The sequence below is a fragment of the Macaca thibetana genome, chromosome 15 (assembly GCF_024542745.1).
Source record: "Macaca thibetana thibetana isolate TM-01 chromosome 15, ASM2454274v1, whole genome shotgun sequence".
NCBI lineage: Eukaryota > Metazoa > Chordata > Mammalia > Primates > Cercopithecidae > Macaca > Macaca thibetana.
The window spans coordinates 99,155,151-99,220,000 of NC_065592.1; the positions used below are offsets into that span (position 1 = coordinate 99,155,151).

The 64,850-nt window shown below is 40.6% G+C and overlaps 1 long non-coding RNA gene and 1 pseudogene across 1 annotated transcript; one reads left to right on the top strand and one right to left on the bottom strand.

Moving 5' to 3' along the window:
- Positions 1-40,373: 40,373 nt before the first annotated feature.
- Positions 40,374-41,780, bottom strand: LOC126937496 (nuclear transcription factor Y subunit gamma-like; annotated as a pseudogene).
- Positions 41,781-41,936: 156 nt separating this feature from the next.
- Positions 41,937-57,601, top strand: LOC126937503 (uncharacterized). Its single transcript, XR_007719754.1, has 3 exons — positions 41,937-42,029; positions 42,421-42,535; positions 57,199-57,601. It is a non-coding gene; the product is annotated as an uncharacterized LOC126937503 (long non-coding RNA).
- The last annotated feature ends 7,249 nt before the right edge of the window (positions 57,602-64,850 follow it).

Sequence of the window (64,850 nt, forward strand, 5' to 3'; positions counted from 1 at the left end):
TCTATATCTCTGTTTTGGTACCAGTACCATGCTGTTTTGGTTACTGTAGCCTTGTAGTATAGTTTGAAGTCAGGTAGCGTGATGCCTCCAGCTTTGTTCTTTTGACTTTTTTTTTTTTTTAAACTAAATCTTACCTAAAACTCCTTTATGCAGAAGGCATGAAAGCTAAATGTCAGCATAAATAAGGACAATAAAGATGTTTGACAGAGAAAAGAATGTTTCATCTGTGATTGTGGATGATGACTGGTGTCTTTAAATACCCATATCATTTATTTATGGATCGTCTTACCTAATGATACATCAGAAATACCCTGCAAGGATAGGCCACCATGTTTTCAGTCTTTATCCTATTACTAGCTATTTAGATTGTTTCCAGCTCCTTAATAAAGTAAACAATGTTCTAATAATCCTATGTGTGTGCAGATAGATGGACAGATAGATGAATGGATAAGAAGATGGATGATAGATATAGATAGATGAGACATAGAGAGAGATAGATGATAGATAGATAGATAGATAGATAGATAGATAGATAGATAGATAGATCCATTCTAATGTACTGAGGCATTTTATTTCTAATGGAAGGATTCCCCCAAAGTGTAGGTGCTAGGTCAAATACAGTATGTATTTTTAATTTTAATAGAGATTGTCAGAGTTTTCCATAAGGCATTAATTTGAAATTGAAGTTTTCTACACTTGAAGCACAGTTATGGAATGTTTGAGTTTCTTGAAACATTTTGAAAACCATTGGACCTAGGATTTTCAGCTATTTTGTTTACCATGGCTGCCTATGTGGCCTTTGAGAAATGTGAAACTGTAAAATATCTTTATTGTCCTATGATACAAAACAGAGAAAGAAAAATACCTAGCTGGATGCTAGAAAATGGAGCTAAGGCCTGACTTCTTGACTTCCTAGACAGTTTCTGGTTAGAAAAATGGAAATAGGTCCCAATCAGGGAGGAAATAGAGCATTTATTTGATGCTGCATTTCAGTACAAGCATTACAATATGCCAAGTAATGGATGAAAGCCCTTTGTGATTATTTAATGAAGACACGGAATTCTGTGGAGTTCTGCTTCTTATGTGAATAAGAGACCCTCCAGCAACACAATATTTCAGCTTCCATTTGTGCAAAATTAGATGAAACAAGTTACTTTAAAAATAAACAACAACAAAAAATCACAACTCAGAATCATGCATTATTCGCAAAAGTAACTTCCTAAAGTCAATGTGAGCAAGACTAGATGAAATGAAATCACTGTGAAATAAAGTCTAGAATGTATTCTTTGCAGAAAATTAATTCTAGGTCATAGGAAAGACTCAGTCTTAATTAATAAAACAAATTTGAACAAAATCAGAATGTGCAGCAATTTGTATCTGCTGCTCTGGACTTTTGGGTCTCCTTTGAACTCTGGCCTTACATATTCTGACGGATTTTCTTCATAAGCCCTTATATTCTCACGGAGTAGGCTAACGGCCTTTTCAACAAGCACAAGAATTTCCCCCTTTGCAGTCACCACATATGTAGGCAGTACATCTCTAGCAAATCTCCAAACCATCCCAAAGTAAATCCTAGAAAAGAAGAAAGGAAGAAGGGGTGGGGAGGGCAAGAATCTTCCCCTGAGCAAACCTTCAATGCTCAATAGTTAGACTTAATGTTGCGGTGGCATTGGAGGCAAAAAAAAAAAAAAAACAAAAACACTCCTAACTTGAACTGCTAAGAGTTTTTTAAAAGAAAGAAAAGAAAGAAGGAAAGAAAGAAGAGGCAGAAAGAAAGAAAGAGACAGAAAGAAAGAAAGAAGCAGAAAGAAAAAGAGAAAGAGAAAGAAAGAAAGAAAGAAAGAAAGAAAGAAAGAAAGAAAGAAAGAAAGAAAGAAAGAAAGAAAGAAAGAAAGAAGTTAAAAAAAACAACTAAGCCATGTAAGCAAGCAAACAAACAAAAAAGGATAAAGGGAAATGTTGGGATGCTTTCAATCAAGCCCTTTTAGATCAATTAACACTGTTGTTTATTTAATCTCCAAATTCCATCACATGTGGCAGGCAGGAGTGCTGTTCTTCTTTTCAACTGAAACAGTGCAAAACATAGTCTGAATTCAAGGAAATCCTGCCAAAATCCCTGGCAATGTATCACTTTTTTAAACCCTGTTTTGCTTTTGTGCTCATGGTAACGTTTGCAGCTGTCGAGCGTGGCTTCGGGCTGTCTGACTCCCTTGAGAGAATTTATGTGTTTTTCTACTTCCTTTCCTTATTAGGAGGCAGGAATCTGCGACACCTATTAGAACAAGTATGCATAAAGGGTAATGACCATGCGATTTATTAGTGGTCTGTTCTTCCTCAAATGAGCTCTCAGCCCCTGTTCGGCAAGGGCCATGCCCAGGTTTGAACTGGCCTCCGCTTTCTCGACAGCAGGTGGGCAGAGTGGCTTTAGTCAAGGGGACAAGGAAAGATGCTGGCCTCTGGGAAAAGCCGGTTCTTTCTTCCACACCAAGGCATGGAAAACAAACTGGAGTGTCAAGGTTTGGATTTAACGAATATGAAGTATTAGCTGACAAAGGTGAATGAGATCGAAATAGAAACATGAGCTAGATTTTCATAATAGCTCTGTGGCAGGAAAAAGGCTCCCAGAACCCTTTTTTGTTCTTTTTAAAATGGTAGAATGTAGGGATGATTTTGTTCCTAGAGGTCTGGGATAGGGGAATGAGCCTTTCCTAGGAAAGCATGGGAATTCCTCTTTCCTCTGTTTCCAAGGAGTAAAAAAGTTGCCATTTGGGGAAAGGGGTGACTTCAAGAAGCTAAAAGTGGGCTCGTCTGCAGCGGCCCTCTCACAAAAACGTTCAAACAAGGAGTCAGGAAAGAAGCTGCAGGTTTTAATAAAATCCACACATCAGCCTGAAAACAGTGGGCCAACTACACCTCTGTCCAGCCTCCTGCTAAGGTTTGGAGTCCAGACGGAAAGTTCAGGAGAACAAAATGCTTGGGGCCAAATTCATTTTCTGCGAAAATCACCAGTATGTTCAAGAAAACGTAATCCATATGTTTTTGATTCATTCATCAAAACGTTTCAGTGAGCCACTGGTGTCCACAAAGTTTGTCGGGCCATTCTTCTTCAAGGCAGAAAATCATGTTTGGCCACAGAAGGTGGATTCTAACCACAGAAAGGGCAGGTTCAACTTGAAACTCACTCTCAAGGTGTGAGTGGGCTCTACCTTGAAAACGTCTAGTTAGCTCTACTGAGAAATACCAGGAAGAAAAATGAATACATTTTCCTCATGCAGTTTTTAGGGTGGGGATAGTAACTGGGGGAAGACAAGGGATCAATGTTCTTCTGAGCTTTTAAGTATGACCAATATTGTGAGATGAAGAAAATTCTCTCAATTACCCTTAGTCTGTTGAGAAAGTTAAAACTTCTCCATAATCAGTTTTTGCTTTTTTTTCCTCATGAACTCTCAAAGACTCTTCTCCTCTCACATCATCTATGATCTCCTACTGGATAGATTTATTTTTACATTCCCCTAGTACAGTATCTGAAACATTCTAGTAGGCACCCAATGAATGTTGACCAGAACTGAAACAACAAATATATTTTTTTCCTATACTGATCAATACATAACATTTTGCTTCCAGCTTGGGTGCAGTTATATCCAATAGCTTGTAGTGTTAAAGTCAGAGAATAGGCATTCTGTGTTGAGAAAATAAAAATGATACATAGACCTAATGGTGCAGATAAGTTGACAGGAAGATAAGGCTGGAAAGCACACTAATTAGTTCCCCTCTTCTACTGGGGTCCTCTGGCATTTTTCATTTGGAGCATGCACTGGAATAAAGAAGGAAGGGACCTACTTCAGGCTTTGTCCAGAGTCATAGCAGAAGGAGAACATTTCATTACGGTGCTTCATGCAGCTCACCCGGGTCCCCCGACACATTCACTCGGAACTGCATAAATCTCTCAGTAAGCAGCAAATGAGACCCACGCTTGGGTTTCTGACTAAACTTCTGGCTTCTTTTCACATTTTGCGCAGTCATTTCAAGTGAGCTAGCCAAAGCTGCTAATTAAACAGAGAATGATTTATTTCATAAGTTTTCTTTTCCCTCAGGAAACATAACTCAACTCCAGGCACAGCTAGTTTACCTCGCCCTAGTCAATAAATTACACCCACCTCATTAATAGTTAATTAGGAAAACTGGAAACCCCTTGACAAAACCTCAAGAAGGAAAGGGTCAGCCAGCTCCAAGCCAGAAATGTACAATAAGCCTGATCTGATGCTCCTCTGGTGCTCCCAGGCCCAGGTGCCCAGCCCTGAGTGGGAGCCTTGGCTTCTCCCTGTGTGCTTAGGAAGCTCATTCTGCCCCGCACTGCCCTCCTGAAGTGAATCTTACATGCGTGTCGTCTTTGTGAGGCAGGGGATGAAAACCCTGTCTTTAACCTTCTTTTAAAACTGTTAAGAATTTTTTTTTAATTATGGCAACAAAAATCTAGAGATCAATCTTCCTTCAATGTAGTGTATGTTTCTCCAACAATGAACACATCGCTAAGGTTTCACTCTCAGGAACAAGATACTTTTTTTTTCTTCTCATAAAAAAGAGAGATCGCAAAGCTTATATACTGCTGACTCAGTCTTTCCATATATAAATATTAACTGGAGGAGAGCCAGACCACGCCAGCTCCCCTAGTTCTCTATATATGGCCAATCAGTGCATTGGTGCAATGCAAGAGGCAGATTTATGTACAATGAGAAATAGAAAACTAAGGTCCACTTATAGTGCCTTGGCATTTCGAAGTATTTCACCAACATGTCACCTAACAGTTACATAAATTTGACTGATATTTTTCAAACTTTAACGTTCACACATATCTCTTGAAGGTCTTGTTCAAAGGCAGATTCCGATAGGTCTGAGATGAGACCAAAGAGTCTGTATTTCAAACAGGCTTCCAGATGACACCAGTGCTGCCAGTCCTTGAACCACACTCTGAGTAGCAAGGACCTGGGAAGCATCTTCCACCTTCCTGGGTGGGTCTGAGTACTCGCGTGAACAGGTATTAAAAACCAGGTCTCGGTATGCATTTTATTTCTCCTCCTATACAAATCCTTTTCTAGAACAGGGTTTAGCAAACATTTTCTCTAAAGTGTCAGTTAGTAATTCTCCTAGGCTGTGCAGGTCATCCAGTCACTGTTGCAACTCTTCAACTCTGCCATTGTAGTGCAAAAGTGACCTTTGAAAATATGTAAATAAATGGGTATGGCTGTGGTTCCAATAAAACTTTATTTATTTATAAAAGTAAGCCATGGACCAGATTTGACCCATGGACCTTAGTTTGCCAGCTCCTGAACAATGGTTTCCAAAGGGTTGTGTACTCAGCAGTATCTCCCATACATGCGTATTTATTTATAAATTCTATATACATCCGACTGCACTAACACAGACGTGAAACACAAAAGAGGGAAAGTTGACATAGAAAAATCGTATTTCTCTCTTCATCCAGTTGGAGCATCTTGCTATCCCTTGGGTATGCACACTCACCTTAGTGATAGAATTAGAAACTAATGATGAGGAGAATTTTAAAATACGTTTTTCTTGACAAAAGTGATCACATTTCTGAGAGTAGACCTTGGTGTTTTGATTATTTTTTTGTATTCCAAGACATAGAACAGCTATAATATGTTAAGATCTGACAGCAAAGACAAGAAAAACAAGCCTTGAATATAATTATTTTATGCAATCAATATGGTGACACAGTCGCTCTGCACCCGTTGGGGCTTATTTGGGCAGCCGTACGTGCCGGGTTCTAAGCTGGCACTCACAGTGTCTTATCTCATTTAATACTCACACAGTCCTCCAAGGCAAGTGATTATTGTTGCTGTTTTATAGCAGAGGGAGCAGAGACTCAGTACGTTCCTTATTTAGTTCATTGGTTAGATGGGGTGTAAACATCATATCGGCCTACTTAAAAAGCCTGTGTCCTTAATGGCTGCTATTTATTGCCTCATCAAATCATAATCATTTTCAAAATTGTACTATTTACTTATTCTATAATGACATCATACTGATGGAAAAATCCCCCTGGTTATTATGAATGGGTTTGACATACTCCACCCAAACTCCTTCATCCCACCAAGTTGCCAATGAAGGTAACTAGGCCTCTGTGCTGAGAGAGACTGTCATCTAATTTCAACAATATTGTTGGTTTCTAAGAGATGCTTGCTAGCCATAATGTACTGAGAATTCTTGCTCATCTGAATAGTTATGTACTCAAAACCTTCTTATTACTAAAAATCAATCAGAGATGACCAGGTGAGCCAAATGCCTATGACTATTTCTATGTAAGAAGGACCTGATTTGTAAGGCAAATAGCTTTACTTGCTTTGCAAGGTTTTCTACAGATCCAAATCAGCCATAGAGTGCCTATCCATATATCTCATTCAGAAGTGAAAGGTTCCAGTACAAACACTGACATTTATGTGACAAGGAAGGCCTTAGAATTATAAACCATGGTTCTGCAGTTTAGGAGAGAAGACTATTAGCATATTTTAAAAACTTTTATTTCAAAATAAATGATGCATCAGTGTAAGTGTGTGGCAATTATAACCAGTGCATTGATACTCAGACTGAGGATTCTCTCAATAAAACTTGGCCAGTTAATCATGAACTATAAATCAAGAGTAAGAGAATATGTTCAATGAAGAATATTGGGAATAGGAATGCAGATAAATCTAAAACCAATGAGAACAGAAACTAGGGTGACGAGATCCATATTTTGAAAAAAGAATCAGACATAGTGTGACAGATATTTCTGTTCTCAAACTTTCTCTTTGTCAGGTTGTCCTGGAACACTTAGGGCAATGATTTCTGTCACTTCAAACATTAGTCCTACTTAAACTGTTGTACATTTCACCATTATTGTTTTTTTTTCTCTCCTGTGCTGTTTTACTTACCCACCATTTTACCAGTGTCTTTTGGAGTCATTTTCAAAGTAAATAATCAACTTGCCATCCTTCTTATTTAATATGACTTTTAAATATAAAATTCATACTGTGTATGGCCTTCCTTATTTATATAATTATCTACCTCAATTATACAATTCACAAAATTTCTTTTTCAAAATATTTTAGTATAGTTTATGACCTCAAAAATGCTGTCAAAGATATAAAAGCAGGTTATAAGAGCAGAAAATATTCTTACAGAAAACTGTTATATTAAGAACAAGATGCTTTTAATTAGTAAACACATAATAGTAGATGTTTTTGTATTTTTTGTATAAATTAAACATTTAACTATACAACCTTCATAAAATACTTGAGGGTTAAAAAGTAGCCAATTTTCTGATAAGTTGCATGAAAATAATTACTTAACAGCAATACAAAAACAGTCACCAGCCTTGATTAAATGCTATGCCTTGCTTAATAAATGAAAACATAAATACATATATAGAGACAAAACTTCTACCCTTAAGATCGTTATCCTACATGGTCAATTTTGGTACAAAATTCAGGCTTTTTTTGTATTATACTTTTGTTTTCAATGAAATTGTCAGTATTCTTTTGGCCACTTATAAATTCTTTTAATAAGTGAGTGTCTCTAATGTTTATTATTATGATTAAGAAGACAATTACTTCTCTAACTTTAAAAATAGTTTTTATTAACGATCTAACAAAAAGATGGATTCAGAAAGAAAACTTCAGTAGAGATCAATGTCTAAATGTCATCAGTGCTACAAGTGGAAAAATACTTTTTGATTGTCTAGCATCCCAAATGTCCTTTTTTTTTTTTTTTAGGAACAATCCCTTATTGTATGTGCCACTGTGGTTATTCTATGCTCTGTATCTCAGTTTGAATTATCTCAGAAGCAAACTGGGAGACAATAAGTTATTTGCAAGGAGTTTACTTTGAAAATTACTCCAAAAGACACTGGTAAAATGGCAGGAAAGTAAAACAGCAAAGGAGAAAAAAAGCAATAAATGCTGCATTATCAAGAGAGTCATCACTGTAGGCAATAGGAGCTTAATCCTTATGAGAAACTCTGGGAAACAGCATATAACACAACTCTCAGGGTTTTCACACCAGAGGGTGAGGGAGCTGGGGAACTTAAACATTAACACTGTGATGGTTAATATTACATGTCAACTTGACTAGGCTACGGTGCCCAGATGTTTGGTTAAATACCAGTCTAGATATTGCTGTGCAGGTATATTTTTAGATATGACTAATGTTTAAATCACTAGATTTTGAATACAGCAGATTACCCTCCACAATGTCACTGGACCTTATCCAATCAGTTGAAGGACTTAAGAGAAAATGACTGCCTGCAGACTGCTTCCAGGCTCAAACTGAAAGGTCAGCTCTATCCTGGATCTCCAACCTGCCCCACAGATTTCAGATTTGTGAAATCCTGTGAGCAAATGTACTAAAATATCTCTTCTCTCTGTCTGTCTCTGTCTTCACATACACACACACACACACTCTCTCTCTCTCTCTCTCTCTCTCTCTCTCTCTCTCTCTCTTTTGGTTTGGCTTCTCTGGATAGCCCTGACTAATACAAACAAATGCCCTTGATTGAGGGCTCCCTCAGGCTAAGGGGTGCAAGTACTGACAATAGAAAGTTGTGGAGGCTTGCAGTGAAATGAGAGGAGGGAATAATGGCAGGCCACCAATAGTGGCTGTTATACTTTGCCTACCACTGCTGAAGACCAAAAGGGATGAGCCAAAACAATCAGCAGCTAGGGACAGTGGCTTCCAGCAAGTCAGTGGTGGAGTCTATTTATGCAGGAGTCTTATGTCAATAGCAACGTCTTGGTCTGACTAGGCCTCTTACAAAGTGATTGGGTCTTTGGACCCCCAGAGCAGCCTCATTCTCACACATCCTTTAATTTCTATTTGCTAGTTTCCTATCAGTCCCATGAGCTATCAGTTGCTTTCCAATGAATGCCAGTCTTTAAAACTAATGACCAGAAACTATGGTTGTTCATTGCAGTAGGGAACTTTGACTGGTATTTATGCTTTTCTGAAACATTTTGATCATTCATTACTGCTCCTAGCTCATATTTAATGCATTCGTTTTTTATTTTTATTTTAGAGTCTGGATTTTTCAGCCTAGATTATCTTATTTAGGCATACATCATTATGTTTAGTAATTTTTTTGAGATATAGAACAGAAACAGATACTAATGCACATTTTATCAGGAAGTAGCAACACTTTAAACCATGGCAGTAGTAGCCATTAATATAGAAGTGTGTTCCTTTGTTCATTCAATTACAATTTGTTAAAACATTACTATAGTAATGAGTATTCAGAATATGACAGTGAATTACACCAAGTCCTTGTCCTTACAAAGGTTAGTTTATAGTGGAGAAAGATTAAAACAATGATGAAAACAATAACAACAACAACAAAAAATACCCACAGCATTCTACCATCAGGGAAGAGAGAACCATTTTAAAGAGTGGAATGAAACATTCATTAAACAAATGAGGTATTTCAGCAGAGATGAATAGCATCGTTTTAAAGTTTCAATTGAGATACTAGAAATTTTTTTAAAAATCAGAGTTTTTTTGTAAAATTTTTTTTTCTGGGGCCCATGCACAGACTGGACATTGCCAAGAGGGCAAAACTCAGTGAATCTGAAAACAGATTGAGAGAAATTACTCAAACTGAAACAAAACCAGGAAAAAAGAACTTTACAAAAATGAAAGACAAAGAAACAAGGAAGAAAGGAAGAGGAAAATGAAAAAGGATACAAGTGCAAGTATACTTCAAGATCAAACCACCAAAAATCAAAGATAAAAAGGAAATATTAAAGGTAGCCAGAGAAGAAGAAAGGAAATTATTCAAAAGGAAGAAAGAAAAGAATTACCATAGGCTTCATATTGTAAATTATGCAAGCTGAAAGACAATGGGTAGATGTCTAAAATAAAGAAACAAAAACTTTCAACCCAGAATGCTATGCCCAGCAATAATATCTTTCAAATATGAAGGTGAAATAAAGACTTTTTCAGCAAACAAAAGCTAAGATAAATCAGTTCTGGCAACCTGAATTATAATAAATGTTAAGCAATGTTTTTCAGGCAGAAGGAATATGATACCTCATAGAAATATGAATCTAAACAAAGAAAGGAAGAGTGCTGAAAATGATTGAAAATGAGGGCAAATAATAAAGAAATATCTTATTACTTTTAATCCCTTTATACAATAATTTATTGTCTAAGGCAAAAATAATAACAATGTATTATAATATTTAGAACATACATAGAAATTAAGAATAAAATGTGTGGTAAAAAACTGAACAGAGGCTAGGAGGTTAGACCTGGAAGTACACAAATAGGAGGTTCTCAGACTATACTTGAGATGCTATACTTTTGAAGGTAAGAGGTAATACATTAAAGATATAAATTGTAAAACTTAGAGCAACCACTGAAAAGATAAATATTCCATTAATCCAAAAGAAGACAAAAAAGACTTTGAGGGGAAAAAAAGAATATATAGGACATAAAAACAAATATAATGGTAAATCTAAATCTAATCCTATCATTGATGACACTAAATGAAAATGATCTAAAACCACTTAAAAGGCAGAAAATAGCAGAGTTGACAAAAGAAAAATAGCTAAATTGGAATTTATCAAAATCAAAAACTCCTGTGCTTCAACTAACACCATCAAGAATGTGAAAAAACAGCACACAGAATGGGAGAAAATATTTGCAAATTATATTTTTGATAAAGATCCTGTATCCAGAATATATAAAGAGCTTTTAGAACTTAACCATTTAAAAAGACAGATAACTCCATTTCTAAAAGGGAGAAAGGGCTTGAACAGAAATTTTTCCAAAGATAATATAGAAATGACCAAGAAGCACATGAAAATGTGTTCAATATCAGTCACTGGGGAAATGAAATAAAAACCATGAGACACTACTTCACACCCACTAGGATGGCTATAATAAAAAAAGATAGTGCTGACAAGCATATGGAGAAATTGGAACCTTCATATACTGCTGGCGAGAATGGAAAATGACACAGCCACTCTGAAAAACAGTTTGGAAATTTCCAAAAATATTAAACATAGAGTTATCATATAACCCACCAGTTCTGCTCTTAAGTATATACCCAAGAAACTGAAAATATGTGTCCACACAAAAGCTTACACACAAATGTTCTTGGTAGGATTATTCATGATATCCCAAATTGGGGACAAGCCAAATATCCATCAACTGATGAATGGATAAATAATGTATAATATATTCTTACAATGGAATACTATTAAGCGATGAAAAGGAACGAGGTACCAATACATATAACAACACAGGTGAATCTTGAAAACATTACCCTAAGTGAAAGAAGCCAGTCACAAAAGGCTACATATTGCATGATGCCATTTATACAAAACCTCCAGAATGAACAAGTATACAAAATTGATTTTGACTGCATAGAGCTGGTGTGGGAGGGAGAATGGAGAGTGACTGCTAATGGGGACAGTTCTGGGGGGAAATGATAAGAATGTTCTAAAATTGGACCATGGTGTTGGTTGCACAACTCTGAGCTACAATAAAAATCATTGCCTTGTAAACTTTAAATGGGTCAATTTTATGGTCTGTGAATTATAGCTTTATAAAGGTGTATTGTTTTGTGATATGTTTTTATTTTTTATTTTTAAAAACTTCATCTTTTATTTTAGATTCGAGGGTATGTGTGTAGGTTTGTTGCAGAGATATATTGCGTGATGCTGAGGTTTGGGGTATAGTTGATCCTATCACCCAGGTGGTGAGCATAGAACCCAATAGGTAGTTTTTCAACCCTTGCCCCCTCCCTCCCTCTGCTTTCTGGTAGTCCCCAGGGTCTATTGTTCCCATCTATATGACCATATATACCTAATATTTAGCTCCCATTTATAAGTGAGTACATGCTGGTTTTCTGTTTCTGCATTAATTTGCTTAGGACAATGACTTCCAGATGATCCACGTTGCTGCAAAGGACATGATTTTGTTCTTTTTTATGTCTGCATAGTATTCCCTGGTGTATACGTACCACAGTTTCTTTATCCAATCCACTATTGATAGGCACCTGAGTTGACTCCACATCTTTGCCATTGTGAATAGTGCTGCAACAAACATACACATGTATGTGTCTTTTTGGTAGAGCAATTTATTTTCTTTTGGATATATACCTGGTAATGGGATTGCTGGGTCAAATGATAGTTCTATTTTTGGTTCTTTGAGAAATCTCCAAACTGCTTTCCACAGTGGCTAAATTAATTTACATTCCCACCAACAGTGTATATGTATTTCTTCTTCTCTGCAGCCTCACCAACATCTGTTATTATTTAACTTTTTTATAAAAGTCATTTTGACTGGTCTGAGTTGGTATCTCATTGTGGTTTTGATTCACGTTTCTCTGATGATCAGTGATGTTGAGCATTTTTTCATATGTTTGTTGGCCGCTTTTTTGTCTTCTTTTAAGAAGTGTCTGATCATGTCCTTTGCCCACTTTTTAATGAATATATTTGTCTTCTCTTGTTGAATTGTTTAAGTTTCTTATAGATTCTGGATATTAGACCTATGCTGGGTGCATAAATTGTGAATATTTTCTCCTATTCTGTAATTCTGTAGGTTTTCTGCTTGCTCTGTTGACAGTTTCTTTTACTGTGCAGAAGTTCTTTGTTTTAATTAGGTTCTATTTGTCAATGTTTCTGTCGCAATTGCTTTGGAGGACTTAGTCATGAAGTCTTTCCCAAAGCTGATATCCAGAAGGGTATTTTTTAGGTTTTCTTCTAGGACTTTTACAGTTTAGGTCTTACATTTAAGTCTTTTTTAAAAACTTCTGTTTTAGGTTCAGGGGTACAGGTGAAGGCTTGATACATAGGTAAATTCAAGTCACAGGGATTTGTTGTATAAATTATTTTATCAAACAGGTATTAAGCCCAGTACCCAATAGTTATCTTTTCTGCTTCTCTCTCTCCTCCCACCTTCCATCCTCAAGTAGACCCCAGTGTCTGTTGTTTTGTCCTTTGTGTTCATGAGACTCAGCAATCCCATTACGTGATATATACCAAAAGAAATATAAAGCATTCTACCATAAAGATACATACACATGAATGTTCATTGCAGCACTATTCACAATAGCAAAGACAAGGAATCGACCTAAGTGCCAATCAATGGCAGATTGGATAAAGAAAATGTGGTGCATATACTTAATGGGATACCATGCAGCCACAGAAATTAGCAAGATCATGTCTTTTGCAGCAGCATGGACGGAAATAGAGGCCATTATCCTTAGCAAACCATGGCAGGAACCGAAAACCAAATGCTGCATTTAAGTCTTTAATCCATCTTGAATAAATTTTTGTGTATGGTGATAGGTAGAGGTACAATTTCATTCTTCTACATATGGATAGTCAGTTCTTCCAGCACCATTTGTTAACTAGGGAGTTCTTTCCCCATTGCATAAAGTTGTATTTTTAAAAAGGCAGACTGTCAGATTGGTTGTAAAAGCAAGACGCAACCACATGCTGTCTATAGGAAAGCACTCTAAGTCTAAATAAGTCAAGTGGTGGGTGATGAGGCTGCAGAGGTGAACAAGATTATGTACAACCTTGTATGCTCCACTGAAGAGTTTGCATTTTATATCCAAGGAAATAGGGATTTCACAGAAATATTTTAAATAAAATAGTAAGGTATAAGCCAGGTCAGTACTAGGGTAGGACAAGCCAGGAGCCTAGCAAAATGTAAGGCACCATTCACTCTCAGGCCATGTATATGCAGGGGCAGCCCCCAATTATGAGCACCCCCTTCAATGTTGTCTCCCACCTCCTCACTTGCCTCACCCTGGCCTGACCCTGGCAACAAGCTCTCAACTTTAGAAAGGGAGCTCTCCACACTCCACCATGTGAAGGTAGATTCAAGGCGTGAAAATCAGAGGTAGGAAGATCGCCAGAAGATTTATTCATTTATTGTACATATTTAAGTACTGGTTATGTGATAAAAATAAAGCCACACTGCCATGGAGCCTACATTCTGACAAGGGCAGGGAAAGACAGATAACAAACACCAATACATAAATTAGATAATTTCAAGTGTGTGGTAAGTGCTAAAAACCCAGCAAACTAATATATTCTGAGAAATATATTTATTACTTTAATCTTAGACTAACGTATCTCTATTTCTGTGTGACTAATATTTTTCTAAAGATTTTTTTAATAAACATTTTTATTCATACAAATGCCTACAATCTTAAACTTTGCCTTTTAAGGTGGATACATTTGAAATTCAAATAACTCATCTGTTGATAAGAGATAAGAATAACTCTTACCTTGAAATGAAGGATATTTTCAGTTCTACTTCACATCTGGTCTTTCTTGTTATGGAAATGGGTAAATGTTTTAACCTGACTTCCTAGGCGGCTCCACCAACAGAACTGAGCAAACAGTTAAATGATATCATCAGATACTTTGGATAGAAAGTCAACCAAGTCATTTCCAATGATTGTTTTTTTTTTCATTCAGCTCATGAAAACAAAGTAAAGCTTTTAAAAAATTCATCCTAAGATAAACCATATGTTATTATCGTGAATACTATTGAAAGTTACTTAAAACGCTCCACACTGAAGATATAAATATTGTTTTTGTGATGATACCATGAATATAGATTTTGGTTGCAGTGCAAATTCATATCCCATTGCTGTTGTAACAAATCACCACAAACTGGCTGGGTGTGGTGGTGCACGCCTGTAATCCCAGCACTTTGGGAGGTCAAGGCTGGCAGATCACTTGAGGCCAGGAGTACAAGACCAGCCTGGGCAACATGGAGAAACCCATCTCTACAAAAAACAAAAAAATAGCCAGGCATGGTGCTGTGCTCATGTAGTCATAGCTACTCAGGAGGTTGAGGTGGGAGGACTGCTTGAACCCTGGAGGTGGAGAGTACAATGAGCCGAGATCATGCCACTGCACTCCAGCCTGGGCGACAGAGGAAGACCCTGTCTCTAAAAAATAAGAAGAAAAGGGAAACATTTTTAAAAATAAAGAAAAAAAAACAAAAACCAAATTACCACAAACATAGTGGGCTTAAACTAACACACTTTTTAAAAATCTTACAGTTCTATAGGCCAGAAGTCTCACTGGCCTAACCTTGAGGTGACATCATTGCTATATTTCTTCTGGACACACTAGGGGAGAATCTGTTTCTTTGCCTTTTCCAGGGATGCAACATTGTGGGGAAAGGAGGATTCCCGACGGAGCCTGAGCACCCAAGCCCTTGTGAAGTGATATAAGACCACTTCCAGCCTTGGAAAGGGGGTGATATGGTTTGGCTGTGTCCCCTCCCAAAATCTCATCTTGAATTGTAGCTCCCATAATCTCCACGTGTCATGGGAGGGACCCAGTGGGAGGTAATTGAATCATGGGGATGAGTTTTTCCCATGCTGTTCTTGTGGTCGTGAATAAGTCTCAAGAGATCACATGTTTTATAAAAGCCAGTTCCCCTGTACATGCTGCCTTGCCTGCTGCCGTGGAAGACATGCTCTTCCTTTGCCTTCCACCATGATTGTGAGGCCTTCCTAGCCATGTGGAACTGGGATTCCATTAAGCCTCTTTTCTTTATAAATTACCCAGTCTCAGGTATTTCTTCATAGCCATATGAAACTGGACCTAATACAGGGGAGAGAGAAGAAGAGGTGGGGAAGAAGAGAAAGATGAGGTTGGGAAAATTGTGTTACTTCACCAATTTGTGAAGGGCTAGCTTTTAAGCAGAGATGACGGATGACATTAATTTATGAGTGCTTCTTAAACTGTTCTTTGCGGTCCCCTTGGGCCTACTGATTTGGAATCTTCTGGAGCAGGGCAGGGAATTGGCAGTTGATTTCTCTGATGGACACTAAAGCTTGTGAATGATGATGCAGAGGTTTCAGATGCCCATGAAGGTCTCAGGTCCTCACGTGAATGGCTTGTGCTGTGCATACTTACACACAGTGGAGCTCTGTGCTGTTGGTTCATGCTTCTAGGTCATGCCACAAAATCCTGTCTTAGTCCAGTGAGTCCTGAACCCATTTGATCATGAGGCTCATCTGGAACTCTTGTTAAAACACAGATTTCCAAGCCAAGTTCCTAGAAATTCTGATTCAGTGATGCCAAGGTCTGTGTATTTAACAAGTTGTCCCCAGGTGATTCTCATGATCCGGCAAGGTTGGGAAACATTGCTTTAGTCAAAGTTTTTTTTTGTCTCATATGTGAAAATCTAGGAGCAGATCAGAAGCAAAGGGCAAACAAAACCCCAGCTGAAGAAGCAAAGTAATTCTCAAAGTCTTCCAGATGTTTCCCTGTTTGTGAAGCAAAATCTGGTTTCATTAGCGGCCTCACTTTCATTTATGCTTCTGGTTGAGTTAACCATTCAGATAATAGAGTTCTATGCAGAGACAATGTGGAGAATTATCACTTAGATTATCAAGCAAGAAACAAACAAGCAGGAGGCAAGAGAGGTAGGGGAAGGAAGGAAAGTAGGGAATTCTAAAATCATTTCATTAAAGAGTAACTAGAATAGATTTTGTTTTGTTTGGAGACAGGGTCTCACTCTGTCGCCCAGGCTGGAGTGCAGTGGTGTGATCATGCCTCAGTGTAGCTCTACCTCCCAGGCTCAAGAGATCCTCTCACCTCAGAATTCTAAGTAACTGGGATCACAAGCACATGCCACCATGCCTGGCTAATTTTTCTTTATTTTTTTTGTAGAGACAGGGTTTTGCCATGTTGCCCAGGCTGGACTCGAACTTCTGGCCTCAAGTGATCCCCCTGCCTTGGCCTCAAAAAGTGTTGGGATTACAGGCGTGAGCCCTCACACTCAGCCTAGAAGAGATTTTGACGTGATATAATATTATAGTATCTCTATAGAGTTCCTTCCTCCTGTCAATTTCCCAAATAATTTATCAGCTTTCTTATAGAATTATGGATCTAGTTTATAACTCATTAATTAATTTACAATTCATTGCCTAACACAATTAAACAAAGGGATCTACTAAGCCTTCTCAAATCTATACTGTTTTGCTCCAACATTCCTCCTTCCCCATGAAATATGTATTTAGGAGTTGATTAAAACACTCTTCTCCCACCAGTCTACTCAATTCCTGCTTCAGATATCAAATGTTCAACTACTGAGATTGAATAGCAAAGGAGGCAAAATTGACTTAGTTCTGAATCCATTTGGCTCTTAAGTTTCACAGAGCAGGCAGCAAGTCTTTGACTGCAAGGAATTTATTCTTCTCATTTTTACTGCAGAATTAGAAAGCTCAGCTACTGAGTTCAAATGGTGAAAATCTGGAGAGCAAGAGTTGAGAGAGCAAGAGATTACTACAGTTTTACCGTTAGTGCAGAACACAGCAACATATCAGCAAGCATTCTGCATACAGTAATGTTTGAGACCTGTGTCAGATTTGTCAGTTATTAAATATTTGAGAAAACAACAAAAGACTGTCATCTCTAAAACATTCTTTTTTTTCTAGCTGCAGCTTAAAAATCAGGCAGTGGATTGTTTTAAACATGAATGAACATGTAAAGAAAACATAGATATTTCGCATATTATGGCTCCTGACACCGTCCCCAGGGCACTTGCAGTAACCACAACACAGGGACCCTGTAACCTTGAGCTTTGACCATGTTTGAAGACTGCATAAAGCATCTTCTACTCAATCTAATCTCAGACTCGGGATTTTCATGATGCTTCCCTTTCACCTTCTCCTTTAAAATCTTTTTATCAATACCTTATCTCATTTTCACGTACAATATTCTTTACACAAGCTCAGTTCTTTCTTTATTTTCTTTTTAAAAAAGAGTAAATGCAAATAATAATTTTCTGTTTTAAAACCTTTTCTGTTTTTGACCATATCTATCCGGAATCATAGAAATACCCGGTCAGTTTGGTCTCCAAGCCTCCTAGAGAGTGAGACAGGGTCTCACCCTGTCACCCAGGCTGGAGTGTAGTGGTGTGATCACGCTTCCCTGCAGCCTCTACCTCCCAGGCTCAAGTGATCCTCCCACCCCAGAATCCTAAGTAGCTGCTACTGTAGGTGCATGCCAGCACACCTGGCTAGTTTTTCCTTATTTTTTGTAGAGACAGGGTTTTTTGTGGACCCCTCTGGGCATTCTGCTTGCAGTACATTTAGTAAAATGCAGCACAGAACGATGTGTGAAATGCACCTGCTGATGTTGGATGCTACACATGCACTGCTAAGAGTATATAGCTGTTCCTTTGGAGTGCAGAGATTGGGAACCTGAGGCACACAGAACACAGGAATCATAAATGTTGCTCAGAGAATTCTGTGGCATGGGCACTTCAGGAGGAGCTAGTTTAGGGGTGGATGGGAGGGCAGAGAATCCACGTAACCAGGATGTGAAGAGGAATTGGTCAGAAACAACATATATTTGAGAACAGATGTGGATAATGGCAGTGGGGGGCAATAGCAGTGACAAATGGCCATGGAAGGGCCACTGGGAACAAAACTTGCCTACTTCATAATTTTCTCTTGGTCTCAAATCAAAGTTATAATTAATAAGAATTTCAAGACTCAGCTCAAAGTTTAGAGACTCAAGAGAGAGATGGCTTGGAGGCAAGCATGAGTTTTGGAAATGAATTTTGAGTTCTGCATTGCTGGCTATGTGACATGGGTCCAGTTATCCAGCTTTCTTCAGCTCCCCTTCCACCATGCAGAAAATAGAGATAGAAATTCCTTAGACATGGGATCACTGCAACAATTAAATATGGTGATATCTGTAAAACTTTTAGCAAAGTGCCCGGCCCATGGAAAGCTCTAAATAATTAACCAACCCTATTATTGTTACCCTTGTTATTATATCTAGGCAATGAGTGAAGTTGTGACTTTAAGAGAATCCCATTTCTAACTGGTCAAGAACAGTCTGTTCTCCTGCAATGTGTTGTTTGTGTAATGTGAAGAAGCTCACAAACAAACGGTAAATAGGAAAATGTCATCAGTGTCACAGGAAAATCACGTTAGCTCATGCACAAATTTTCCTGGAAAAGGGGAGACAGAAAAGCAGGAAAGGAAAAAAATCTCAACTTGGCTGCTGCTATAGAAGGAGCTCTTTAAGCTATGTTTTTTAAAAATGAGAAACAAGGTTTACAGTAAGGCTTTCCTCCTCCCACCCCATGTCAAGATTTGGGCTCCCAACTCTGTGCTGCTCCGGTCTCAGGAAAAGTTGGCAACTTAAGAGTAACCACTTCCGTCCAGACTGGACTCAGCTTTTGCAGTTCTGAGCCAACCCAAGCATTGCGGCCATCTTCACCCTGGCAGTTTTATTCACTTTTAGTGTCTGTCACCAGGAATGTCCATGATATCTTCCCCAGGTTCCAATCGTTGCTTTTGCTGGTGCTCTAGCTGAAGAAATGCATGGACATTGAACATTTTGCCTCTACCCCTTCCTCATCTTTTTTTTTTTCATAAACTTTGCTATATTTGGTGCGAAATTTTACAAAATGTGAAGTTTTTGGGGGAATGAATATGTTGCTTTATTTCAAAAACACCTTAAGTGCCATAGGACCTAACGGGAGATCCATTGAGGAATTACTTACCAAACTCTCCTGCAAAATAATTCAAGACTGAAACTATAGGCTCCAGGTGAAGATCTCCCCTCCATATCACTCAGTTAATGTCAATGATTGTGGAGGAAAGTCAGGAGGAGTGGAAAGAGATTTCAGAGAAACAAGAGCAAGAAATGAGAGGAAAATACGGAAAGTGCTTCCGAGATTATCTTTCTAAAATATAGCCATAAATCGTGAAAGCATTTTATTCTATTTTGCAATTGCACACCCACAGACATTCTTTCCAGTTGACTTTTGGATTTGAGGGCTTGTGGGTCATTCACAAAGTACAGCGCGTGTGTGTGTGTGTTTGTGTGTGTGTGTGTTTCCATTATAACCTTGGTTCAACTAAAAATGAAGTGGGATTAGAGTCAACAATCTCCTTGAGTAGTCTGAGAGGCTGGAGCCAGAGCATTGTGATTTAGTGGTTAAAGCTTCTATTAAAGGAACCCTGACAAGGTCATTGTCCTCAAGAATATAGAAGTTTCAGTGAAGATAAAATTTAGGGCTTTCTGTGGCCTTTGGTATTTCTATTTTGCTATGGTTTTGTTTTTAATCCAAAGAATATTCAGGATTTACAGTTCCTGTCATCAGGAACCTCCAACAGATCGCCTTTTAAAGCATTAGCAAAGGAGTTAATATGCCTGCAAGCTCCTGTTTCAGGGTCTCAGCCTTGCTGCTCCCTCTGCCTGCAATTTGCTGTACTTGAGTGTCACATGGTGTATTGGCGAGACACTCACTGATCACCTTTCCCCAGGCACTCCCTGTCCTCTTTCTTGATTTACTTTTCTTTAAAACACTCTTACCAGTTAATGCATTCTATTTTACTCTTTTTTTGTTTATGGCTAGCAATTGATCCAGAAAAAATGTTTATAAATTTCAAGGTTATTCAAATTTAAAAGCACCAATTTCCTATTTGGTTTTTTGCAAGGTGAGAAAACACTTTTTACCGGGATAAAGAGAGAGACAAAGAGAAAAAAATGAAGAGACAGAGAGAGACAGAAAAATGTAGAGACACAAAGAAATAAAGAAACACAATTGGAGAAAATGCTTTTTTGTAAACCTTGTTCAGATCCTTCTAAATTACATACCAGAGGCCACCCTAGGCCCAAGATTAAATCATGACTATTCTTAGAAGATAGACTGAAAACATATCCTTAAAAGCCACTTTTTGCTTCACAGGTATTGAAAAGGTAACACTTTTTCCCACTCTTGAAGGCACTTTAAATTATAATTAAACCAGAGTTTCACATGGATGCTGCATGGTGGTCACTGCACTGGAAAATACACAGGCTACATGACTTTAGAGCAGGTTTGTAGAACATAAACAGTACACAGTTTTCATGGATCAGCTACAGACAATCTAGGTTAAAAAAATAACTCAAAGAGTTGCACTTGAAAACATACTCATAAAAAGGAATGAACTTCAGAAACACACAACACGCGTGAATCTCAAATGCATTAGTCTAGGTGAAAAAGTCACACTCAAAAGGTTACCTACTATGTGGCCCTATTGATATGATATTTGGACTAGGAAAAAACCATCAGGACAGGAAACAGACTAGTAGTTATCAAGGCCTGGGGCCTAAGGAGGGGATGGGTACAAGAGAGCATGAGGGACCCTGTGAACTTGTCCAAACTCATAGAAGCATACACCACTAACAAGAGTGAATCTTACTGTATGTGTATCTGCATAAACCTGACTTTAAACAAACTAAATAGCAAACAACAACAATGATGACAATAAAATGTATGCCCAATAGAAGAACCCAGTAAGAGTGGCTGTCTCTTAGATGGTGAACTGGAAGACTTGGCACAAGGGTGGGAGGAAAACTGTGAAGGTCCCACATTTTGGGACTTCTTGGATGTTATGCCATCCATACATTCTTCTCACTCAAAAATGCTAAAGTGGCAAAAATTGGATGTGTATATACACGATACTCTACTGATTCTAAATGCAAGCTTTTTCACATTTTAGTATCTCTAAACTCAGAGTGCATCTGAGTACCATGTCACAGGTTTTTTATTTCTTAGCAGTACACACAACACTGAAGTGTTTTAGATTTTTTAAAAAATAGCCTATTTTCCAGGATTGCCTGCTAGTTCTCTGTTAGAGAATGAGTTGTCAAAACTAACAAGGTAGCTAGAAAGAGCGCCCGAAGCAATTCAACTCAGTGTCCCTTAGGCAGATACTATCGTAAAATATCTAACAAGCAAAAAAAGAAAAAGAAAAAGAAAAGAAATTAAAGAGGTGCTATTCTCTTTATTTTGGAAGAGAATATCTGAATAGCCCACAAAATGAGGGAGTCACATGGCTTCTGCAGCAGCCCGAGGGGTGGAAATCAGACTGTTCCTGTCCTCGGGAAAACAATACTGAGCCACATCTGTGATGAGCCAGAAAGCAGTTTTATGTAAAAGAATATGTAAGAGAACAGAAAGAGGAAGAAGTCTTCAAAATCCATGGCACAAACCCACAGCAAATTCATCCTGAAGTTTGCACTTGTCACTTACAATGGGAAAAGACTGGAATCAAGACAGCTCTTCAAGAGGCCTGAAACCATCACGCACTGAAATCAGAATCAAGGACCTCCCTGGGTTTTACACACAGTTCCAGCTACAGAAAAGTTTCAGGATAAGTTAGCATCCACTCGTACTTTGCAGACTAGAATAAGAATTACTCACCAAAGACCATACATGACATGGAATCAGAAAGCTTCCAAATTCATATGGATGTTTGTATTACTTTGCATCTAATTTATCACCAAGCCTTTTACTAGACATTTTAACATATGTAGGGTTCCATTCTTTCCTATCCTGTTATTTGCTAAAACATTTCTAGCTTCGCCTATCCCATTTACATCCTTGTCTAACCCTCCGCCATTTTCACATAGATCTGGGGGCTTTTGAGATACGGAGGTTGGAGGAAATGGTGAAAGGCATGGGGGAGAAAGGCAAGCAGTACTTCAGGCAGGGCTGGAGGGGGAAGCCGCAAAGATGTTGGACACTTCCGGGAATCTTACAGGAGAGAAAACAGAATGTTAGTGTAGTGAGTTTTGTACATCCTTTGAAATAAAAATAAAGAATGTGGGTAATTGAAAGATTACTGTGGGCTTAATCGGATGCATTTTCTGACAGTGCCATTGCTCTAAGGCTGCACCTCATGGATCATGGTTTCAAGTGAGGCTATATTAGGGGCTATTTTCTAGGCCATGGATTAACTGTTACCCTAGACCTAAGCTGAGAGTGCATTTTCCCCATGGCAGGCAGACTTTTGGGAAAATGGTATAAAAACAAAAGAGTCAATTAAGTCCAGCCACTAATGACTGCTAGGATAATCCTGAAGAGCGGAAGAGATGTGGTAAAGACAAATAATAGCTGTTACAATGAATGGTAGAATGCAGGAGAGGTGAACTTTTGTAGTGCTGTGTGAGTTTTGTATGACAATGGTGTTTGAACCCCATTTTGAGAACTGGTGAACTCAAAATGAGTTTTCATCCAACATCTTCTGACAACCAGGTTCTAAAATATTAAGGTACTTTGAGATCAAGAGAAAGTAGGTGCAGGAAATGCCCAGACTAGTTGGAAGTTATTGCCCTATTCTATCAGATGATGTGCTGTGGCCGTGGGGTTTAAAATTAAGCAGACTTTGGAATTGCTGGTACAAGTACTCACTGCCAGAAACTTAAGAAATTAGTGGTAGATATTTTGCTAAGGCCTAGAAAATAAGAATGAGGTTAGAACATGTCTTGGAATTGCTAGAAGGATGGCAAGACTTGGAAGTAAACAGATGTTGCCGTTTATGGAGAGTTTGTTGGGCCTCACCCTAATGTTGTTTGTTGATTGTGGTCCTACATTTGTAAAAGACCAATAAGAGAGAACGACACACCATGAATTACCAGGAGATGAATTAACTGTTATATGGATGAATTTAATGGGGTACCTCTCATCACAGCTGTTCTGCCACTGCATAGTGAACATGACTAGCCCTTACCATAGTCGATCTGCTCTTGGATACTGCAAAGTTGGCAGTATTTTGTCTGTCTTAACCACAATGTAAGGATATCTGTGCCCACCATCCCATCTGTCCCATCTGTCCCTAGTAAGCAGGAAGTCTATGAGTAGGGGAGTAGAGAATCCAAAACAGTGCATTCTGACTTGGGAAGATCAAGGATGGTCTTGCTAAGATGTGAGATGTGAATTTTGAGCTGAAACTTGAAGAATAAAGTTCTGTGAGGTGACAAATACGGAGAGAAGCATCCCCAGTATAGGACACAGCATACTCTAAAATATGAATGTGTAATTGTGTTTGTTAAATTTGGAGTACATTAAGGCATCGTGTGTGTAATGCAGTTTTCTCTAAGAACATGAAAATAGTGAGCCATAGAGAGGATAGTTGGGGAGACCATGAAGGACTTGAAATACCATCCAAAGGCTGTAATTTTTTTCCCCATTTTCTCTGACATTTCTCTCCTGGCAGTAGAGTAGCCTAGTAAAATGCTGACGTTGCATGAGCTAGAATGACCCCTGACCACTTGTTTAAAAGTGATTTAACTGCCTAACCCAATACTAAGCAGTGAAAACTTGTTTGTGTCTAGGATTATAATGGCCAGACTCAGACGCCCTAGGTAAAAAGTATGTTGAGTAAGCTAATGTAAATTTTTTATGTGGGCCAAATTCTAACTGTGGCCACATTCTAAACCCCCCCCCCCATATCTCTCCCCTGAGTTAATTGAAATTAACAGTGACTCACCAACCATCAAAGGGATTCATAGGCTTTAAAAAGATGAGCCATTAATGAAGGCATCTCTATATCAGCTTCAAATTGATGTTTTAAATCTTAGTTGACTCCTAGGCATTCAAGTATGAGGCAAAGGGGATCATCATTTTTATTAAAAGAGAAATCCCCAAATCAGAACTGGTTTAATTCCAACCTAATTTTGGCTACTTAAGGAGAGTAAGAATTAAAGAAGTAACAACCAGTTTTTAGTGGATCTGAGAATGAAAAAGTTAACAGTTTTGATTTCATTGGAGCCTATTCCAAATTAGTTTATCTGAATCTTGTATTCCAGCAAAGGCAATAAGTTCATATGAAACCAGTTCTTAGCATTAAACTCATCCATTTGGTGCCCCTTCCAATTGTATGGAGTTGTCTCATGAAGTCTGGGTGAGATGTTGTCTATTGAAGTGCTTTAGTGTATTGCATGATACAAAATTACAGCTCAATAAAAATGGATCTTATCAAAATTTGAAAACCAAACTTCATACTTTTAAGAGAGCAATCGTTTCATCTGAGCCTCACCACAAACCTGTAAGTAGAATCATTCCCATTTTCCCGATGAAGAAACAGTCTCAGGTTTGAGGTAATTCCCAGTAATCACAGCATGACAACACAGATAAGGAGATCAAGCTGCTAAAATGCACCGACTGTGGTTTACTTGCTTGTTTTGACATAGAAGCCCCTAAAATATATTTCCTAAAAGATATGTTTATGTCTGTCTACCGCCATTAACCTAAGTGCCACAAAAGAAAGTTATCACACCTGTCTTATTCACGTCTCCATTCCCAAAGCCTAGGACAGTGTCTGGAAGACAGAAGGTTCTCAATATTCATTAAGTGAGTGAACCACAAAATACCATTTTATCTTGATTTGTTCTCTCCTTGGATTTCTTAGTCTTTTCTACTATCCAGAAGCTTATCATTAATCAAATGGACGCCTATATGTAGATACCCATTAGCAGGTTTTATCTCAAAAGAAAAGCAATGTGTGACTGAAGGTTTGGTTAGTTTTGTTTTCCACACAGCAGAAATGAACAAATGGGCGTGTACACTGTAAAGCCACCGTGAGAACTGAGCTGGCATGGGGAGTTCACTGTTGTGGCAATATTGTTGTGGTAATAAGCTCACGCTTATGGCTGCAGCCAGGCTTTGGGAGAGGATCTGAAAGTATTCCTTCAATTCCACTTGTCTGAAGATTGCTGGGAGGGTTCCCCACCAGCCCCTTTCATCTTTCCCTTCCCTGATTCATCTTGAAGGAGGAACTAAGCAAAGGATGAGAGCTTTCTGTGGTTGATTATGACAAAGTTCAAGGCAGCTTACTTTTAAGGAAACATAAGCCTGGAGTAATTCATTTTCCAGTAGAAATTGTCCTGAGTCATTTCATTTTAAATTAGATCCCCAGTCACAGTTAGGGATGAATTTAGCAACAAACAACATAAGGATTTTTTTCAATCTCAGTTTTATTTTCTGCAACTGTCTTTCAAAAAACCAGGAAACAACTTTAATTTTTGAAAGAAAGAAGGAAAGAAATAAAGCAAAAGATAAAAGAAACACAAAATGACTAATGTTTTGAGATTTAGGGGCAAATTCCGTGCCCTATGGCTGAGTCTTATACAATACAGAGAAGCATTGAGATGCATTTGCAAATACAGAAGCTTGTACCTTTATTTAATTGGGTTAATATGTTTATTTTTTACCCATCTGGACAGTGGGATTTAATCTCACGACATGCACACACAGATGTGCAATGACGTATATATAAGGGGAACTCTTCACAACAAATCTATGTCTCAGTGCTTTGGCCTCATCCTTCCCTGATGCAGTCTGCCTGCACTAGAAACAAGATAACACCTGTTATTCTCTCGCCACGTGTTAGGGACTCTGTAAGTGCTTTACCAGCCCATCTCACAACACTCTTCCAAATTTTCTATTTTCGTGATCTCAATTTTACATGTGAGAAACGGAGGTCAAGAGAGACTAAATAACGTCCCCAAGGTCACCCATGGAATAAAGTACAGAGCAGGAATTCTGGCGTGTTGAGCCCTAGAATTTGAGTATTTAAGCATGATTGTCTACTCCTCTATCTCCCGAAGTGTGTATCCCTGGAAAACAGGATGTTTTCTGTACCAAAAGAACACTGGAGAGATACTTCCACAGCTAAGTATGTCTCTTAAAAGTGTTTGTGCGCGTGTGTGTGTGATAACGGTGATGATTATTCCCTTAAAGCATTTTACTGTTGTTAGCTCATCATCACCTCTAGCCAATGAAACACAGGGTCCACAAAAATGCAATTTGTCTGCCCTGGTTCACCAAACGGGTAAAACTTAAAAGACAAAATTCGTCAGACAAAACTTAAAAGATAACCACGAATGTGGCTTGTGAGCAAAGTAGGGCAGGTGGCGCAGCCATCGGGGTGGAATTTTGTTGTGTTCCCTGTAGCAGCAGAAAAGCCCTACATTTGCGCACAGGAAACCCAATAACTTTGAGTAACTTTAAGCAAAGTGCCTAACCCTTCCGAGTCTCAATTTCCTCATATGTAAAATGGGAAAATAACAATTGTTCTGTCTACCTTTTCTAGTTATTGTAAGGGGGTAAAAATTGTGTCCATGGCAAACACGAAAACTCCAGATCAGTGCATTCATTTACTCAGTGTATTAGTCTGTTCTCACGCTGCTAATAAAGACATACCCAAGAATGACTAATTTATAAAGGAAAAAAGTTTAATGGACACACAGTTCCATATGGCTGGGGAGGCCTCACAATCATGGCAGAAGGCAAATGAGGAGCAAAGTCACATCTTACATGGCAGCAGACAAGAAAGAGTGTGCAGGGGAACTCCCATTTATATAACCATCAGATCTCATGAGACTTACTCACTACCACAAAAACAGTATGGGGGAAACTGCCCCCCTGACTCAATTATGTCCACCTTGCCCCACCCTTGACACATGGGGATTATTACAATTTGAGGTGAGATTTGGGTGGGACCACAGCCAACCCATATCACTCAGCCATTCATTCAACAAATATTTTTTGGGTGTGTACCCTGTGCAGGCATTAGGTCATGGGGCTACGCAATTTTAACTATAGGAAAAGATTCTGGATTTAAATGGAATTTGAGGCCAGGAGCTGTGGCTCATGCCTGTAATCTTAACACTTTGGAAGGCCGAGGTGGGTGGAACACGAGGTCAGAATTTTGAGACCAACCTGGCCAGCATGGTGAAACTCTGTCTCTACTAAAAATACAAAAATTAGCCATGCAAGGTAGCATGTACCTGTAGTCCCAGCTACTCGGGAGGCTGAGGCAGGAGAACCACTTGAACCTGGGAGGTGGAGGTTGCAGTGAGCTGACACCATGCCACTGCACTCCAGCCTGGGAGACAGAGCCAGACTCTGTCAAAAAAAAAAAAAAAAAAGGGAATTTGACTTGTTGCGTGGTTGATAACACCAGCTTATTTGACTTTCTTTTTAGGAGTCAGAGGTTACAAACGGAATTGAATATTTTGAGAAGTTCTCAACCTCTCATCTTACATTTGGCCACGGAATGCATGCAGGAAACAAAACAACCAAACTGAATGGAGAGCCCAGCCTAGATGGGGCGCATCAAGGGGAATCCTGGCTGTCAGGAGGGTGACAGCTCCTGTGTCAGCCACACTGGTGTTGTGTGCGTAGCAGAAGGAAAGCATACCCACACTGAACTGCATCCCACGCAGCCCGCACCAACTCTGCCTGTCCATGCACTGCCCGCCCACACCTGCAGTTAGCATATTCATCAGTGTGCCTGGTGTTTCCTGGTGATGGAAGGCCCTGAGGTGCTCCATTTCAGAGGTAGGCTCTGCCACCTATAGCTCTTCTTGAGCCCGTCTATTTTCTCCCATTCAGATGTACACCTTTGGATGCATGCAATGAATTTTCTGCTTTCTGTGTAGTCATTAGAGGGAGAGACCCCACATGAGGAAAATGACCATCGCAGTAAGCATGCCTATTGGCTACCTTAATTAGAAACAGGAACGTGGGCCTGAGACCAGAACAATTGCACAGAGTCCTGCCCTCAAGAGGGTTGTCCTTAGAATTTCGTATTCTGTGGTTGTCATCTTGATATTCTTAATCTTTGGCTTTGTGTTTTGTAAATAAAATTTGATGAGACAGGGAAGCAAGCACTGAGGCTGAGGGCTTGGAGGTTTGGTTTACACAGGGTCCTCTTCGGGACATATTCTTGGCCTTCCTACTCTCTGGAGTTCTGGCTCCTGCTCGGCCTCCTCCTCCTCCCTGCCCCCACCTAGCAACTGCCCCTGGTGGGGACCTAGGCACAGGCATGGAGATGGTCAGATGTCTCAAGGCAGCAGCACCATGGTGCATTGGCGGGGTGACTTGGTGGAGGTGAGCCTCTCACCTGCCTTGACTGCATGTTACAAGGGTGACAATACCTAGGGGGTCATCCATCTGCCTGGGTCAGGGGAAGTGGATCCAGGGAAGGGAGGGGGATCATGGTAGCCAGTGCACACGCTCAGGCTCTGAAGACCTCTGTGGGCTTGTGAGGGTCTGCACTGGCCCTGCGGGCAGTGACACTAAGTAGGAACTATAAAACACCATAACAGATCAAAAGGGAGTGGAGTTGGGGGAGAAACGCTTGATACTTTAATTCCTGACACTGCTCCCTGCTTTCTGCACAGGGGCCCCCACAATTGTACTTTGAACTGGGCCCGAAAAATGATATAGCCAAGCCTGAGTGAGAAGCTCATTTCTGGGATTCTAGAGACTTGACTCATTGTTTTTAAATAGACAAACAATAATTGTATATAATTAGAGGGTACAATGTGGTGGTTGAAATATGTATACAATACAGAATGATGAACTCAAGCTAGTGGGAACATTCAAAATCGATTGTCTCCGAAATTTTGAAATACAGATTACATTATTATTAATTATCTGACTTCATTTTTTAAAAAACGCTCACAGATTGAGAGCAAAAACAAACAAAACACAATGCTGATAAAGACGACCTATCTCCCCAGTGAAGGGGCAAGGGAATAAAAAAGACATGAAAAAAAAATTGACCGCATGCCCTTTCCAGACAGGAGCAGGGCTGGAGCTTCGGGGACACCACAGAAAGTCTGTTTTGTTGTTGTTGGGGACGCAGGATGGTGAGCAAAGAACATCTTTGTTTTAGAGATGAGGGAACGTAGGCGCAGAAAAGTTAGCTGGCTCACCCCAGACACTGAGCAAGTGCCAAACTTGAGTCGGTGGCACTAAATCTTTACAAGGGGAGAAAAATGCTCAGGAACCCTGGTCCTGACAAAAATCATTTTTATTAGAATGTCACTTAAATATGTAAAAACCTAAACCTAAGTGTGACCTCTATAGCTGCAAAGCTTATGCAACTGTAAACTCAAAATATATTCGCACATTAAATACAAACGAAACTACAAAGTTAATTAAATTCAAATTAACAAAAATACTGTAATCGAGGGCATTTTGCTCAAATTAAATCAAGTTGATTTAATTAACTTGAATTTATTTAATGTTTAATTTAATTGTATAAATATAGTTTCATGGTTTGTTCTGTATTAAGTATTTCTAAATTTTGACTTACGCATACATGGGGAACTCATGAACACATGGACATAAAATAATGTTAGCGATTTCAAGATATTTTTAAATATTTTGTTTTATTTTATTATATTATTATGACTACATTTCCCATTTAGGATCATCGGACCTCATGCTTAATAAAAATCGCCACTTTTGATGGGGAGTTGCTTGGTCACTTTATAAAATTGTGTTGCTCAATTGAAGATGAATTTTATGATGACGACACTAACAAATCTGCTCTAAATGAGTATCTAAGCCAATTATTTCTGGACTTAGGACTGGAGCACTTCCATATTGAAAATTTACTACTACACTTTCCACTCATGAAATGTTGTTAAGTATTATAATAGTTGAATATAAAGGGTAGTGATTACTTACCAACCAGTTTGGAGGTAATGCAGTATTTAAATATAGGTTAGGGCTACACCATATCAGCCCAATATCAGTCTTGCCTGTCACAGAAATTTATCCTGCCCTTGGCCATGGCCTTTCCAGTCATTGCTCATTGATGAATGTACATAAATATGCCTGTGTATGCGTGAGTAGCATAGTGTGAGTCTGTGTGCTGTGTATATGCAGATAGATGTATGTACGTGTGTATATAAATTTGTATGTGTATATGTAAATGTTAGGAAATTTGGCAAATGGGAGGTAAAATTTTAAGGCTCACCAATAATCTCGCTAGTTAAAGTTTTTCTTCCGCACATAGTAGGCACTCAAAAAAAAAAATGGTAGTTGGCCAAGTGCAGTGGCTCACACCTGTAATCCCAGCACTTTGGGATTGTGGATCCAAGGCTGGTGGATCACTTGAGCTCGGGAGTCTGAGACCAGCCTGGGCAACATGGCAAAACCCTGTCTCTACTAAAAATACAAAAATTAGCCAGGCATGGCGATGGACACCTTTGGTCCTACTGGGGAGGCTGAGATAGGAGGATTGCTGGAGCCCAGGAGGCAGAGGCTACAGTGAGCTGAGATGGTGCCACTGCACTCCAGCCTGGGAGACAGAGACCCTGTCTCAAAATAAACAAAAACAAACAAACAAACAAAGTACTTATTAATCTTGTGTCACCAGATACTCTTTTTCTTAAATATTACTTTTTCTTGGTCCAGGATTTCCTGTCAAATCCTAGCCAGTAAAGCATGTTATCCTATGTTTTAACTATCTCAGGTTGGTAAAAATAACGTATACTTTGCTTTTTTTTTTTTCATTTGGCCAATATTGACCTAATACTTACTGTGACTAAGTGAGAAGTGCAGAGCATTTTATAACATTACATTCCTCTATAGTTGTTTTAGACAGTGACCAGAATTTTGCATGGGAGGTAATTCCAAGGAGTGCTAGCAAGGTTGGAGAGGTGAGAGCATGGAGGGAACGGAAGCCAGTACAGGGTGCATTCATGAACAGTTTCTTCTATTGGCAGCCAGGCCTCCACTCCACTGGGAACCTCTGAGAAAGGATGTAGAGCCTGAGAGTTGCCCCCCTACCTCCCACAGGGGCCATCAGGCTGTAGCACTTACCCGCTCCTCCCTTTGTTGGTTAGAAGTCCTGACTTCCTGGCACTCCGGTCTGCCTCACTCACGTGTTGAACGTGACTTGGTGGCCAGGAAGCCCCTGCAAAGACAGGCAGGGAGCCTGGAGTAAGAAGACATCAGTGTTCACAGGGAGAAGGCGTGCCAAGGGGGGTTGAGTGTGGTGCCAGCACCCCTACAATACTCATTGCAAATCTGTTGTTATGCATATTTTGATGGGTGAGGAAGTGGAGTCCCGGAGAAGTTAAATAACTCTCCCAGGGTCATAGGGATAATGAGTACAGGAGCTGGGATTCGAACATGGCCATCCGCTCACAGAGTCTGTGCTCTTAACCACTGCAGTGATAATCAAAATGAATTTTATTCCTCTATGTGTTTTTCTCCAAAATATTCACTTCAAAACACAAACAGGGCTAGGCGCAATGTCTGATGCCTGTAATCCCTGCACTTTGGGAGGCCAAGGCAGGTGGATCACTTGAGGTCAGCTGCTTGAGACCAGCCTGGCCAACATGGCGAAAACCGGAGTCTCTACTAAAAATACAAAAAATTAGCCGAGTGTGGTGGCAGCACCTGTAATCCCAGCTACTCAGGAGGCTGAGGCAGGAGAATCACTTGAAGCCCGGAGGCAGAGGTTGTAGTGAGCCAAGATCGTGCCATTGCACTCCAGTCTGGGCGACAAGAGCGAAACTCCATCTAAAAGAAAGAACGAGCCTGTAATCCCAGCACTTTGGGAGGCCGAGACGGGTGGATCGCAAGATCAGGAGATCGAGACCATCCTGGCTAACATGGTGAAACCCCGTCTCTACTAAAAAATACAAAAAAATAGCCGGGCGAGGTGGCGGGCCCCTGTAGTCCCAGCTACTCGGGAGGCTGAGGCAGGAGAATGGCGTAAACCCGGGAGGCGGAGCTTGCAGTGAGCTGACATCCGGCCACTGCACTCCAGCCTGGGCGACAGAGCGAGACTCCGTCTCAAAAAAAAAAAAAAAAAAAAAAAAAAAAAATGAAAGAACGAAAGAAAGAACGAAAGAACGAAAGAACGAAAGAACGAAAGAAAGAAAGAAAGAAAGAAAGAAAGAAAGAAAGAAAGAAAGAAAGAAAAGCATAAACGGATCTTAACTCTGCACACTTCATAATTTGCAGAAGCAGAAGTCATTTGATAAACATCAGACCCTTAATAATATGTATTTTGCTTTTCCATTGTCTCTGAACAATCATTTCTGAGTGTGTTTCCGCTTTTTCTTGGATGGTTCTCTGAAATAAAGTCTAACACCTTTCTATTAAGACTGAAAGCAAATTGTTCAAAGAGAAACAAACAATTGTGACTGCTGAGTTTGAAAGAGCAGAGAAACTATGCTACCGTCAGAGTTGGCACTGTGTCCCCCAAGGATCAGGAAATGGAACTGGGCATCTCCCAAGATGAGTATTATAGTTTATTCATAACATTTGCATAAAAGTAAAAGGGAGAAAGGCATAGAGCTAACAATAGCCTCAGAGTCCAGGTGACAAGGACTTTGTTGTGAAACGAACTGGTCCTCCTGGCCCTTGTTAGTAACTCCCCATCCATGAACAAGATCCAAGACAGACAACTTTCAGGGAATGCCATCTGGAGTGAACTGTGGGACATGGAGGTTTCCTGGATCTATGACTCGTAAATCAAAGTCCTGGAAGTAAGTCACGTCTATTTCAACTGTTTCAACCTGACTTTCCCATGCACTAGAAGGCCTTGTGCCCGCATTTCAAATCTATTCATCGTGTTCACGGCTACGTCTGTCAGGTGATGTAACCAACATGACAACAGCACAAGTCATGGTCCCAACTGCAAAGAATATTTCCATGTTGTAGGAAATTGTATGGAGATATCCATTTATATCAAGTAGGTTATGTCTATAGAGTATAGTCTTCCTGCCCTGGCCTGCCTATTTCCAGGCCTCTTCCTACCTGTAAATTCTTCTGCACCAGGGAGGTTTGTGGGACGGTAGGAACCTGAAGCTTTTAAAGTTGGTAATTCAACTCTTCTTGCCTTTGTGAAAGCCTGGGTGGACTGAAATTTTCTGGATGTCCTTGATACAAAGGACTGTAAGGAGTCTTATCCTTCAGGGCAAAAAGATGGAAGCACGGGCTTCCCCCAGACCAACAAGTGGGTTAAGTTCCAGAGTTGTTGGTGAAACAGGAACCTACAGGCCTGTCTCTGGAAGCACCCTAGTGAGTTTGCAGGGCCTCTGAGGGAATGTGGTGGTGCTGGGCTTCTAGGAAGGCTGGAGCCCAAGCACTGAAGATTCAGCCTCACGCATGGTCCAAAAGCGGAGATCTGCCACCCAGACCCTTTTGTGTCTGGAAATCACAGACCCTTTTCTGCCTCTGAATACCAAACACAAGCCTCTCAGATTTTTTTAAAAATATAGAGGAGAAGTCACAGGAGTGACTCAAAATGACTTTCTAGCCTGCCCAGCGAGGGAGGATGAGGTCAGTTTGAAGCAATTTTAAAGGTATTTCTTGACTGCTTGAGTCTGTAGTTTCACATTCAAGACAAAATAATAATGTGCAACGCACACTTCAGTGTGCCACAGGGCCAAGTACAGTGTGCGGAACTCTCCTAATATCCCCACAGAACTCTGTGAACTGGGTGGTTTTGTTTTTGCCACCTCCAAATGAGGACAATGAGGCCTAGAGAGTTCTGGTCTTTGCTCAAGCTAATGCCTCATCAAGGTGAGATGTGACACAGGCCGGTGGATTCCAAAGCCTGTTTGCTTAACAGGACCCTGTGAGTCTAACTTGTGAAACAATTAGGACACCAGCTATCAGGGTATATAGGTAAGAATCCAGTTCCTTTCAGCAGTGAATGTTGGAGTATTTCAGAGAAAGCAAGACCCATGTGGACTCAAAGAAGGAATATAAGCCTCAGGAGGGCTGATGACTTGATTGATTTTGTTCAACAATGTTTCCCATGTGCCTAGAATAGGGCTTGGTCCATAGTAGGGGCTTCATAAATATTTGATAAGTCAGTGAAAGAATGATTGACAGGAGTCTAGAATTCTGTCTTATATGATGAGATGAGAGGGCTTTAAATAATCCAAAAGAAGGAAGAAAGCCATTCCATGGCCATTATTAATATTAAAAAGTAAAACAAAACAAAACAAAAACCAGGTACTGGCGAGATTGTGGAGAAAAAGGAATGCTTTTACACTGCTGGTGGGATGGTAAATTAGTTCAACCATTGTGGAAGACAGTATGGGAATTCCTGAAAGACCTAGAGGCAGAAATACCATTTAACCCAGCAATCCCATTACTGGGTACATACCCCCCAAAACATAAATCATTCTGTCAGAAAGACACATGCACATGTACATTCATTGCAACACTATTCACAAGAGCAAAGACATGGAATCAACCTAAATATCCATCAATGATAGACTGGATAAAGCAAACGTGGTATATATATGCACCATGGCATACTATGCAGCCATAAAAAAGAATGAGATAATGTGCTTTGCAGGAACATGAATGGAGCTGGAGGACATTATCCTTAGCAAACTAACACAGGAACAGAAAATCAAATATTGCATGTTCTCACTTTTAAGTGGAAGCTACATGATAAGAACACATAGACACATGCGGGGAAACAACACACACTGGGGCCTGCCGGAGGGCAGGGTGGGTAGGAGGAGGGAGAGCATCAGGAAGAGTAGCTAGTGGATACTGGGCTTAATACCTGGGTGATGAGATGATTTGTGCAGCAAACCACCACGGCACACATTTACCTGTATAACAAACCAGCACATGCACTTAAAAGTTGGAAATAAAACAATAAAATATCAATAATTTTTAAAAAGAAAGAAAGAAAGCCATTCCAAATGGGGTGAACAACTCTTTTCCAAATCACCTTGCAAAATAATTAGGGATTTGTGTGAAGGAACGCTACTTGACAGCATCCCAAAATGGGCTCATTATCCTTGCTTGTCTGCTCTTACAAGCCCTGATCACTACAGTCAAGGAGAAGGAATTCTTTCTGATTCTAGAATGCAGATAGACTCCATTAGAACAAGTAGTATTTTGGGTAAAATAAAGAAGAGATAAGCTGAGGTAAATACCTAGACTAATGACAAGAGAGCCTTATGTTTAGCATAGACTTCTAGTTTGGTGTTTTTTAGCATATAACTGCTCATTATGTCTTCATTAAAGCATTTCAAGGGATCCCCAGGTGAATTATAATGATTAAAAATAATGCAAAGCAAAAACCTTTTGGATCTATGTCAGTGAACGAAAACACTCCTCTTAAAAGGGGAGAGTGGCTCAGTTCCAATATTCTCATGGAACAGTCTTAAGAAGAAGGGAAATCTGTAATAGGCAATTTTTAGGGTAGAAGATTGATATGGTTTGGCTGAGTCCCCACCCAAATGTCATCTTGAATTGTAGCTCCCATAATCCCCAAGTGTCATGGGAGGGGCCTGGTAGGAGGTAATTGAATTATGGGGGCAAGTTTTTCCCTTATTGTCCTCGTGATAGTGAGTAAGTCTCATGAGACTTGATGGTTTTATAAAGGGCAGCTCCCCTCCACATGCTTTCTTGCCTGCCACCATGTAAGACATGCCTTTGCTCCTCCTCTGCCTTCCACCACGATTGTGAGGCCTCCTCAGCCATGTGGAACTGTGAATCCATTAAACTTCGTTTTCTTTTTAAATTACCCAGTCTCGGGTATTTCTTCATAGCAGTATGAAGGTGGACTAATACGAAGATATACGGTAATGTGAATTTAAGAAGACTCATCTTTAAATAAAACTGTCAGGCAACAATGTAACATGGCTTTATTTCTGTTTGACTGCAGGAGCACGTGAGAAATAGACACCTTAAGGGATTTTCTCCAAGACAGGAGATCCAAGCCTCCTAATGTCCATTCTCAAATCTATTCAGAGATTATTAGGTGACCAAATAAAAAGGGAAAATTACCATTTAACTTACAGGACAGTCTACAACTGAAATTAATAGTGAGATCAAAAAAAGAAAAAACAACCAAAATATTGCTCATCTTTTATATGAACTCAAATACCTTCTGGCTTCTTGAAATGAAAAGTCTGACATTTTTCCTGGCAGTATTGCTGAAAAGATAAGACAAATGGAAATTCCTGAGATGATCTGGGATACTTATCAGGAGGAACAGCTTCAAGGGAAACGTCTGCTTTCTCTCTCTTGGAAATTACGAAACTATTGACAGACAGAAACACGTTGGTATTTGATAATAAGAAGGCAGCATGTATCATAATATTCTAGGGCATATCTGTTCAGTGTAAAAAGAAATTGATCTGCATAATAGTCAAGAGTCATTACATCACTGTTCCCTGCCTTCCCACTCCCTAGTTACCCGCTGTGTGGCCACAGAGTGGCTGTAAAATGGCCCACTGTGCTATTTATGTCCATTGCAGTCAGTGTTCCTTTGATTTAAACCTTGAGATTCACAAACACCAGAAGAGGGAATGTTGGTAATGATGATCACTGTCTCAGGAAATAGTTTACAGTGACAGTGGATTCTATTTCAGTTTCTGGACTCTAAGGTAGTGTTCACCCCACTGAGGCCACCTATGGGATTAACATTGGCAGTGCCCCAAATACACTGTGTATACTTTCTGGTTCTTACCCAGCATCAAATTCAATCCCAAAAAGCAAACACTCATTTCACTTACTCACTTCCTTAAGACTCAGTGCGAACTTGGAGCATATTTTCCTGCTGCAAGATTTCAAGTTTTTATTGGTCCTAGAGGGGCCAGAAAAGCTACAGAAAGGCCTTTGCTTGCAGTACCAGCTTCAAAACCTTTCGGCTAAAAGCAGGAAAGTCAAAAGCATCAAATACAGTCTTATAAAGGCTATTTTGATTTAGAGAAAGCTTTTGAATTTGCGTTCAGATGTGAATCCTGATGGCAAGATTAACACTGTTTATGTAGAGAAAAACCTGCATGGAGGTGAGACGAGTGCCCGTTTTTGGTGAGAATGGCAGGATGTGCTACATGTAGATTGGGTTAACTATGTTGGCCTCTCTCTGCTACTCTTCCGCTTAAAACATTTCACGGGTTCTCTATGGCACTAACGCATATTTATCAGAATTCTGTTGGTAGCAAGGCACAAAAACCTAACCTAAAAAGCTTTAGCTTGAAAGTATGTTTATTGGTTCACATGGCTGAAAATTCCAGTGCATGGGACTGGTTTCAGATGGATCCAGGAGTTCAAATAATACTGCCAAGATTTTCTCTGTCTCAGGGTGAAGTCTGGGCAATCTTTGTGCCCGGGGTGCAAGATTTGCGGCAGCAGGTCATGCAAGTACTGACTCTGCTCTAGCAGGGCCCTAAGAGACAGAGCCCATGTGCACAGCCTTGCCTTCTTAAATTTGCACTGTAGGCATCTTGCCTGCCTTACCCTGGACCCTCTTTTTCTCTTAACTCTTATTTTCATGTTGCTTTCTTTCTCGGGTGAGTTCTTCTCGCTCGGTGAGCAGAAGCTCGCCAAAGCACCAGGCACGGTTCTACCACATGACCAAACTTTTTCCTTGTCACATCTGCCTCCCTAAAACTCTTTTTCCATTTATTTCAGGAAATAACAACCCCAGGACTTGGGTCATAGGCTCTTATTAGCCCCGCTTGAGTGTGGAAGAGTTACCCAATAGAATGTACTCCCCAAACTGTTTCCTTCTCCTCCTGAGCACACAGCTAAGCACATTTCCCAGGTGCCCTGCATCTAGGTCTGGTCATGTGCCCAGGGCCAGGGAGGGAATGTAAGTAAAAATGAAGGCCATCTCCTCCAGACCTGGACCCCACTCCACATTCACTTCTTCACTCATTGTCTGGGCATAGAACATTCAGCAGGTGACAGCACCATTAGAGGAAATGAGCCTAGATCCCTGAGTCACCACTTGGAGGAAGCCACACTGGAGAGCCGCCTGATCAGGAGTGTGCATGATGTTTGGTTTGTTTGTTTTCGTGAGGGGGAAACCAGCCACTGAGATTTAGAGACTGTCACAACAGCTAGTGTTACTCATTCTATGTAATCCATTGAGTGTTTGCCTCTTCTTGAACCCATTAGTAGTATCAAAAATGATGCGATGTTCTGAGCAGCCAGGCATGGGTCATGTGCTCATCTTTGAAGCCCTGAGTTAGGTAGAGCCCTACCCCCAACCATAAACAAGTTAGAGCAGGAGTAATTCCCCCCAAAGAAAACCAGGATGCCGCCGGGCGCGGTGGCTCAAGCCTGTAATCCCAGCACTTTGGGAGGCCAAGACGGGCAGATCAGGAGGTCAGCAGATCGAGACCATCCTGGCTAACACGGTGAAACCCCGTCTCTACTAAAAATACAAAAAACTAGCCATGCGAGGTGGCGGGCGCCTGTAGTCCCAGCTACTTGGGAGGCTGAGGCAGGAGAATGGCGTAAACCCGGGAGGCGGAGCTTGCAGTGAGCTGAGATCGCGCCACTGCACTCCAGCCTGGGCGACAGAGCGAGACTCCGTCTCAAAAAAAAAAAAAAAGAAAACAAAAGAAAAGAAAACCAGGATGCCATTACCAGAATAAGGGGGAGAAGATGCTACACAGACAACAAACCTGATGTGCACACAGTCCCGCACGTCCCTCTCGGGCTGGGCTCTAATGCAGTGCTTGAGGAACACCCAGCATTTTGAGGTCCTTTTCAAGTCATGCCACCGCTCTCATTCTTGCTCTTCCTCTTCGTCTTCCCTTTTGCTCACCTTCTCAGCCCCCACTCTCTTACTCTCCATTCACCTTCTGGAAATTCTGCTGATTTTTAAAATGCAGCTTGGATATCCCTTCCTTCCTGAAGTTTCTTCACATTCAAGGTAAGTTTTATGTTCTTCTCTTTCTCTCATGGGGCCCTGTGATTTCTCTTTCTTTGTCTTTACTTCATTATTTAGAAATTATTAACTGTGAAACTCTCAAAGCCGGGATGGGCCTAGTCATCATTTTGTCCCCAACACCTAGCACAGTGCTTCCATCTGGTTGAAATGTTCAGATGAATAAAGAAAGGAATATAGTCCAATCATTAAACCGTGGGCTAAATTCACCTTTGCAGTGGCTATCTACAGGATAGCTAAATCCACATTTCTACTCCTATGATTAAGGAAATAAGAAATTTTACAATCAAAAACAATCAGTTGCATGCATGTTTCTGAAACTGTATGTCTATTTTGCAACTCTTACTGTGTTAAATCTAAGGACTAACTTTTGAGTAAGATAAGGTCTTATCATTAATTTCTTTTTTTTAAATCTAAAATAGATTTATTGCATTTCATGCAGTTTGAAGACCATGGAAAGGGGACTAGCACAGTTTTTAATGCATTTAAAAAATAAAGGGGAGGTGGGCAGCAAATGCCTAAAGTCCTAGACTCCTGGGTCCCTAGGAGAAAAGAGTGTGGCAATGAACCCACCCACTCTCCATGGGGAATAAATCGGTCTCTTAAATGCAAGGACTGTTTCCAAGGCCTCTGGATGCAAATACACAGAGCTCCGTGGTAAGAGTAAGGGATAGGGAGAGGACCACTAGTGAAAAAGCAGCTACACATATTACCTAATTCAATCTGAGGGTAGAACAACATGGCAAATCTTGGGGGCAGCAACTGTTCCAAGGGTCAAGAAATATCGCACACCCACGGGCAGATTTGCTCCTAAAAAGAAGTGGCTGTAAGAAACAAAAGGAGAAATATTTCTTCAGCCACACTCTTCAAGAAAATGCCAAAAAAAATGTGATTTAATATTTTAATTTCATAGCATTGGACACACAGCTCAACATATTGAAATATTGATTCCTTGGAGAAAAAAGGAAACAAAAAATACTGCATCTTTCTGTTGGAGAATCTCGGCCCCCAGGCATGAGGCCTAGTGCACCAACGCCCTAGCCTGCAGGAGGCACTGAGGTTAGTCAGGTCCTCTGGGGAGGGAGGCTGTGCCCATGACCTGGGGCTGTATGGCAACGATTGTGTTGGATGTCCTTGGCCTTGCCAGCTCAGGCTCTCAGTTGCCAGTCACCTGGGGGGCCTGCCCATCGGAGGGCTGGTTGACTGACCGGATAAACATGGGCTGGGCAGGTCCTGGCCTGCAGGTATGGTTACTTGCTGGATCTGGTAGAGCTGCTGTCCACCTGTGAACTGGCTGAACTACTGCTGTCTTCGCTGGACCTCTGTCTGTGTAATCGGTTGAGAGTTGGTGTCAAGTGTCTGGATCTATCCCTGCAGAACCTGGGTGCCTGATACAGACTGGGCTAAGCAGATACACTGCAGTTGGCCAGCTTTCAGCTGCACTGGGATCTGCTGGATCTCTCCTGTGTTAGTGAGGATCTGCTGCGTCACCTGCACGGACCATCCAGTGCCACTCTGGGCCTATTGGGCTTGACCCTGTGGCTGGGTCTGCACAATCTGCACCTGCTGACCTTCTGCAACCTGTGTTGTCACGGGTGTGGTCTGGCCCTGCTGAGGCTGTGCGATGATGAGCTGCCCAGGCCGGATGGTGGTCATGGAGCTGGCAGTGGGCTGCTCTTACTGCTGCCCCTGAACTTGGACGGTGGTGGGCTGCTGAGCCAGCGTGAAATAGCACTGGACTAGCTCAGCAGGAGTTATAGACTGCAGCACCTCCTCCTGACACTTTGGGGGTTTCAGTTCATCTCTTGGAACAATATGGAGGAGAAAAGCAAATTGATCAAATTCCACGGGGATATCATTTCTCTGTAGAGTCTGGCACTTGTTATCCTGTGTGTGAATCCAGGCTCGAAGAGTCAACTCCGTGATAAAAACCTGAGCCGCCCTGGCAAAGAGCACAGGGGCCTCTGCACTGATCATCTTCACATCCTCATCCAGTTTCATAATCTTTTTTTTTTTTTTTTTTTTTTTTTTTGAGACGGAGTCTTGCTCTGTCACCCAGGCTGGAGTGCAGTGGCGCGATCTCAGCTCACCTCAAGCTCCGCCTCCTGGGTTCACGCCATTCTCCTGCCTCAGCCTCCCGAGTAGCTGGGACTACAGACGCCCGCCACCTCGCCCGGCTAGTTTTTTGTATTTTTTAGTAGAGACGGGGTTTCACCGTGTTAGCCAGGATGGTCTCGATCTCCTGACCTCGTGATCCACCCGTCTCGGCCTCCCAGAGTGCTGGGATTACAGGCTTGAGCCACCGCGCCCGGCTCATAATCTTCTTAATAACGAGCCAGTGGGAGTTATTAAGTGCACTCAGAAATCTTTCACTGCTAAATTCCGGACTTCTTCCATGACCCGAGGCCAGAAGGACTTAGGCTTTGCTGGCATCACTGCTGCTAGTACCACTAAATCCTCCTTCTGTGGACATTTCGGCAAACGCCTTTGCAGGGAGTCTAGGAAGAGCAGGAGCCGCCCTGGCGCTCCTGCGGAGTCGGGCAATGCAGAGGCTCAGGCACCGCGGAGGGAAGCGGAGAGCGGGAAGCGTGAGTCCTGGAGAACGGCGCATGCGCGAAACTGGGGCACAAACAAGATGGCGGGCACGCCGTTTGCACCGTCTCCCGTTTTCCTCTCCCTTTCCCCTGGTGCCCCGACTCCTATAATTAATTTCATATAAGAGGTATTCTGAGAGCGTAGTTATATCAAAAACTCACCTGCATTATTTCCGTGTGTGTGTGTATGTGTGAAAAATGAAGATAAAGAACATATTTAAAAGTAAAATCTGCTTTGTGGGAATGGAATTTACTTTTCACTTTTATTTTTCCTTCCCTTTTACATTGTTTGGGATCCACAGAGTGTGAGTGCTCAACGTACAGCAAAGAGGAGGATAAAGCTGTAAGGAGTGTTTCGGATTTGATTGTAATCTCTCTCTCTTAAATAAAGATAATGTCCTCATTGTCTGATTGAGACAGAAACTCCCCACCTCCCTATTAAAATTTTTTTTTAAAAAAACCCTGACCCAGAGGTTTCTGAAGCCTCCATTGATAACACACAATGGCCTGTTCTTCTAGGATGTTTCATGGCCCTTAAGGAAGCCTCTGTTCGCCCACATGATGAAAGGGTGAGAGATGAGCAAGGAGAAGCCGAGGTTCGCCTGCCTCGCCCTGCCTGGGCAGAGGACTGTGGGTAAGTGCAGGAATCCATTAAGGACATGCTGGGCCGAGGGAAGTTTGTATCTCAAGGACGAGAAATAGGCAAACTTTCACAGGAAATATTTCCCAGCACCTTTCAGCTTAGAGGATAGAGGAAAGAGGAGGCAAGAAAGAAAAGGGAAACAAAGGCACAGAAGTGGGAGGAAAGGGAGGGAACCTAAGCAAACACCACCATGAGCCAGAGCCAGTGCTCAAGGTGGCTTTGCCCTTTTTCTCGTCGTGGGCTTTCCGATGCCAGTCCTCGCCGCCCTGGCCCTTGGCTGAGGCCATTTTTCAATGGTCTAGAGGTGAAGTATCCCAAGCGGATGTGTCGTGCTGAGCTGTATTAGCTAAACTCTGTGCTGGAAAAATAAGACTGCACTCTCTGTCAGCTTGACCTGGTGCTCACCCATTGTGAAGGCCCTCACTCTAATCCCTGAGCTTCTGAATGTGTCACCTTACATGGCACAGGGGACTTTATGGATGTGAGTAAACGTCCAGTCTTTCAGATTAGACTGGGCTCGTCTGGATTATCCAGATGAGATACAACGTCACTGGCTTTGAAACTGCAGGGAGGGGCCACAAGCCAATGGAGGAATGTGGGCTGCCTCTAGAGGTTGGAAAAGGTCATGGATTCTCCCCACATTGGCCTTCAGATAGGAAAGTAGCCCCGCTGAAACCTCGATTTTAGCCCAGTGAGACCCATGTCAGACTTCTGACCGACAGAACTATAAAATAATAAATTTGTATTATTTTAAGCCACTAAATTTATGGTCATTTGTGGCAGCTATGGAAAGCTAACATATTCATTAACAGATCTTGAGAAGAGCTAGAGGCCAGAGGCCAAAAAACACTTCATAGTCGGCTTGGCAGCTAATAGCAGGAAAGAAGCATTAAATTGTGTGTCCTGTGCTTCTCTGCACTAGTCCCACTCTGCTCAGTTATAAAGGGCTGTAATGAGAAGAGGGAGATGAAAAAGAACTGAAAGTATTTACCGACGTGGAGAGGAAGTAGATGACAAAGGTCAGCATAAATTGGGCTGTCTCCCGTCTTTTAGGGCAAGTAAAAGGCTGGTGAGCCATAGAGTTGTGAAAATTGTATTTTAAAATCAAAGTTGGGAAAGGCTTCGAAGTTGGAGTACTTTTTTCAAGCTCTAGGATTGTAAATATATTAAGGTGATAAAATAAAATGGTGCATGTGAGATCTCTTTGAAAACTATAAATTATAAGATGAAGTGGGCTAGATAGTTGTCTCCAAAAGAGTAAGTCCAGGTCCTAATTCCTAGAACATCTAAATGGACCTCATTTGGAAAAAGGGTCTTTGCCAATGCGATCACATTAAAGATCATGAGAAAAGGTATTCTGAATTACCCCTAAATGCAATCACATATATTTTCCCAAGACAGACACAGGTAGGAGAAGAGGAGGAAGCAATGCGGCCACAGAGACAGAGACTGGAGTGATGGAGCCAAAAGCCCATGTTGGCAGCTGTCATATGCTGAAGGAGTCACAATCTTTCCTCATAATCCAGAGGAAGTGGCACCCTGCCAGCACCTTGATTTCAGACTTCCGGCCTCCAGAACTGTGGGATAATACCTTTCTGTTATTTTAAGGCACACAGTTTCTGGAAATTAGGTATGGCAGCCCTAGAAAACTCATATATGTAAGGTTAGGAGCTAAGCTAGAAAATACAAGTACTACTAGAAATGGCAGTATGTTCATTTATGAGTGTTATTAAGTGGTCCACTGACATTCCTATGTTATAGTAGGATGATGTGAGTAGCACGTGAACACCTAATCGGATTTCAAGTTCATGAGTAGGTGGTGAGATCCTTGAGGATCCTGTCTTCTCCTGGTGCCCCCCATAGTGCTGGGTGCCAAATAGGTGCCCAACAAAATATTTTCGGATTTGCATCTCGTAACAAGGAGTAATTCCTCCAAAGAGGAACTCATCAAGAATGTGGAAAAGTAGAACTGCTCCCGTCAGGAACTGTGGCCCTGTGGAACCCCAGGTCACTCTTTCTCTTGGGAGCTACTGAATTCTCAGGAAAAACCTATATAAGTCCAGCAACTTCAGGGTCATCTATGACACTCTGTGGACCCCTCATGAAGGTTTTCCCCCTAACTCATGCAAGAGAAGTTGACCGTTCCCCAAAGCCACATTGACCAGATGAATTCACGTGATATGAGGGGATGGGATCAAATTTTCCAAGGTCCGGGTGGTGAAGCTACCTCTACCCAAGAGGGAGCCCGTTACGTCACATTCCCATTGGCCTCCATTCAAACCTGAGTCCTGCTGCACCATGAATTTGAGAAAACTTTTGATCTTCGGATTGCTGCCTCATTTTCTAGAAATATCTAGAAAGTTTCTAGAAATAGTCATTTTGTGTGGAAGCCTCAAGGTCCTTTACTGGCTAGCTTTGGCTCCTGTCACAATACCTTTCTCTCAGTCAGCATGACAACCATCTGCCCTTGAGGCTGACAGGCCAAAACAAATATGATTAGGGTTGCTATCTTCAGAGTGCTGACAGCACCCTAGGTGTTGGACAACTGGCGTGTTGGTTCCAGAATTGTTCCCCAGCCAAATGCAGCCAGCCCAAGTCACAATGCCAAGCCTGGTTCCCAAGGGACTTTGCAGAAACTGAAAAGTGAGAGAGGATACTATATACATTTGGATGAGAAATATGCTTCCATCAGCACTGGTTCCCCTACCCGATTCAGCAATACATGAAGCTATTAAAAAGAATGCATGTTTTAGTTACAAGTTTGGCAATTGTTCATTTATCACTATACAGTCTCCTTCCACCCAAATATGCCCAGGAGTCAAACGCCCCGAATCTCTTTTCTCTCTCATGGATGAAATTAATCATCTATCCAAATGAGATTTTCTGTGCTACGTTGGCATGACTGCCCCTGTCTGGGATCCTGATGTCCCACTCAAGAGAATGGCTCTGTTGTTCTCCTCAGACTGAAGCCCAGAGCAGCTAATTCGCCTCCTCACAGTGGCAGCCTCCACACTGAATTTGTAGGTCAGAACGTCTGTTAATTCTTTTGATCCTAGGCTTCCTTCCTTGCTGCAACAGTTCTTGCATCTAGTCTGGTTGTGTTAGGATGGCTATGACCAGTCTTTGTCATGGTAATGGGGTTATATTCCATTCTATTTTAAAAGTAGAAGTATGATGTTTTGTTGAGGAAGTAACAATTCCTGTTATGTCAACTGCACATTGCAGAACAAATTCAGTTTTCAGTGATTCTGGTTTTTGAGATGAAATTGGAAAGGAATTTGGAAATTGTCTGGCTCAGATTCTCCATTTTCATCAGGAAATCAGAGATTCTTCCAAAGTCAAAAGCTTGTCTGTAATGGAGCAGGATTTGCAGTCAATTCTCAAAGTCCCCGTTCTAAGCTCTAACCATGACCTCAAGCTTCTCAGAATGATTGTCTGAAGATCCTTGACCATCCTGCACTTCTTTGTTAGTAGTCCCATGTCTCATGCTCCTCCTGGAAGGTGATTTTGATATCCATTTATTTTGATAGGAGAGTCCTGGCCATCATCTGGCATGAGCTGCAGAGAAGCTTGTGTCCATCTGTGAGGTGGGAGGCGTATTATTTCTCAACATAATTGCAGCGAAGCCACCAAGACTCTAGATGTTAGGGTGAAATGTCAGTCGTCCTGAATATTGGCTCTTGTTTGACAGCATCATTCACTCTTACTGCTGGGACTCACACATGGCAGTGACAGAACCCCTGAATGAGTTAAGGTGGATGCACTGATGGCCCCTCCTATACTGCATTAGATGTCATCTGTGTACCCAGCTCATGAAGTTTGGCAGAACATGCAGAAAGATATGAGTAAGGAAGGCATGCTCTTCCCTTAGATGAAAGCACTATTCAAGCATCTCTCAGATAAGAGTTCCTGGCATGATACATCATCCTATCTTACCTTCTAAACAGGGTTGTGTTGAGGATAACATAGCAAGATGACATGTAAAAGCACGTAGAAGGTTTTCATCAGCAAAAATTAATATGACTGATAAGTACTTGACTTTACGTTACCAGTCCCTTTGAAAATGTATTTCTTAAACGTGGACAAAATTGCCACATAATATGTAATGTAAATTATCTGGGAAAAATTTGCTAACCATCTTATTTTGGCCAAATGACTCCCCCAGATGGACGTGGAACTAAGACCCAGATCCAATATTGGCTGTGCCAAATGAAGAAATGGAAATAGATTTGAAAGGTGGAAACTTTGAATGGAAAACTTTTTTTCCTTGCTTTCCAACCTAGAATCTGTTCAAAAGTGTTAGACAGCTCTCAGAATCCACAGTGGGAGAATGAAATTTCAAATGGAAAATTGTAAGTGCCAAGAGCCTCTCATCACTAGGATAACGTTTTGTTTTTTTCTTTCTTGAATTCTCTGACTTCCTCTCCTTTGCTGAACTATTTTCTAACCATTTTATTAGTGTTTATCTGTTACAGTGAATCTTTTGGTTTGGGTTTTCTATAGGTTTTTGTGGACATGTGGAATAACGTCAAATCTTGTATTTTTGTAAAATTTTATCAATACATTCCAAAGAAGAGGTTCAAAGGGTGACAATAGAGAGAGGAGAGCAATTAGTCCTAACCCTTCATGTTATTCTCCTCTTTTGGCACTTTGATTCTTAGTAAGGAACAAGTCTTTCTTTTTCTTTCTTTTTTTGTTTTTTGGAGAAAGGGTTCACTCTGTCACTCAAGCTGGAGTGCAGTGGCACGACTGTGGCTCACTGCAGCCTCAACATTCTGGGCTCCAGAGATCCTCTTGCCTCAGCCTCCTTGAGTAAGTCTTCCTTGAACATTTACTTTCAACCAGGTTTGATTATCAGTTGTTTTGTTTCATTTTGGTTTTGCTTTTGCTTTTTTCTGAGTTCAGCATTTTCTTACAAATTGTCACAGTTACGCTAATTCTTAAGGAAATAGATTCACTCCACATTTGCGTTGTTGGTGTTGTAGCTACCTTCTTTGTGCAAGTGGTTCACTGATGTGTTTTTTTGGGATAATCAATACAGGTGAATATTATATATTCATCAGATTTCAGATTAGTAGTCCTCAAACACAAGGACATTGCTGGGTAAATATGAGTGAAAGAGGAAATCTTTAAAGTTAGTGTGGCTGACTCACAAGATTGATGCACTGAGAACAAATCCCATGTCATCTCCGTCCCTGGATCTCAGGGAGGTGGCCTTCTTCCTCTCTTGCTCTCTGATATGTGACAGTCTGTAACATCACACAGGAAGTTTATCTGGATGGTGGCCTCCAAGTAGACCCCCAGTGGTCACAGAACAGAAAGACTCACAAGTTAATGTCCAATCGAATTTGGACACAAATTAATGTCCAACCAATTTGGACAAAACCAAATTAATATCCTTGAGTCACACAGTTTATGGACTCAATTTAAAACCATTAGTCAGAAGCAAAGGAAAAGAGATGGGTAAGAAGTTACCCCAGTCACACAAAGGGTAGAAGGACTATACTCTTACAATCCTCAGTCGTGCAGTATTGATCAGCCCCGTCTCTCTCTTTCTCTTTGCTGCCTGAGCCTTCCCACTGACAGGCATATGTTAAGAACATAAGAGTGAGGCTTCGGCAAGCCCAATGCAAGCCCAGTGAATGAAAGAGGTAACAGCCAACAATACACACTCTATTGCACGGATGCAAGCTGTAGCTTGCCTGTAAGCCTGATAAATAGCTTTAGATTGTATCTGCCTTTTTTGGGGAGAGGACAAGTTGGGCCAGAATAGATGTTACTAATGGGTAGCTGATGTAAGGCTTCATGAATATTGAGTGCCTCTGTGACTCATGTATATTTAGGGTGTCATGAATATTCAGAGCCTCGTATATCTCATGAATCTTTGGTTTCTATTGCCCTATGTATTAGTCTGGGATCTTCAGAGAGACAGAACCAGTAGGATAAGTAGATGGATGGATGGATGAATAGATTAGATAGATACATGACTGATAGATGATAGATAAATAGATAGATAGATAGATAGATAGATAGATAGATAGATAAGATATTTATTAGGGAAATTGGCTCACCTGATTATAAAGGCTAATAAGTTCAACTCCAAAAGCCTCAGAAGCAGCAAGATAATGTATAATTTTCAGTGTGACAGGGAAGGCCTGAGAAGCTGAGATGGGGCTGAGGGAGGATGCTGGAGCAAGTCCTGGAGCCCAAAGGCCTGGAGTTCTGATATTTAAGGACAAGAGAAGGGTGTCTCCACTCCAGGAGAATAAGAAAGAATTCACCTTTTCCCTGCCTTTTTGTTATATCCATGCTCCTAGCCAATTAGATGGCACCTGCCCACAATGAGAGTGGGTCTTCCCTACTCAGTCCACGGACTCACAATCACCTCTGAATACACTTCACAGACACACCCAAAGGAAATGCTTAATTACCCCGCTAGGTATCCCTTAATCCAGCCAAACTGACACCTAAAGTTAACAGCACACCCTACTTCCCTTTGTTTCTTTGTGTAGTGCACATAGACTGTTTTTGTCCATGCATAACATGTCTCCCAGGTTACTAACATATCTGTATCTAACACGTCATGAATCTGTATATTCCTCATAAGCTACTTGCCTATACATCTATGATTTGCATCTATCCCATTTGTTTTCTATAGCAGAATTGAATATTTTCAAATAATACGACAAACACAATATAGCAACATGCACAACTGGTTGAGTGGTGTATTAGGAAAAAAATAGAATTAGTAGTCATTCATCAAAAAGTGTTCTTTATTGTTGGGAAACATTTATTTGGACTGACACCCTCTTAATGGTCACATTGAGGACAAAACAGTGCCCCAGAAATCTTAAAAAATAATAATAATAATAGTCTTCTCATTTGAGTTAATAACACTGTGCTTTGCCCAGTTGTTTAAGTCCAGAACCCAGCACTATGTTGATTTCTCACTACCTCGTATTTCATCCATCAATAAACCCTGCTGATTGCACCTCCATCTCTCTTTAACATTATCACCCACACTGGTTTAGACCACAATGGTCTCTTGCTTTGACAGGGCAGTAACCTACCAACCAGCATCCCTGTGGCCACTCCCGTCTCTCTGCAGCTCATTTTCCACATGGCAAGCTGAGTGGTTTTTTAAATATGTAAATTCGTGTGAGTGTCCTCCAACTGCTTCTAGATGAGTGTCAACCAAAGTATGGTCAGTGAAGATGGAAACAACCAAAATGTCTATAAATTAACAAATGAATAAATAAAATGTGGTATATCCATATCATGGAAGATTATAGGTTATTTGTCCATAAAAGGAAGAAAGTTCTGACACATGCTACAACATGGATGAATCTTGACATTATGCTAAATGAAAAAAGCCAGTCACAAAAGCCCACATATTGTATAACTCCATTTATACAAAATGCCCAGCACAGGCATTTTATATAGAGGCATTTTTATTATAGAAATAGAAAGTACATGAGTAATTGCACAGAGCTGGGGAGGGGTGGGTGGCAGCAGGGCAGGGAAGTAGCTACAGAGTCAAGGGTTTCTCTTTGCAGGTTGAAAATATTCTAAAATTAACTGTGGTAACAATTGCACATATCCATCAATATACTAAAACTAAATTCTACACTTTAAAATAGGTAAATTGTATGATATGTACATTATTTCTCAATAAAGTTTTTTTGTTGGTTTCTAAAGTAGTTTGTGAGCAAGCATCATCTGAATCACATGGCAGCTTGGAGAAATGCAAATTCTTAGGGCCCACTTCAGACCCACTAAAGAATCTCTAGAGATGGGCCCAGCAATCTGTGGTGTTGGGTTTTTTTAATCTAATTTTTATTTTAAGTTTAGGGGTGTATGTGCAGGTTTGTTATATAGGTAAACTTGTGTCACGGGGGTCTGTTTTACAGAGTATTTTGTCACCCAGGTATTAAGCCTAGTATACACTAGTTATTTTTCCTTATCCTCTCCCTCCTCCCACCCTCCACCTTCCAATAGGCCTCTCTGTTGTGTTAATGTGTTCTCGTCATCTAGTTCTCACTTATAAGGGAGAACATGCTTTGGTTTTCTGTTCCTGCATCAGTTTGCTAAGGATAATGGCCTGTAGCTTCATTTATGTTCTTGCAAAGAACACGACCCCATTCTTTTTCATGGCTGCATAGTATTCCATGGTGTATATGTACCACATTTTCTTTTTTCAGTCTACCATTGATGGGCATTTAGATTGATTCCATGTCTTTTCTATCGCGAATAATGCTGCAGTGAACATGCGTGTGCATGGGTCATCTTTATGATAGAGCAATTTACTTTCCTTTGGGTATATATCCAGTAATGGATTACTGGTTCAAATGGTATTTCTGTTTTTAGGTTTTTGAGGAATTGTCACACTATCTTCTACAATGGTTGAATTTACACTGTCACCAAGAGTGTATAAGCATTCTTTTTTCTCCAAAACCTAGCTAGCATGTTATTTTTTGCCATTTTAATAATAGCCATTGACTGGCAAGAGATGGTATCTCATTGTGGTTTTGATTTGCATTTCTCTAATGATCAGTAATGTTGAGTTTCTTTCCTATGCTTGTTGGCTGTGTGTGTATCTTCTTTTGAAAAGTGTCTATTCATGTCCTTGTAACGAGGGCTTTTTTCCTTGTAAATTTAAGTTCCTTATAGATGCTGGATATTGAACCTTTGTCAGCTGCATAGTTGGCATTTTCTCCCATTCTCTAGGTTGTCTGTTACTCTGTTGATAGTTTCCTTTGTTGTGCAGAAGCTCTTTAATCAGATCCCATTTGTCAATTTTTGGTTTTATTGTGATTGCTTCTGTCATCTTTGTCATGAAATCTCTGCCTGTTCTTATGTCCAGAAGGATATTGCCTAGGTTGTCTTCCAGGGTTTTTATAGTTCTCGGTTTTACATTTAACTCTTTAATCCATCTTAAGTTAATTTTTGTACATGATGTAAGGAAGGGGTCCAATTTCAATCTTATGCATATGGCTAGCCAGTTATCCCAGTACCGTTCATGGAATAGGAAGTCCTTTCCCCACTGCTTGTTTTTGTCAGCTTTGTCATAGATCAGATAGTTGTAAGTGTGCGCCTTATTTCTGCATTCTCTATCCCGTTCCATTGGTCTGTGTTTTAACAAACACTAAAGTTTGAGAAACACCAAAATAAATTAAAATCTAAATTCTGCACCAGGGCCTACAAGGCTCTGTAAGATCTTGTCATCTCTCTAACACCAGCTCTGATCCTGGCTGCACTGACCTTCTTTCTACGTCATGCAGAGGCCAAGTGGGTTCCTCTCTTAGGGCCTTTGCATAATCAATTCCCCTTACCTGGAATCTCTTTCCCTTTTCCTCTTTGCGTGTCTGGCTCCTTTTCGTCAATCAGTTTTCAGTTTAAATGTTATTTCCTCAAAGAAGCCCTCCTAGACCATCCTAGCTAAATGAGTCTCCCATTCACCTGGTCACATCACCCAGTTGTATTCTCTTCAGCACACTTACAACTATCAGATACTCTGTGTATTATTTACTTGCAGACTGTCTGTCTGCCTTCCTAGAATACAGGCAGGTCCTTCTATCTAGCAGGCACTCAGTAAACATTTATTGAATTGATGAGGAGGCACTGACCTTGAGCCCAAGTACCCCGGAATACATACCCTACCGTTCACGACGGCCTCTGCCTGGTTTCTGAGTCCTCTGTACTTGCAAAGGAATTGTGTTGGAAACTGTCTCGCCAAAATTATTCACATTTCCTGGTAACACAAACAACCATCCTGAAGACTGATGCTACAGAATAAGCTAAGGGCAGCTGAGGGAGATGAGCAAAATGGATGAGGAAGCAATATTTCTTCTTCGCTGTACTAAAAATTCTCCAAGAATGGCCCCAGTGCCTGATACAGATTAGATGCCAAAAAGATGTTTGCTTAACTCTTGAACTAAATGCTTAAGAAATGGAAAGAAATTCACTCTCACTTTGTAAGAAACCAGACCCCTGACAGATATGCCCCCTCAGCTCCTTCAACCCTTTGAGAATCACCTACACATTCTATTCTCTGCCCTCCCCCTCCTTTCTCTTAAATGAGATATTTGTGTTTTAAATGAAAACCATTGTTTACCCATCGCTAGCAGAAAAGAATCAATGTGCATGCATTCCTCATGTAATAAGAATTAAATCCCTTAATCCTGTAATTTGTTCTTACTGGTTTAGAATTTTGAAGTCCAAAAACACATCTGCCATCGAGGAAGTTAATTCCGGGGCTGGCTGGCTCTACGGCTATATGTATGTGGCCATTGTTCCTGCCTGAGGAATGGTCAGGAGGGGCTCAGGGCTCTGTTCTCATAATGAACCTTATGTTTCTAAACACAGGTGCGTTTGGATGTAGACATCTGTGTCATTAAATGGGGGGAGAAATAGCACAATAGCAGCTCAGAAATGGGCCCCTTGGAAATGCAAGGTGGGGTTATTGCAGTAGCTCTTATCAACACCATCATGACTTCTTTGATGATGGATCATGGTACTGAGATGGTGGTGACGAATAAAATTATCTCACCAGCATGTTTTCAACGTGCAGCTTTTCACTGTGGGGCGGGTGGGGCGGTCTTGCCAGAGTTCACCCCATTGTCTTCTTATTGAAAAGAGTTGTCAGAGGGCCCCTATTCTATCCTACAATCATGCCAATCTGCTTTTTACTCCAACTTTACATTTCATCTCTGCTATTTGATGTATAAGAATGAAAGAGCTCCTGGGAAATGTTTGTACCCTAATGGCTCAGATGAGATGTCCTGGGAAATTATCAAAAATGCGCAGGGCAAAGAAAGGACGGCTATCAGATGACCTGCAGACACTCTCCTGCCACCCTTCACTGAACAGAGCATAAACGTGTGCTGTGTCACAATTGCAGGATTCCTGTAATTCAGACACCTACAGGTATTTAGGACAGCACAGGTCTTACAGCAATTGATATTTTGGGCTGTTTCACAGGCACATATGCTCTGGGAATTTAGATTTTTGGAGTTAGTCATATGGAACATGACACTGTGCACTTATCCCATATTAATAATTTTTAAACATGTTATAACAAAAGTGTACTTCAGCATCAAGTCAACAAGGTTAATTTTTTAAAATTTTTTAAACTACAAAGAAATGACTGACATACAAGGAGCTGTACATATTTAATCTGTACAACTTGATGAGTTTGGAGAGAAGTTACACTTGTGAAAACCATCACCACAAGCTATGCCATAAACCTATTAATTACCTACAAAAGTTTCCTCCTGCCTTCTTTATTATTATTATTTGTATTCTTTTGTCATAAGAGCACTTAACATAAGATCTGCCCTCAGCAAGTAGTTGAAGTGTACAACACAGCATTTCTAACAGTCAACACAGCATTTCTAATGGTAGACGCTATGCTATCCAGTAGATGTCTAGGACTTATTCTTCTTGTATAACTGAAGCTTTGTAACCTTTGGCTAATTCTTTCCTATTAATCCCTCCCTGCAGCGCTTGGCAACTACAGTTCTCCCTCTGTTTCTGTGGGCTTGACTCTTAAGATTCATCATGTAAGTGAGGTCATGAGATATTTGTCTTCTGTGTCTGGCTTATTTCACTTATCATAATGTCCTCCAGGTTCATTCAGGTTGTCACAAATGGCAGAATTGCCTTCTTTTTTTTAAGGCTGAGTAATGTTCCATTGTATGTAGATACCACATTTTCTTAATTCATTCATTCATCAGTGAATATTTAGATTGCTATTTTGAATGATTCAAAGTTAATTTCAAACTTTGCAAAAAATTAATATGCAAAGTTATATTTTAATGGGGATCTTAGATACATAGCTTCATTTGACTAAAACATTCTCCTAGCTTTTTTCTTCTTTCTTTTTTTTTTTTTTTTTTTTTTTTGTGACAGAGTCTCGCTCTGTCACCCAGGTTAGAGTACAGTGGTGCGATCTCTGCTGTCTGCAATCTCTGCCTCCTGGGTTCAAACCAATTCTTCTGTCTCAGCCTCCTGAGTAGTCAGGATTACAGGCATGTGCCACCATGCCCGGCTAATTTTTTGTATTTTTAGTAGAGACGGGGTTTACACCATGTTGGCCAGGCTGGTCTCGAATCGCCCTCCTTGGCCTCCCAAAGTGCTGGCATTACAAGCGTGAGCCACCGCGCCCAGCTGCTTTTTTCTAATTCTAAAACTCCAAGTGAACATAATGTCTCAATAAGTTGTAGATGCTCTGGAGGTGTTTTATTAACATTCTCAAACTTTGAGCTGGAGCTGCAGCTAATGTTCATGTAATCTGACAAAACAGAGATACAGAAAAGTCAAGTGATGTTCCAGGAATACACAATGAGGCTGTGGTAATACCTGGACCAGAATCCAGTCTCCCGACTTGAAGTTCATTACTCCAGCCTACATCTGTCTCTCTACCTTCAACCTCAGCTATGTAGGTGGCTTGTGATAAGAAACTGGCAGTCTTCACCCCACAAGGCACACCTGCACCTGGCCCAGGATGCAGACAGGCAGAAGGAGGAAATGGGCAGGAGCCAGGACACCTGAGGCCCAGCCGCTGCCCTTGCCATCAGGGGAGCTCACAAATCAGCACCCAAGTGGGAAGCTGCTGCGACACCAGGTGCCCTACCTTGACCTTAGGGGTGTAATGGCTATTGCCTCACTGCCACCTTTGAAATCTCACGCACATTTCCCTATGGCCAATCCTGACCCAGAATTAAACAGAGAAGGGAAGTCTGGAAAGCCAGCTCCACTTTGGCTAAGTAAAAAGCCACCATGCTACGTTACATCTGTTGTTGTATTCACAGATGCCTTTGGCTTTTCTTTATGACACATATAAAAGAACAGGTATATAGAGGCCTTTCCTGGATTTCCTTGATGGAATTATTGATTTTCTGTCATTCTGAGTATGCCATTGCCTTAGATCACTGTCTCATCATACTGTCCTTTTTGGAATGAATTAATGCTACCCGCCTATTTGTGTATCACCTATATATAAAATGTAGAGTCTATTGATCATACTTGCAGCAAAAACAGGTTCTTAAGTATAACATATGTCAGGTAAATGAGGATTAGAGAAAATTCAGGATCTGTATGGCACTAGTATCTTTGTAACCAATAGCAAAGACATGGATGGAACTGGAGGCCATTATCCTCAGCAAACTAACGCAGGAACAGAAAACCAAATACCACATGTTCTCACTTATAAGTGGGAGCTAAATGATACACATGGACACATGGTGGGGAACAACACACACTGGGGCCTGTTGGAGTTTGGGTGGGAGGAGGGACAGCATCAGAAAGAATAGCTAATGGATGCTGGGCTTAATACCTAGGTGATGGGATGATCTGTGCACCAAACCACCATGGCACACATCTACCTTTGTAACAAACCTGCACATCCTGCACATGTACCCCTGAACTTAAAAAAAGGAAAAGAAATATTTATACTATGTTTTTATGTAGGTAGGTAGGTATATACGTATGTGTCATTAACATCTATCTATCTATCTATCTATCTATCTATCTATCTATTATCTAAATGTTTATTCATCTAGCATCTTCTATCTATCATTTATCTATTTGCCTATCACCTACTATCTAAAATCAGAGAGTGCTACTTAGACTTAAGAAGGACAGTTTTGACGAACACACAGCCAGATATCTAAAGACTGACAGCTGAGAGACTGAGAAATTGGTGGTGTAACCGCTGAGTAATTTTTTTAACTACTAAACACCTGTTACTCATCCAAAACCCAAAAGAATTGACAGTTATGTAAGCTGTTTCTTCACTTTGGCCTCTGGAGATTACATCGTGGTACAGATAGGAAACACAGAAACAGTAAACAAACAAAAGAAATAAAAACATCTAACTACACATGAGTATCGGGCATTTGTTAAGCTCTCATGCTCAGCTTCTGACTCTAAGCATTTCCTCGATTCTGCAGACTTGTAGCTTGTTTTTATTTTTTTTCTTAGAGCCAAGCCCAACAATTCTACTTTCCTTTCCTCTTTCTAAGGTAAAAAAAAAAAACAAAAGTGAGACTGTAGGCAAAAATAAATAAATAAAAATAAACAAATAAACAGAGCTTCACACAACAAATAAGGATACTTGATATAGAGACATTCATATAATGCACTAAGACTGTGAATCAGCCTTCCAGTCATTACGACCAACCCAGAGGGAAAAGGCGGGACAAATGGTTTTTGTGACTCCTGATAGAACATAGAGAGGGTATTTGTGGGTGGAAAGAGCCCTGATGACTTGGATTCAGAAGAACTGAGTTGAATCCATTTATTCATTCGTGACCTCTTAAGCATTATTTAACTTATAAGAGTTTGTGTTTCCTCTTCTGCAAAATGGCTAAATCTTATCTGCTTTCCTGAGACGTTCCAGGGTTGAATGAGTTCATTTATCTGTCTACCTCCTGCTTTCTCTTCCCTAATACTTCCTCACCTACCTTTGACTTCATTTGCCTCATAATTTCCCAAGAAAAATCATCAAATGATTAATATATGCAAATGTGACTACAAGTGAGATCACATTACTTTTACATGGTAGAGGATTAGGATTTAGTAGGCAAGTAGATATTTTAAAAGAACTTATTTCTTAGACTGACGCTTCTGTTTATTTCGTTTTATCAAAACAGTTGAACCAACCCAGTGACCAAGAAAAATATTCATGTCAGAAAACATTGTGAAAGATTTTGAAGTTGGCATAAAGGTAACTGGGTGTTTTGCCCAGAGAGTATGCTTATGGGATATCTATGTCTTTTACTTTGAACTATTTTACAACTTTGTAACCTGTAGATAATTGATGGCAATGCAAATTAGTCGTGTCCAAAGACAAACACAGCCTCGTTATTCATAGTAGCCTAGTTCTACGAAGTTGCCATGAACACTGAATTAAAGAATGCTGACTTTAGTAAAGCTCTAAAATACTTTTGCGGGGATGTTGGCTTTTTTTGTTTTTTGTTTTTTGTTTTTTTGAGACAGGGTCTCGCTCTGTCACCCAGGCTGGGAAGCAGTGGCACCATCTCGGCTCACGGCAACCTCCACCTCCCTGGTTCAAGCAATTCTCATGCCTCAGCGTCCTAGGTAGCTGGGGTTACAGGCTTGAACCACCATGCCCAGTCTTAACCTTTTATACTTGGTAATACATTCTCCTTTTCTTTTACAGTAGTAGCTTTCTTGTTATCTTATGCGATATGACAAATACCTAGCAGGTCGATCAGAAAATACAAATATTATTAAGATACACTACAAAAATGATACATACTTTGTGTGATTTATCAAAATATACACATTTAAAGTTGTTTACCAACATTTGATACAGGGCCAGGATTATTCTTTGGTTTTGGAGACAGCTGATTGAAGTTTTGTATTGTCTTTCATACATGAACCACAACAAAAATATGTATTTTGTAGTTCCCAGCTTCAATTTCTTTTTCTTTTTTTATTATACTTTAAGTTCTAGGGTACATGTGCACAACATGCAGGTTTGTTACGTATGTATACATGTGCCATGTTGGTGTGCTGCACCCATTAACTCATCATTTACATTAAGTATATCTCCTAATGCTATCCGTCCCTTTCCCCCTCCCCACAATAGGCCCCGATGTGTGACGTTCCCCTTCCTGTGTCCAAGTGATCTCATTGTTCAATTCCCACCTCAATTTCTTCTTAAACGAAGCAAGATCTTAAATCAAAACCAAGAAAACCATGAGAGAGCAGAATCCCTCTGGAATTTGAAGATTATTTTCCCCAAAACTTTACAGTTCTCCTAGAAATGTTCAAGGCATTAAGGTTAGTTTTTATAGAGAAAGTTCTCTTTCTAAATTTAATTTTCATTAATTTATATTTAATTTAATTAGACAATTATAATAACAAGGACAATTGACAGAGACAGGTTTGGAAAAAAATTCAGCTGACGACAATTATAATAACAAGGACAATTGACAGAGACAGGGTTGGGAAAAAATTCAGCTGATTCTGCTTAAGCATTCAACTCATCTGGTAAGAAAATAATTCACAGGATTCTTAAGTAGAATCCAGTACAGCAAATATTTAACAGACTGTGGGCAGTCATTAGTATGCTTAGAAGAGGAACTAAAAACAGGTAATTCATGGTGAGTTAGAATGCCCTGAAGTGGTTTTTTGTTTGTTTGTTTGTTTGAGATGGAGACTTGCTCTGTCACCCAGGCTGGAGTGCAGTGAGGCGACCTCAGCTCACTGCAACCTCTGCTTCCCGGGTTCAAGTGATTCTCCTGCCTCAGCCTCCTGGGTAGCTGGGAGCACGCCACCATGCCCTTCTAATTTTTGTATTTTTAGTAGAGACGGGGTTTCACCATGTTGGCCGTGCTGTTCTCGAACTCCTGATCTCGTGATCCGCCCACCTTGGGCTCCCAAAATGCCGGAATTTACAGGCGTGAGCCACAGCGCCCGGCCCAAAGTGTGTTTAACTACCTAGGAGTTTAACTACTACGGAGTGATCAAGGAGCCCTGGGAGACTAAGAGGAGCTACACTAAGAGCTAATCTAATCCCAACTGGGGATATGGTTTGGAAAATCACTCAACCCCTTGTTGTCTCAGTTTTATCACCCATGAAAAGTGAAGTTTGAGCTAGAATAAAAGCATGTGGGTCAATTTCATCTCCTAAGTCAGTGGTTTCTTTATTTTTTTTTTTCATTGCTTATTTTGCTTTGTAGATTGCCTAAAATTATAAACATTGTTTACATATAGTACCAATGACAGTGTTGAACTTAAGCTGATGCTTTATAACTCATTTCCAGGCCTCTGGGTTGGCAGTAGAAGTGGAAACCATTGTCCAAGACTTTTGACAAGAGTTTTTAACAGTTGCATTAGACAATGGGCTGGTAATATGTGGTAATGGGTACACCAAGGGAAAGCCTGCAGCTCTCAGCATTGCCCTTGGCCCCCATCACTAACCTGGGGAGAAAACCGTGAACCAAGGAGTCTGAGTCTGATGCCTTTTCTCTTTTGCTCTGTGCTGGAGTGTGTCAGTGCCGACCCTGCAGCTACAGAAATGACCAAATCACACCTGTTGTACTGGGGGTAAAGCTCAAATGGACCCTGTGGCTACTCCTCCTCCTTCCCCAATAAACCTTTGTTCCTGACCAGAAAAATCCATGCTGTGCTCAAAGGAGGGAATATCCTGTTATACACAGAAGAATGTCTTGTTATACCCCAAATTATGTGCAATGATGGTACCAGAGTCTACTATGGATAGCAGATAGTTGGCTATCCACAGGATATCCATAGACTTTGAATGGTACAGTCATTGCATATAATTTGGGGTAATTCATCTGAGTAGCCGTAATTATCATGGGTAAGTGATATATGGTATAAGAAGATATTTGTTTGTCTCATGCATGTCTTTTTTCCTTTGAGGTTTTTAGGAATATGAGTGTAAAATTAGTACTCTGAAATCAATAATGAGTCATTACCTCTTTGCTTTCATCCATTTTTGTGTTGCTAGAAAGGAATACCTAAGGAATACCCGAAAAGAGAGACCGGGCACAGTGGCTCATGCCTGTAATCTTAGCACTTTGGGAGGCCAAGGGGGGGGTGAATCACAAGGTCAGGAGTTCAAGATCAGCCTGTCCAACATGGTGAAACCCCATCTATACTAACAATACAAAAATTAGCCAGGCGTGGTGGCACGCACCTGTAGACCAAGCTACTCGGGAGGGTGAGGCAGGAGAATTACTTGAATCTGGGAGGTGGAGGTTGTAGTGAACCAAGATGATGCCACTGCACTCCAGCCTGGGTGACAGAAAGAGACTCCGTCTCAAAAACAAACAAACAAAAAGAGGTTTATTTCTTTCACAGTTCTGCAGGCTGTATAAGAAGCATGGTACCAGCATCTGCTCCTAATGAGGGCCTCAGGCTGCTTCCACTTTTGGCTGAAGGGGAAGGGGAGCCATGTGCAGAGATCGCATGGTGAGGGGGAGGACATTAATCTATTCGTGAGGGATCCACCCCCAAGACTCAAAAGAGGCCCATGAGGTGAAACCTCCAACACTGGGAATCCAGTTTCAACATAAGATCTGAAGGGGACAAATATCCAAAATATAGCACTCTTCATTCTCCCCAGCACATCCTCCTGCTCCCTTCCTTTAATCAGCGTTACTTGAACTGAAGTGGATTTTGAGCCTTTATTCATTGTATCAAAAAAAGATATTTATGTTCTCTGTTCTAAATTTTAAGATCAATTGAGCATGACATTTCAGGTATCTTTCTCTTACAAAAAGAAAACAAAACATGAGAAAATGAAATTAAGTTTCTTCTATATTCCCATGTGGTTGTGATTTTCTTTTAAAGCAGGTCAACTGCCTTCAATAGAAAACTTTCTCAATTCCTGTTAAAAAAAAAAAGGAGGGGGGGTGGAGAATGTTCCAAATCTCACAGTCTAAAGTAGCACTGAGAAACAGATAATAGTGCAAACTACATGAATGAGATTTTCTTTTTTTTTTTTTTTTTTTTTTTTTTTGAGACAGAGTCTCACTCTGTCACCCAGGCTGGAGTGCAGTGGCAACATCTCCTCTCACTGCAAGCTCCACCTCCCAGGTTCAAGCCTTTCTCCTGCCTCAGCCTCCCGAGTAGCTGGGACTACAGGCGCCCACCACCACGCCCAGCTCATTTTATGTATTTTTAGTAAAGATGGGGTTTCACTATGTTAGCCAGGATGGTCTCGATCTCCAGACCTCGTGATCCGCCAGCCTCAGCCTCTCTCCTAAAGTGCTGGGATTACAGGCGTGAGCTACCACGCCCGGCGAATAAGGTTAAGTTTTCTAGTAGCCACAAAAAGAAACAGGTAAAATTAATTTAATAATATATTTTATTTAACTCAATATACCCAAAATATCATCATTCCAGCAGGTAATCATTATTAAAAATTTAATGAGATTTTTTTTCTCCTTCTTCTTTTGCATTAAGTCTTTGAAATCCAGCATGGGTTTTACGCTTCTAGCACATCTCATTTGGGATTAGCTACATTTCAAGTACTTTTTAATAGTAGCCACATGTGGCTAGTAGCTACTATATTGGGTATTACCGGCCTAGGGATTCTTTTTCACATATCGACACCTAACTTTTCTTTTATTTCTATTTTGTCGCTTTGTTTTAAAGGAGAGGAACCATTTAGAGCTCAAGTCTTATGTCAGGTGGAAATTTTTCCCAGTTTCTACGTGTTCTATAGCAGTTTCTATGAGGTATAGAATTTTGTCAAATGGCCGCTATTTCTCGTTCTGCCAGGAACGCCTTCCCCGAGAACTTCAGTTTGTATTGAGAGTGAGCAGTGAGTCAAAGCAAAATTCCTTAGCCTTATTAATTCCAGTTTTAACCTCCCAAAACCAATTTTTCCAAATGAGAATTAATCACCATACATTATCTAATAGTAAAAATCTTTCATGCTGTCTTATTCAATATCTCTAAATATACATAGAGCGTTCAATAATTTTCTAGCACCTTGCAAATTGACAGAAGCCTAACTATTTGGTGGAACTTTCAAGGTGAAGAATATGACATGTTACATTAGTTCCTTATGTGTGGATGCTGGAGATGACAACTACTGATAGCTTTCCTCACCCACCCTGTGGGAGGGGGCCTTCCTCCTCAGATTTCCCAGATTATTAATGGAATTTCTTCTTTTGTAAACTTCACACTGATCCCACAAATCTAGTACCTGCACATCTCTATCTCATTATCTTTATTATAACATGATAACATCATATCTCCATTATAGGTTTTGGGCATGTTAAGAAAAAATAACAAAACCCACTATGATTCACTATATTGCCCCTTCCCCCAGTCTATGAGATCCTCAGGACAGAAACATTCCTTATTCTTCACTAAGTCTGAGTGAACCCAAGTAGCAATGCCCGGTGTATGGTTGATACTCAGCCTTTCAATTGAAAGCAGGAAGTTTCGCCCTCTTCATTCACCTTTGACCCTTACATGTCATATGTCTTCATCAAGAGTCAGGTCAGGACACATTTTCTCAATAATACCTGGGCTGGTCAATCTCACAACAGCTGATACCTCCTGCTGACTGCCTTCATTCAACAAACAGCCATGGGTGCCTACTTTAAACCAGGCATTGTCTCAGGGAAGGTGGTAAAAACACAGATGTGTTCTTAAATTCAAGAGGTCGGAGGAAACATAGACAAAAATCAGTGCATTGAGTATTGTGGTTTTGAAATACCTTCCTGTGTATTTTTCCTTCTGAGCAGCCTGTTTTGTTGAATCTGTGGTTTCTTTCTGTCCAGTCCTTTCCACTGTGAAGCCTCTGAAAGCTTAGAGTCCCAGGGAGGTGATCGCAGGTACCGCTTAGAGCAAGCATTTCTAAGGGTAGGGAGGAAAGAGAGGCTCCATTCATGGCCGAGGACGTATAAAGTTGAGAGAGTGAGAGAGAAAGAGAGAGAGATGAAAGAAAAGAGGGAGGAAGGGATGAAGGGAGGAAGAGAGGGAGGGAGGGGAGAAAGAGAGATCTCACAAGCAGGCCTTGCCTTTCTCTGTCACAAGCAGATCCTAGGAGTTGCTTTTAAGTCTTGTCTATGCTAATTGGAAGCCAGAATTTAAACTAGACTGGACTAAGTTTTAAAATATAAATGACTAAATATTTACTGGATCTCTCTAAGCTATCTAGTTTCTGGCTACCCACACAGATGGTGACTCAACGAACAAAATGAAAGCATTAACTGGAAATATTAAAACTGGTCCATATTTGTACAACGTGAAGTTGGACCTCCTAGTCAAACCCACTATCTGTAGTCTGCATATGGTGAGGGGAAAGTTCCCAGGTACTTGTTATATGGCTAGAGTGACTTTTTAAAAACTACATTTCTTTCAATCACCACTTCTTTTTCAAGACCTTATAGGCGGTTCAACTATGAGTATCCTAGACTCAAGACCATAATTGATCAATTGTTCTAGGAGGTCTCGTGCACACAATCTGTTCAACAAATATTTATTGAGTGGGTGAATTTGTCATTGCTTGCAAAGAAGACAAAAAGTCTATTTTTTAAAGGTCAGATGTCTCAGTGAGTTCTCAGTAACTATTGTTGCTAATTGTACAGAAGTTCAAATGCAGAAATGCTGGTAATTTGTTTTCATACTTCACCATGAAAGAATTTTTCAAACTCTCTATTTTTGTTTTTTAAAAAAGTCAAGGAATACAAGACATAAATTTTAGAACCAGATAAATCTGGGCTCAAATTCCTGTTCTGTTATGGAGTAGCTGTGACCCTGATCAAACAATCTAAGTACTCACGGTCTTGGTAGTCTCAGCTATAGAAAAAAAGGAGGAGGGAGGAAGAAAAAGAGGGAGGGAGAGAAAAAGAGGGAGTGAGGGACAGAGAGGAAGAAGAAGTAAAATATCCTCCTTTGAGGGTTGGTGTTGGGGAAGAAGGATTCGAGACAACTTAAGGAAATACGGTTCTTAGCACAAAATGGATAGTAAAAAAATCCTGATAATTATGATTATCATCATCAGTGCTATGGGTTGATTTGTCATCCTTGAAATAACCACATTTTCCTCTGAAAAGATACAATTGCTTTTTGTCTCTGGTCATTCCTCATATTACCTTCTTTATTGCACTCGTTGCAATTATGGTCTGAATGACACTGGAGATTTGTAAACTGGTCTCTGCCTCCAAGGGATGGATGTCTTCCCAGCTCTTCATCATGTCATTCACTTGCATCTGAGGAATGGCTCAATGGCTCCTCATTGTCCTCAGCAAGAACCTTACTTTCCCAGAGATGGCTTTGGGAGGGGAGGGGCAGGGAGTGGGTGATGAGCATGTGAGTCATAACCTTGCAAGGTATTTTGAAGATACACCACACGGAGGCATTCATAAATAGCATCAATGAAAATTATTAACTACATTAGTCAATATCCTGCTCATCAGGTGAGCTGTGGCCTCTATAACTGGAAACACCAAAAAATCATCAGAGAAGTGTTGAAAATTGTTAAGTATCCTGAAACAAGGAAGTAACCAACTCCAGAGCCAATGTGGAGGGCAGGAACATGAGGGATACTCTGAAGAGAAGGGAGGTTGGGACAGAGTAAGAAGCAGAATGCAGACATGCCCACAGCTCGTGCAAAGATGGACCTCTCAGCCTCCTGGCCTCTCACTAATTCCTTAATGTAAAGAAACTCTCATTTTGATAACTCCTTGTACAGAATTAGTTTGTCTATATGTTTAGGCTCCAGTTAAACTCTAGTAAAATGCTGATAGTTATCATTGCAAAATGTGGATCAGCTTGTATTCAGCAAAGC